This window comes from Pelophylax lessonae (assembly GCF_965119305.1).
Source record: "Pelophylax lessonae genome assembly, chromosome: 5".
NCBI lineage: Eukaryota > Metazoa > Chordata > Amphibia > Anura > Ranidae > Pelophylax > Pelophylax lessonae.
This window is the reverse complement of record NC_138772.1, coordinates 26,475,154-26,547,242: the sequence shown is the minus strand read 5'-3', so window position 1 is coordinate 26,547,242 and position 72,089 is coordinate 26,475,154.

Genomic DNA, 72,089 nt, shown 5'->3' with positions numbered 1-72,089 from the left:
GTAAAAAAAAAAAAAAAGAAGGGAGTACTAGAAGAGGAGGAGGGTCTAAGAATACCCTCAGCTAGTTGACCAAAAAAGCTCCTTCAGCTATTTTAAAGAAATATGTAATACCTAAAATCTAGAGCAAATACAAAATGTTTATACAGAGTCTTTTCCAATATCTCATTCTTAGTAAAATACAGCCATGTGAAAACATAAAAACACCCCATGGAAGTGGTTGACTTTTTAAATACAGTATCTCACAAAAGTGAGTACACCCCTTACATTTTTGTAAATATTTTATTCTATCTTTTCATGTGACAACACTGGAGAAATTACACTTTGCTACAATGTAGAGTAATGAGTGTACAGCTTGTATAACAGTGTAAATTTGCTGTCCCCTCAAAATAACTCAACACACAGCCAATTATGTCTAAACCCCCCAGAAACAAAAGTGATTACACCCCTAAGTAAAAATGTCCAAATTGGGCCCAAAGTGTCAATATTTTGTGTGGCCACCATTATTTTCCAGCACTTCATTAACCCTCTTGGGCATGGAATTCACCAGAGCTTCACAGGTTGCCACCGGACTCCTCTTCCACTCCTTCATGACGACATCACAAAGATGGTGGATTTTAGCGACCTTGCACTCCTCCACCTTGCGTTGAAGAAGGATGCCCGACAGATGCTCAATAGGGTTTAGGTCTGGAGACATGCTTGGCCAGTCCATCACCTTTACCCTCAGCTTCTTTAGCAAGGCAGTGGTCATCTTGGAGGTGTGTTTGGGGTCGTTATCATGTTGAAATACTGCCCTGTGGCTCAGTCTCCAAAGGGAGGGGATCATGCTCTGCTTCAGTATGTCACAGTACATGTTGGCATGGTTCCCTCAATGAACTGTAGCTCCCCAGTGCCGGCAGCACTCATCAGCCTCAGACCATGACACTCCCAACCCCATGCTTAACTGTAGGCAAGACACACTTCTTGTACTCCTCACCTGGTTGCTGCCACACATGCTTGACACCATCTGAAGCAAATACGTTTATCTTGGTCTCATCAGACCACAGGGCATGGTTCCAGTAATCCATGTCCTTAGTCTGATTGTCTTCAGCAAACTGTTTGCTGGCTTTTTTGTGCATCATCTTTAGAAGAGGCTTCCTTCTGGGACGACAGTCATGCAGACCAATTTAATGCAGTGTGCGGCGTATGGTCTGATCATTGACAGGCTAACCCCCCACCCCTTCAACCTCTGCAGCAATGCTGGCGGCACTCATATGTCTATTTCCCAAAGACAACCTCTGTATAGGACACTGAGCATGTGCACTCAACTTCTTTGGTCGACCATGGCGAAGCCTGTTCTGAGTAGAACCTGTCCTGTTAAACTGCTGTGTGGTCTTGGCCACCGTGCTGCAGCTCAGTTTCAGGATCTTGGCAATCTTCTTATAGCCTAGGCCACCTTTATGTAGAGCAACAATTCGTTTTTTCAGATCCTCAGAGAGTTCTTTGCCATGAGGTGCCGTGTTGAACTTCCAGTGACCAGTATGAGAGAGTGAGAGCGATAACACCAAATTTATCACACCTGCTCCCCATTCACACCTGAGACCTTGTATCAGTAACGAGTCACCTGACACTGGGGAGGGAAAATGGCTAATTGGGCCCAGTTTGGACATTTTCACTTAGGGGTGTACTCACTTTTATTGCCAGCGGTTTAAACATAAATGGCTGTGTGTTGAGTTATTTTGAGGGGACAGCAAATTGACTCTGTTATATAAGCTGTACACTCAGTACTTTACATTGTAGCAAAGTGTCATTTCTTCAGTGTTGTCAATGAAAATATATAATAAAATATTTACAAAAATGTGAGGGGTGTACTCACTTTTGTGAGATACTGTATATTTAAACAGGCAGTCATTGGATCTTGATTCAAATAGTGCCTAGAGATAAAGGTGATATACTGAAAAACTGCTGCATAAAATTGAAAGGCTGTATTCATTTTTTTAATCCATATTTTTCATCTGATAAAATAAGTACACCCCTACATTAACCCATGCCTCAAATCCATGAAATTAAACTTGGGTGATCCAGACTGGGTGCCAATGATAAGAAGTTTGCAGGTGGAACCCATCTAATTTTATTTCTCAGATATCTCGGGTCTGGTGTTCACTTTGCTTTTGACATGTGTGGTGTCATTATGCCAAGATTAATAGAGCTCACTAAGACCATCAGAAAGTTGTGGATACCTACGGGTCTGGCAAGGCTTTAAAAAGATCGCCAAATAATTTGAAATCAATCATTCCAAGGAAAAAATCTATAAGTTGTAACTGCTAATTTGTCCAGGACTGGCCAGTCCAGCAATTTCAGCACAAGAGCTCATGGTTTGATGCTAAAATTAGTCTCCAAGAACTCCAAAATTTCTTTGTGGGATGTTCAGCTAACTTTCCCAACAGTAGGATTCATAGTGCACACATCTATAATCAGAAATGATTGCATCAACTCAGCCAGCATGGGAGAGGTGTTAAAAAAAGACTTTGCTGGCCAAAAAGAACATCGGAGCAAGAATATAGTTTAGCATTGATACAGGCAAAGAGCAGGCCTTCTGGGTCAATGCGCGGATGACTGATGATCAGTCCTACATAGGGTTGTTTGGTCATAGTGTAGCACAGACCTGATACTGGTCCTGCTGTTTGATCCCAGGTTCCATTCCCTGATAGACACATAGCAGCCAAGCACACCCAGGGCCGGCGCCAGCAATAGGCAGGTTAGAATAAAAGTCCATAAATGGAGTCATACACAAAGCAATAGCAGCGCTGATATTAAGTATCAATCAAAGCATGCAAGGAATTGCTACAGTGCACTAGTCCTTTCTCATTAAATGTCCATCTTTATATCAGTCTTTTTCACCAATTTGGGGTCACCAGTGAGTTTTTATGGGGTCACCCGACATTCAATCCTCCACCGTTGTGATAAGGTACAAGATGGCAACTCACCAGACAAACAGGCCTTCCTATTCTCATAGAGAAGGCAAACAAGCATGAACTCTGTGGTCTTTACTCGATCGGCTGCAGCTGTTAGAAACACACCTCTCTCCACAGAAAACTGCGTTCCCTTTGCTCACGAGTCACTCACCAACCGGTTGAGGAAAACATAAAAGAAAGGACCGCACTAGTGTGATATTGTAAAACATCACTCCATAGTTTATTAACCAATCCCCCAATAAATGCACTCACAAACGCAATCAAATAGTAAGCCTTCTAATAAATCATATAGGGAAGTCACAGGGATGCATCGGTAGGCGGTGTTGGCCGGCTCACCCTCTCCACGCTGATGTTCCTAGCCTCCAGTGCCTCCGAATGTGTCACCCGAGAACTTCCGGTCGCCGCGAGGTTCACGCCCTGACGCGTTTCGTCATTTCCGACTTCTTCAAAGGCCCTTCGAAGAAGTCGGAAATGACGAAACGCGTCAGGGCGTGAACCTCGCGGCGACCGGAAGTTCTCGGGTGACACATTCGGAGGCACTGGAGGCTAGGAACATCAGCGTGGAGAGGGTGAGCCGGCCAACACCGCCTACCGATGCATCCCTGTGACTTCCCTATATGATTTATTAGAAGGCTTACTATTTGATTGCGTTTGTGAGTGCATTTATTGGGGGATTGGTTAATAAACTATGGAGTGATGTTTTACAATATCACACTAGTGCGGTCCTTTCTTTTATGTTTTCCTCAACCGGTTGGTGAGTGACTCGTGAGCAAAGGGAACGCAGTTTTCTGTGGAGAGAGGTGTGTTTCTAACAGCTGCAGCCGATCGAGTAAAGACCACAGAGTTCATGCTTGTTTGCCTTCTCTATGAGAATAGGAAGGCCTGTTTGTCTGGTGAGTTGCCATCTTGTACCTTATCACAACGGTGGAGGATTGAATGTCGGGTGACCCCATAAAAACTCACTGGTGACCCCAAATTGGTGAAAAAGACTGATATAAAGATGGACATTTAATGAGAAAGGACTAGTGCACTGTAGCAATTCCTTGCATGCTTTGATTGATACTTAATATCAGCGCTGCTATTGCTTTGTGTATGACTCCATTTATGGACTTTTATTCAGAGTGATTGTTTACAATTTTTATCTTTAAAGTAGCTGCGATATTTCTCTGAACGAGATATATTTATTTATTTATTTATTTGTGCGCAGAGGATATAGTATATTAGCACCGTCTGGTTTTATTTATATTATATATTGATTAATAGGCAGGTTAGGCAGCTGCCTAGAGTGCCAGGGTAGGGAGGGCGGCAAAATCATTTTTTTTTCCACCAGTGGCGTGGCGTGGCATGGTGTGGCAGTCTCCCGTGACTTGCGGGAGTCTCCCGCCTTTGGCCGGCGGCTCGCAGACACCCGCAAGTTGCGTGCAATCTCCCTGCTGCCAAGGGAGTCTTATGATATCTGCCGGAGGGGAGACTGAAGGCGATGGAGCTGAATGCTGTAGCCGGAGGATGACGTCACCGCTGTGAGCCGACTGACACTCCGATGCTATGGGACTGCTTGTCCAAGCACCACACAGTGCCTTCAGTAGCTGTGTGCGCCCCGTCCCACTGCCATACCAATACCATCGGAGTGTCAGTCGGCTCACAGCGATGACGTCATCCTCCGGCTGCAGCATTCGGCTGAACATCTTCAATCAGTCCCGAAGAGGCGCGCAGAAGCATATGTGGAGTCCCAAAGCCTGGACTCGGTCCCCTCCAACCTCCTCTCTGCTCCAGCATCAGCAGTAAGGCCCGGAAGGAGCAGCAGAGCACCTCCAATATCAATAAGGTATTGAGCATCATACACTGAAACAGACCTAACTGCAGATACAGACCCTATATGTCCCTGTACTCCAATGTCCCTATATGTCCCTGTACTCCAATGTCCCTATATGTCCCTGTACTCCAATGTCCTTATATGTGGATGAGGGGGCAGAGGAGGGACTGTGGTTAGGGACAGGGTTTGAGGTCTCTCTCATCTTCCCACCCTCTCTGTCACCCCCACAATCTTTGTCAGCCCCCCATCTCTGTCAACATCCTTTCTCTCTCTCTCTCAGCCCCTCTCTCTATCCACCACCCTCCATCTGAGCCCCCCAGTGTCTCTCTCAGCTGCCCTCTCTGTCATCCACCCTCTCTCTCAGTCCCACCCTCTGTCCACCACCCTCTCTCTAAGCCCCTCTGTCTCTCTCTCTCTAGGCCTCCCCCTCTGTCCACCACCCTCTCTCTAAGCCCCTCTGTCTCTCTCTCTCTCTCTCTCTGGGCCTCCCCCTCTGTCCACCACCCTCTCTCTAAGCCCCTCTGTCTCTCTCTAGGCCTCCCCCTCTGTCCACCACCCTCTCTCTAAGCCCCCTGTCTCTCTCTGTCAGCCCCCCTCTGTGTCCGCCACCCTCTCTCTGAGGCTCCTCTCTCTCAACCCCCCTTTCTGTTCGCCACCCTTTCTCTGAGCCCCCCCTGTATTTCTCTCAGCCCCCCTCTCTTTCTGCCACCCTCTCTCTGAGCCCCCCTGTGTCTCTCTCAGCTCCCCTCTCCATCCACCACCCTCTCTCTAAGCCCCCTCTCTCTCAACCCCCCTCTCTGTCTGCTACCCTCTCTCTGAGCCCCTCTGTGTCTCTCCCAGCCCCCCCCTCTCTGTCTGCCGCCCTCTCTCTGAGGCCCCCTGTGTCTAAGCCACCCTCTCCATTCGCCACCCTATCTCTGAGCCCCCTTCTCTCTCAGCCCCACCCTCTGTTCATCACCCTCCCTATGTGCCCCTCTTTCTCTCAGTCTCCCTCTCTCTCAGTTCCCACTGTCTCTCAGCCCCCAGTGTCTCTTAGCCCCCCTTCTTTCTCAGTCCCCCTTCTCTCTCAGTCCCCCTTCTCTCTCAGTCCCCCCTTTTCTCTCATGCCCTTTATTTAAACACAGCCCCCCTCTCTGTCAGTCACCCCTCTCTGTTAGCCACCCTTCTCTCTCAGCCACTCTCTCTCCAGTAGAGATGTAGTGCTCTTCAGTGTTTAGAGAGGTATCTAGAGGTGTAATCAGGGTAGGGGTATCTAGGGAGATGTAATCAGGGTGGGGTGGGGAATCTAGGAGTGTGATCAGAGTGGGGGGTATCTGGGGGTGTAACCAGGGTAGGGGTATCTGGGAAGGTGTGATCAAAGTGGGAGTATCTGGGGGGGGGGGGGGTGATCTGGGAGTTTGCTTATGGGGGGGAACCCAGCCATTGGAAGTTTAGTTGACCTCAGCTGCAGTGAGGGGAACTGAGGAATGCATAACCCCACCCCCTCATTACACATTGCAATTTTGTGGAAGTTCAGCACAGCTCCATTTTCAATGGTATGTGACCTTCTTCACATCGCGCCCCATCACATTACAGCGGCGATGTGAAGGAGATACCAGCTTGGTTTTAGACAGGGAGTAGCAAGAGGACGGTGTGGATGGGTTGGGGGTGTGGATGGGTTGGGGGGGTGGGGGCAAAATGAATCTTCGCCTATGTAGTCAAAAATCCTTGCAATGGCCCCGTCATACTATGCCTCCTTTTCTTCATGCCTTGTTTCCTTCTTATTATAAATATACTGATTTTCATATACATATACATGTGAAACTGGTCTACTGTTTTTCCGGGGAGGTGGGGGGGGGAAGGAGGTGGAGTCAGGGGCGGAGCCACAATGGGGCAGCAAAATGAGGCTTCGCCTAGGGTGTCAAAAATCCTTGCACCGGCCCTGAGCACACCCCATTTTCACAGTCACTCAATTCAAAGATCAGGCCCTGATTGTCTTTTTTTGTGGTTTAAGAACTGGGATAGGGTGAGGTTGAGCCTTGGGATACTCTAAAAACTTCTAACAAACAGCTAACAGAGGACACTAAATCTGTTCTGCTGAATGTGAAAGGCAACTAGAGTTCAAGCAGTAAGTCCTCAACTGAAGTATAATCCTAAGAGTCCTGCTATAAGTTCTCCTGAGGTAGTGCAAAAAAAGTCTCTAGAATTCACATGGCAGGTATTCACTATGTACTGAATACTGTGTTGCCACCTGTTGCATAAGTCAGTTTCTCTACTTGTTGCTTGTGCCCTGGATTCCTCAGATGAGCTTTTTGTGAGTTTCAGTGTTCCCCTAGCCCAAGCAGAAGCCAGGACCCCAAAAAGAAAGTCCTCTGTGTAAAAGGTAGCCTCCCAAGGATGCCACAGCCCTCAGCTGGGTATTACTCCCAAGAAGCAAGAGGTAGCTGTTCCAGGCCCCTGCCTATTTATACCTCTATCAGCCCCCTGCTGGTCACTCACTCCCCTGACCAGGGATTGGCTGCAGAGGCATGAATATGCAGGTCAGGGTCAAAGCTCTTCCACCCACTATATCTTAGAATTTAGTGAGATGCAGGGGAAAGCAGCTGTGCCCACGCCAGCTGAAACGTGAACAGACATTTGCAAGTGATCGCTTCTCTCCCTGATTACAGGGAGGCCAAAAATACATTTACCTGACACCTGTTGCCTGCTGAGGGGCACTACACACCTATTAGGTTTTTATTGCTGTCTGTATCCCTGTTACGGAGAGTCACCCTCTATATTTGTAATGTTCACAGGGCCGTCTTTAACGCAGGGCAAAAGGGGCACTTGCCCAGGGCCCAGTCATTGTTGGGGGGCCCCTTGAGCCTGCAAAAAGTTCGGCCACCTCTGGTGCTGGTCCCTAAATACAGAAGCGCTGCACCGGACCCTGGTGTCTCGCCACTGTGGGGGGGCCCGCTGACTTCTCTGGTTACTGTTACACTCCAGACGGAACAGAGACACTTGCTGCACAGCGCAGCGGACCGCCCACAGAGTCTCAGCCGGGTACGTGCAGCTGCAGGCTGATGAAGGGGCATTCTGTCTGAGAGCCGATCTGCTGACCAAGTACAGTGATGGGGGAGGAGCTGCAATTGTGATTGGCTGTGATGATGAATGAGGATGGATGTCACAGGAGACACGTGGAGCAGAGGGAGCCGAGAGAGAGAGACAACAATGCAGGGGGAAACGAGTGCACACTGACAGCAAGTAAGTGTCACTTAATCCCTCCCTAGCACTGACACTCCTCCCCCCCAGCCCTGACTCTCATCCCATCCATCACTAGCACTGACACTCCTTCCCCCCAGCCCTGACTCTCATCCTATCCATCCCTAGCACTGACACTCCTCCCCCCCAGCCCTGACTCTCATCCCATCCATCCCTAGCACTGACACTCCTCCCCCCCAGCCCTGACTCTCATCCCATCCATCCTTAGCACTGACACTCCTCCCCCCCAGCCCTGACTCTCATCCCATCCATCCCTAGCACTGACACTCCTCCCGCCCAGCCCTGACTCTCATCCCATCCATCCCTAGCACTGACACTCCTCCCCCCAGCCCTGACACTCATCCGATCCATCCCTAGCACTGACACTCCCCCCGCCCCCCAGCCCTGACACTCATCCCTGACACTCATCCGATCCATCCCTAGCACTGACACTCCTCCCTACCCCCACAGCCCTGACACTCATCCCATCCATCCCTAGCACTGACACCCCTCCCCAGCCCTGACACTCATCCCATCCATCCCTAGCACTGACACTCCTCCCTACCCCCCCCCCCAGCCCTGACACTCATCCCATCCATCCCTAGCACTGACACTACTCCCATCCATCCTCAGCCCTGACACTCCTCCCTTCCCCTCTCCCCAGCCCTGACACTCATCTCATCCATCCCCAGTACTGGCACTCCTCCCATCCACCCCAGCACTGACACTCATCATCCCCCCCCCCCCGTAGCACTGCCACTCATCATCCCCCCCCCTGTAGCAGTGCCACTCATAACACCCCCCCCAGCAGTGCCGCTCATCCCCCTTCCCCACCAGCACTGCCACAATTGCATGTTCCATGGTTCCCATACAGCCACCTGTACACCTGAATAGAAGGGGCAACATATGAAGGAACCAATCCCCTTCATTTTCCTCCTGCAGCCTTTCAGCTGCTGCAGGAGGAAAATAAAGGGGGTCTATTCCTCCATATGCCACCCCTCCTATCCACCACCTGCTGCCCCAAGCTCTTGTGGACTCCTTGGTCCCCCCATCCACCACAGTGCTGCCGGGTTTCCCCCTCCTACAAGCAGCTGTGGGGGAAGCTTTGTGGATGGAGAGCAGGAAAGGGGCAAGTGAATTTGTAATTTACCGGCCCCTCTCTTAATGAAGAGTCGGTGATTCATAGTGATCACTGACCAAGTTCATTTATATCTGAAGCATAGTAAACTGTGTTTACTATGCTACAATTTGTGAATAAACAGGAAGCCTCTGTACAGAGCTATTCCTGTCCATTCATTCTGTGTAGCTGAGGTTGCAGAGATGGAGATTGGTGGCTGTGTCCTTAAACTCCTTTCCCAGTTTTAATGATGAAACATGAGAGGTCTGTTTTGAACCCTGATATCTCACCCACAGTTCATATTCCCATCGCACACATTCTTGGAATGAGCTCTGAAGGTACTGGGTGCTGTAGCTACCGCCAGCTGGATACTGGAACCTGCACGATATGTAGCTATTCGCCAGCACACCAAGGATCATCAATTTTGTCCAAACGTTTTTTTATTCAAGAAAGATCACATCACAAAACTGTGTAGTGCGAAGTTTTTGAGCCACGCAGGACCCCTTCATCAGGCCTTTATTTGGACGAAATTGATGATCCTTGGTGTGCTGGTGAATATCTACATATGATATCTCACCCAAGCTCCACCAAGGGGCTCCAAAAAAAAAAATTGTGAAAAAATAAATAAACTGGTAAAAAAAATAAATAACTAAAATAAAAAAAAATTCTGACACCAGTGGCTGAACTACCAGGGTCCCAAAAGTTGCACTTGTGACCGGGCCCTAGTTACATCAGACAACATGCTGTGAGTAACATTTGGGACAGAGGAAAAGTCTGCACTGGAATTAAGAGGGGGGAGGAGCGGAGAGCCTTGTACTTGGGGGCAGTGGAGCTCTGTACTGGAACCAGGGGTGGAAAGAGATCTGTGCACTCTGCTCCCACCTCACCCCTGCACTCTGACTTACCTCGCCCCTGCACTCTGCACCTACCTCGTCCCTTCACTCTGTACCTACCTCCACTTTGCACCTACCTCACCCCTGCACTTTGCACCTACCTCGCCCCTGCACTTTGCACCTACCTCGCCCCTGCACTATGCACCTACCTCACCCCTGCACTCTGCGCCTACCTCCATTCTGCACCTACCTTACCCCTGAACTCTGTACCTACCTCACCCATGCACTTTAAACCTACCTCACCCCTGCACTCTGTACCTATCTCAACCCTGCACTCTGCACCTACCTCACCCCTTCACTCTGTACCTACCTCCACTCTGCACCTACCTCACCCCTGCACTCTGCACCTACCTCACCCCTTCACTCTGTACCTACCTCCACTCTGCACCTACCTCACCCCTGCACTCTGCACCTACCTCACCCCTGCACTCTGCAACTACCTCAATCCTGCACTATGCACCTACCTCCACTCTGCACCTACCTCACCCCTGCACTCTGCACCTACCTCCACTCTGCACCTACTTCACCCCTGCACTCTGGACCTTGCTCACCTCTGTGCTGTGCACATAGCGCATCCCTGCACTGTGCAAATTGCACACCCCTGCATTTAGCATACCTCTGCGATCTGCACACAGCACATCCCTGCATGTAGCACACCCCTGAACCCTGCACTCTGTACCTAGCACACCCCTGAACCCTGCACTCTGTACATATCACACCCCTCAATCCTGCACTCTTCATGTAGCGCACCCCTCAATCCTGCACTCTGCACATAGTGCATCCCTTAACTTTGCAATCTGCACGTAGCGCAAACCCCCAACCCTGCACTCTGTACATAGCACACCCCTGAACCCTGCATTCTGTACATAGTGCACCCTTCAACTCTGTATGTAGCACACCTTTCAACTATGCACTCTTTATGTAGTGCACCCCTCAACTCTGCACCCTGTACATAGTATACCTCTCAGTGCTAGTGCAGTTTGGCCACACAATTCGATGCAGAGGTTATGATGTGCAGTAACCTCCAGCAACCAATCAGTGAGCAATAATGATTTGCAGTAACCTCTAGAAACCAATTAGTGAGCAGTAATGATGGTCTGTAACCTCTTGAAACCAGTCAGTTAGTGGTAATGCTGTGCAATAACCTCTAGCAACTAATCAGTGAGTGGTAATGATGTGCTGTAACCTCTGGCAGCCAATCACAATCGCTGCCTAATCTTCTGCAGTAAAAACTCATTTTGAGTCTAGCAGGGGGCCCCAGGAAAAATTTTGCCCAGGGTCCCATCAATAATAAAGACGGCCCTGAATGTTCACCATTATTATTGAAAGCCAAGTTAAAAGAAAATCCCAAATTTTGGGTTGTCCCCAGGAAAGTAATAGAGGGAAAATCTGGGACACTTTTTCTGGTGACCTGGGGGGCCCAAAGGAACCCCCTAAATTACAGGGATTTCCTCACACTTCCTGTTTGACTATGAGACAGGAAGTGAAGGAAAATCTCCCCAATTGGACACAGATGGAAAAAAAAAAAATCTAACCGGGGGGGTTATAACCCTCCCTTTCTCTATGCAAAATAAAAAAAAGTTCTACTTTAATGAGTATTTCCCAAGTCATCTTCCAGGACAGCTTACATGAGAGAGAGGTTCCTCCCACAAGGAAACACATGGTCCACTTTTTCTTTAACACCTGCCCGGCCTATAGCACAATGGCACACATAACATTCAGCAGAACAAGCCACTCGTGCATGCCCCCTGGCCTACCTAAATACACTGACACTAACATTCGGACCGGCAAAATATAAAACCTTTTTTTTTCCAAAACACACTGACCCTAATACTGCCACATACACTGACCCTAACTGACACACTGACCCTAACTGACACTTAATGCCATTTACACTGACACTAACTAAGCACAGAAGGAGTTTTTGATTTTTTTTTTTTTTTTTACAACCACTTTAACCATTTCCCCCCCATGCTATAGCTGAAAGACAGCTACAGCACGGGCCTACTTTGCCAGGACGGCATCCATGGAACCAGCTGATCACAGATCGGGGTAAAGGGCCAATCACATTGTATCAAATGACAGCTGATCACGATGTTAAAACAAGTCAGTCATCCGCATTCCTTTCCTCACACTGACAGCATGAGGAGAGGAGAGGAGATAACCGAATTGTGTTAAAGGGACATCTACACTGATAATCAGGGCACTGATTAGGAGTGTCCTGATTATCAGTGCAATCCCTACAGTGCCCACCAGTGCTACCAATCAGTGACCACTAGTGCTGCCAATCAGTGCCCATTAGTGCCTCTTTACCAGAGTCACCTGACAGTGATGTCTATTAGTGCCCATCAGTGCCACCTATCAGTGCCCATCAGTGCCACCTATCAGTGCAGCCTATTAATGCCCATCAGTGCAGCCTCATCAGCGCACATAAGTGAAGGAGCAAAATTACCAGTTTGTAAAATTTTATAACAAACTATGAAAAACTTTTTATGTTATACTTACCTCTTCTGTGCAGTTGGTTTTGTACAGAGTAGCCTGGATCTTCCTCTTCTCGGGTACCTCTTTGGCTCTCCTGGCCCCTCCCTCCCTTTGAGTGCCCCCACAGCAAGCAGCTTGCTATGGGGGCACCCGAACCACATCACAGTTCCATGTATGCAATCAGACACGGAGCTGCGGTTCAGCCCCGCCCCCTCTCTCTATTCATTGGCTAACTGACTTTGATTGACAGCAGCGGGAGCCGATGATGCCACTGCTGTGTCTTAGCCAATCAGGAGGGGAGTCCAAGATGGCTGAGACAGTCGTGGACATTTTTGGATCAAGAGGGGCCTCAGGTAAGTCTGAGGGGGGCTGCTACACACAGAAGTTTTTTTTTTTATCTTAATGCATAGAATGCATTAACCACTTGCCGACCACCGCAAGTACATATACTGCGGCAGTCAGCCCCTCCTGGGCAAAGCGACGTACCGGTACGTCGCTCGCCCATGGGCCTCTAGGGGGCAAGCGTGCGTCGCCGGAGTCACGCTCCTGCCCCCGCTCATTCCCTGACATCCCCGCGCGTGTGAGCGGCAGCTCCGATGCCACTCGCGATCTCCGGCTGGAGAGAGAGAAAGGCAGACGGCTGATGTAAACAAAGCCGCCTGTCATTCTCCCTGGTGTAGCTGCAGAGATCATACGATCCTGCTATGTAGAATCGTATGTCTCTGTGGTTACATCACAAGCCATTCCCCCCACAGTTAGAATCACACCCCTAGGGACACACTTAACCCCTTGATCACCAATAAAGTTAACCCCTTCCCTGTCAGTGTCATTTTTACAGTAACGGTGCATATTTATAGCACTGATTACTGTAGTAATGTCACTGGTCCCCCTAAAAGTATCAAAAATGTCAGTCATGGGTCAGATCTGTCTGCTGCAATGTCGCAGTCCCGCAAAAAAAATCGCAGATCGCCTGCCATTACTAGTTTAAAAAAAACAATAAAAATGACATAAATCTTTCCCGTAGTTAGTAAACGCAATAACTTTTGCGCAAACCAATCAAAATACACGTATAGCAATTTTTTTTACCAAAAATATGTAGCTGAAAACAAATTGGCCTAAAATGTAAAAAAAATTTGATTTTTCCTTTTTTTTTTTTAGATAATTTCATATAAAAAATGTGAAAAATATTGTCATTTTTTCAAAATTGTCGCTCTTTTTTTGTTTATAGCGCAAAAAGTAAAAATCGCACAGGTGATCAAATACAACCAAAAGAAATCTCTGTTTGTGGGAAAAAAAAGGACGTCAAATTTCATTTGGGTACAGCTTTGCACAACTGGGCAATTGTGTGTTAAAGTCACGCAGTGCCGAATCGCAAAATAGGCCCTGGTCTTTGAGCAGCCAAATCCTCCGGGGCTTAAGTGGTTAAGATTAAAAAAAAAAACCTACTGACTTTACAACCCCTTTAAATACCCTCAATATAAAGTTCTATTTGTATGAAAAAATGTATAAAAATTTCATATGGGTACAGTCTTACATGATGGCGCAATTGTCATTTAACCACTTTACAACCGCCCGCTCTACGTCGGTCACGCGCAGGCAGCTAGGGGGCGAGCGGGCACCAGTGAAGCTGACGCGTATGTCAGGCGGCTCCAATTGTCACCTGACACTCTCGATCTCTCCCCGTTGACAGAGAAGCACGGTCGGCTGATGTAAACACAGCCGTCAGTCCTTCTCCCTGCAATGATCACAGAGACTATGTGATTCTGGTATATAGGATCGCATGTCTCTATGATCATTTCACAAGCCCAACTCCCCCACAGTTAGAATCACTCCCCTAGGCTTACATTTAACCCCTTGATCACAGACAGGGTTAACCCCTTCCCTGCCAGTGTCATTATTACAGTAACAGTGCATATTTTTAGCACTGATTACTGTAGTAATGTCACTGGTCCCCCCAAAAGTGTCAAAAATGTCAGTTAGGGGTCCGATCTGTCTGCCGCAATGTCGCAGTCCCGCAAAAAATCGCAGATCGCCGCCATTACTAGTAAAAAAAAAAACAACAAAAATGACATAAATCTTTCCCGTAGTTAGTAGACGCAATAACTTTTGCGCAAACCAATCAAAATGTGCTTATTGCAATTTATTTTTACCAAAAATATGTAGCAGAAAACAAATTGGCCCAAAATGTTAAAAAATTTTGATTTTTTAATTTTTTTTTGTGAGAATGTCATATAGCAGAATGTGAAAAATATATGTTTTTTTTTTCCAAAATTGTCGCTCTTTTTTTGTTTATAACGCAAAAAATAAAAATCGCAGAGATGATCAAATACCACCAAAAGAAAGCTCTATTTGTAGGAAAAAAGGATGTCAATTTCGTTTGGGTACAGCGTTGCAAGACTGCGCAATTGTCCAATAAAGTAATGCAGTGCCGAATCGCAAAATAGGGCCTGGTCATTAAGGGGGGAAATCCTCTGGTCTTAAAGTGGTTAAAGTGCAACAGCACTGAAAGCTGAAAATTGGCCTGGGCAGGAAGGGGGTAAAAGTGCCCGGTAGGCAAGTGGTTAAGGAATTAAAAATACAGCATTATGGCCATTAGATGGAACGTAGGAGTTTGAACATAGCAGGTAATTATATTATACAGAATACGGCAAGTTTTGTTGGAGCTGTGCAGATGTTTGTCACTTTCATACAACAAACTTTTCATTTATAGTATATTTAAATTTTTTTCTTATTAAACTTAATTAGATAAACTTACAAAACATTTCAGAAAAGCATATGTCATTTTTTTTAAACAGATTTGCAAAACATTGCCTTACAATACATTTTTTCCCCTTTCTATCTTCCCTCTCCCTCCCCCCCATCTCTCTTCCCTATTCATCCTTAGCCTACTCTATTGCCACCTCTGTTGTTACTTTTTTCACAGTATTTCAGTATTCATTTCTACATATTTGCTTAATTTTTTGAAATCTATCCATTTTTCCCATTTTTTTTTTATATTTATTGGGTTTTCCTCCTGGCTATTACTAATATATTCCATTTTAAAGACATATTTTATCCTATTACACCATTCTTTTAACCCCCGGGGGATCTACTTTGCGCCACTTCTTCGGTATTGTTCCCTTTGCTGCATTTAGCAGGGTTGGAACAAGAGTTGTTTTATATTGTTTTAGTGATATTGTCGTTTTATGAAATAGACAGACCCATGGATCATTTGGAATCATTGTTTTGGTAATTTTACCAATAATTTGTCATACCTTTGTCCAAAATTCTCTGATTTTAGGGCATTCCCACAATATGTGGTACATCGTTCCAATACCTCCACATTACCGCCAGTATTTGTCTGTTTTATCTAATTGATATTTGTCTGCTAATTCAGGTGTAATATACCATCTTTTTTTTTTATAAACATTTTTTATTGAAATTTGTCTCACATACAGTGATAAAAAATGAAACGGCAGATCACAAAAATGAACAGATCTATAACCAAACACAAGGAGTCTGTAAACCGTCGTTCTTAAGAGAAAGAGCATGTACAAACTTCAAAATTTTTACACAATGTTATCGGGGTACAAGGTATCGAAAAGCAGATCTCCAGAATACGGTTAGTAACGGGGAGGAGGGGAATGAGGGAGGGTAGTGGGGGGAGGGAGGGGCAGATGCTGAGATGTGAATACTAGCCATAAAGGAGACTCAGGTGTTGTCGAGTTGGGGTCAGGTGGTACCGTCATAAAATTGGGGGGAGGGGTTACCAGGGAAGATTCAACATGTAAAATACTTTAACCCCAAACTAAACTTCAACTAAAGCAGCTGGTGTGGGACCTCTCTGAGCCAAGAAAGTTGTTACAGGGTCAAAAGCGATCCGAGGGGGTCAGCCGGCAGAGCAGGGTGAGACGCCGCTAGTTGACTTGAGAGAGGGGGGGGCAAAGGCGGGGTCGAAAGGCAGCCATGTCCTGTGGAACAGTCTAGACCTAGGGTGAGGGCTGTGATATAGGTCCATCAGATCAAATTTCAGGAGAGTATTGAGTTCAGTACGGACTTCCGAGACCGAGGGGGGAGAAGTATCAGTCCAGTGTCGTAGGATGGCTCTCCTCGCTATCATAAGGCAGTTCAAAAGCCAAGGTTTGTGGAAGAGGAGGGATTTCTTATCGGCCAGCGGTAGAAGAGCATATACGCCATCCATGTAGCCGAAGAGCAGCGCGTAAACATCTTTAGGCAGGTGTAGGCCCAGTGTAACAGAAATTAATGTTAGAATCTTGTCCCAGAAGCGAGAGATATCCAGGCAAGACCAAAGTTTATGAAGTAGCGAAGGTAACTGAGCTCCGCAGAGGGTGCACATTTTGTGGGCCGGGTCGGCAGACCAACGAAGGCAAGGGAAGTAGGCTCCATGCATAATTTTGAATTGCTGCTCCCTCCAAAATTCGTTACGAACAAACAAACGTGTAGCATTGTAGCCTTTGAGGGCCAGATGTTGAGCTTGTGGGGAGTTTAGCACTGTATTCCAGTTTTTGGCAACTTGAAAGATATCCGTCCCATGCCATTCTTGACGAAGAGAAGTGTAGATATGAGAGATTCTGTGCCTGCCCTGTGAGACCCAGGAGTCAATCAAAGTATGCTGGAAGCGTGTAGACTTGTTGGAGCATATAGAATTAACAAAACAAATACATTGTTGTACATACAGGTGATGGGAGAGAGGGATACCATATTGGGCGTGGAGTACCTCTACGGACTTCGGGATACCCGAGATGGGGTCAAACAATTGTATAAACTTTATCAGACCTTTAGAGGCCCAGTATGAGAAGGGGTTGCGCTGCTGAGCCTGGGGGAACATAGGATGGTTGCAAATAGGTAGATAAGGGGACAGCCTTTGGGGGGCCCCCAATTTCTTACGGACTTCCCACCATGCCAGGACCGTATCCCTAACCAGAACATTCTGTCTCAGAGGCAGGGGGAGATCTCTGTGACCACAGTGCAGCAGCGCCACCAGGTCAAAAGGTTCAACCATACTGGATTCTAAATCTAAGTTGGTGTACCTGGAATCTCTAGTGATCCAGTCCATTGCACCCCGGAGTAGGCAAGACAAATTGTACAAACGTATATCAGGGAGTCCGACACCCCTGTCCTTAGTGGACAGGAACAATTTGGCTATAGCTATACGTGATCTACGACCTTTCCAAATGAACTTAGCAACGGCCTTATTTAGTCTGGATACATCAGAGTGTTTTAGAAGGAGGGGTATAGTTTGGAGGGGATACAGCAGTTTAGAGAAGCTCATCATTTTGAATAGATGACAACGACCTAGGAACGATATGGGGAGTTTCTGCCAGGAAAGGAGCTCAGCTATAATTTTATCAATAGTGGGGGAAAAATTTAGACGATAGAGGGATGACGGATGTTTACCTATATTAATTCCCAGATAGGTGATGTAAGAATTTATGACTTTTAGCGACGAACAGGAGGCCCAGGGAGGGTGGTGAAGGGAGTGGAGGGGGAGTACCTCGCTCTTACTGAAATTAATGCGCAGCCCTGAACATAGGCGAAAGCTGGCAAAAATGTTTTGGATCACCGGTAGATCCTGACTGGGGTTCGCAGTGAAGATCAGGACGTCGTCAGCGAAAAGCGCTGAGCGCAAGTCCCTATCGCCCACCGGAATGCCATGTAAAAGTGGATGATTGGTAATGAGTCTAGACAGAGGCTCTACTGCTATATTGAATAATAGTGGGGATAGTGGACAGCCCTGTCTCGTACCTTTGTGTAATCGAAATGAGCCCGAGGCATGACCTGCCACCAACACTTGAGCAGTCGGTTTGGAGTACATTGCCCCAATCAAGTGAGAAAATGGACCAGAGAACCCGAATTTAGCGAGGACCAAATCCAGCCAGCGGAAACTTACATTGTCAAATGCTTTTTCTGCGTCGAGTGTAATGATGGCAGAGTCCGAGGCTGGATTGGCCCCCGCATATTCCAAGGCTGCTACGACCTTTCTGATGTTGGAGGTGGCGGATCTACCTTGGATGAAGCCCGCCTGGGCGGGATGAATAAGTGAGGGGAGGGTAATGGCTAGACGATTTGCGACAATTTTGGAGAGAATTTTGGCATCAAGGTTGAGCAGTGAAATAGGGCGGTAGGATCCTGGATTGGTGGGATCCTTTCCTTTCTTATGAATAAGCTTTATGTGCGCTTTGAGCCCGGTGGGCAGATAGGGGCCACCAGAGTAGATGAGGTTGAAAAGATCCAAAAGGGTGGGGGCAATCGTATCTATGGCTAACTTGTAGAAATCGGAGGTGTACCCGTCTGGGCCGGGGGCTTTCCCAGGAGCCAAGGCTTTTACCGTAGTAACGATTTCTTCCAGCGTGATTGGTGCGTTAAGAAGGGACAGTTGGTCAAGAGATACCGTGGGGAGCGAGACGGATGCCAGCAAAGAGTTTGCCTCTGCCTCGTCTATGGGGTCAGGACCATACAGCGATTTATAGAAATGTTCAAAAACATCAGTGATGCCTTGAGGAGAGTCAACAGAGTTGCCCTGGGCGTCCGTCAGAGTCGTGATATGAGTCGGTGTAAAGGGAGGTTTGCATAGGGAAGCTAGGAGTTTACCAGGTTTGTTGCCGAATCTGTGAAATTGCCAATCTAGCCGTGACGCGTGGATGGTCTCCTGTGCCGCAGCCCATTTATCAAAGTCCAGCTTGGCATCGTGCCAGCGGCTCCTGTTCTCGGGAGTGTTGGAGAGGTTCAAAAGCCGCTGTGCCTCTCTGAGAGACTCGCTGGCTTCCGTATAGGCTTTAGTGATTTTTTTCTTGTGGGCTGAGGCATAGGAGATAATCCGTCCCCGTAATACCGCCTTGCCCGTTTCCCAAAGAAGTGTGGGAGAACAGTCAGGGGTCGAGTTATGCTGGAGAAATTCGGTCCATGTGTCCACTATGAGCTTACGTGCTCCTGGTTCTTTAGCGAGGTAGGAAGGAAATCTCCAGGACCCTTTAAGAGGAGAGGATAGGGAGAAAGAAAGTTCTATGGAAATAGGAGCGTGGTCCGAGACCGCGATGTCATGGATACCGGGGTGAGAAGTAAAGGGGAGAAGGTTGTCATTTGGGAAGATATAGTCAATTCTAGTCAGAGTGTCGTGGGGGTGGGAGAAGAAGGTAAATTCGCGGGCCGAGGGGTGAGCAAGTCGCCATGTGTCCGTGAGATGAAGCCCATCAGTGAAAGTCTGGAGTGGGGAGATGGTATTTGGAGGCAAGGACACAGAGCGAGCCCTGCACCCAGACCTATCCTCACTATCGACCATGAGAATGTTGAAATCCCCCGCTACTAGGAGGGGTAAGTGGACATAGGGGGCTAACCTGGCTGTGAGCATCTGGAAGAATGACTGCGTTGGGGAATTAGGGGCATAAACCGCCGCCAGAGCCCAGGTGCGGGCCTCCGTAGTTAATTGGACTATAAGAATGTGGCCTTTATCATCTGCATAAGATAAGGAAACCTCACACGGCAGAGACTTATCGATCAAGATAAGGACACCCGCCCTGCCTTGCACAGCTGGGGAGCCAAAAATTTGGCCCACCCACAGCTTACGCATGCGATGGAAGTCCTCCTCAGATAGATGCGTCTCCTGCAAAACAGCAACGTCTGCTTTCAGGCATCGAAGGTGTCTGAGGATCGCCATACGTTTATGAGGGGATCGTAGTCCCTTGACATTCCATGATAAAACTTTCATCTAATAGGGGGGTACCAATTCCGATGAATATGCAGTATTAACAACAGTGAGTGCGCACACCAGAAAGTAGTAATGCCCAAACAATCTTGCCTGAGTGAATATGGGGGCAGGGGTGTAAAGCATCTGCATGTGGAGAAAGGCCTCAGAAGGGAAGAGGGTGCCCAACAAGGGACTTGGGAAGAAAATAACCAGGAACGTACCAGGTGGGTAGGAGACTTCGCTTTTTTCCTCATGTGACCCAAAGTGCACGTCGGAATCAGCGTTACCGGGGATCAACGATGGGCGCCCAGCAGTTCACTGACGAGAACACCATTGTGTGACCGCCAGGACACACGGACCCGGGGGACCGGTGAAGGAGACGTTACGTGGATCACCGGAAAGGCTGGTTTCCTGTAATGAGGAGAAAAGGGAGGCCCCGGGGGAGCCACACGTCAAAATCAAACAGTAAATATAGAACTCAATGAAGAGTAATGAAAAAAAAAAAATCCAAACAAAAACAGAGGCGAGCAGGGCATCCCTACATAGAACCTAACGTAGGAGTCAGGCAGGAGCCTGATTGGTATGCAGCATCAGGTGTAGTAAAGAGCGCTCAGGGCAGGCATGGAATTATCAGGGAGCCGGAGCCACAGCAGCTTATAGAGTCAGTGTCGGCGAGATCTGCGGCTAGGGCCGGAAAGGCAAAGTTTCTTAGCCGGGTCCTTTCTGGGGCTGCGTTGGTCCCTTGGGTAGTCGGAGCGTGGTGTTTCAGAGTTTCCCGGGGTGTCCAGGTGAATGTGCATGTAATGCTGAAGATATTGAGCAGCCTCCTCCGGGTGGGTGAAGGATTTCTGCTCCCCAGAAGGGTCAGAGAAGCGTAATACAGCAGGGTATGCTAGTGTAAATTTGACAGCCTTTTGGAAAAGAGTCTGGCAAATAGGTTGAAAGGCTTTCCTCCGTTTAGATATCTCCTGCGAATAGTCCGCAAATAACAATAACTTGTGGCCGTCAATCGGTAAAGCTTTAGAATTTCTGAATGATTTCAATATGCTCACTCTGTCCATGTAGTTTAGATAGCGAACGATAACCGGTCGTGGGGAGCGACGTTCATTGGAAGGGGCTCCTAAACGGTGGGCGCGTTCAGCAATGCATTGTGCCGCGAGGCCCAGGGCAGAGGGGATCCTATGCACACAGATGTCATGTAGAGAGTCATTACTGAAGGATTCCGGCAAGCCAATTATTCTGAGATTGTTCCGTCTGGAACGATTTTCTAAATCATCCAATTTCTCCAGCATGTATCTTTGTGTCTGCCTGGCAGCTTGGTCATGGGAGAAGGAGGATTGGCTCCTTCCTAAGCTGATTGATGCCCTGGGCAATTGCCTTGTCCACAGCGTCTGTGATAGTTGGGGAGAGAAGCGCTGCTACCGCCTGGGCTAGCGAAGCTATGTGTGCCTCGGGAATGCCAGATGAAGGAGAGCTCAGAGGGGGAGGGGCGGGCGGCTGCGCCGCGTCCGCCATGTCTGCCTCGTATGAGGCCGGAGCTACGGGCTCTCCTGGGGCCATGCCGGATGGCGGCGGGGGGCCGTGGAGCAGGAATTTATCCATAGCTACCAGACTCTCGGCACAGGAGTGTCCCCAGCGGGCGGTCGGAAGGCTTGGATGTACTCAGGAAAGTCCTTATATGCCGGTGAGTACGGAGCCGCCGTTCCTAGCGTCCGCTCACATGAGGCGCCGGAACCGGAAGTGTAATATACCATCTTAACAAACATTTATAATTTAGTTCTATGGTTCCAACATCTATGGCTACACATCCAGCCGCCTTCAGTACTACATTTGATTCTTGTTTTGATAATTGTGTCCCAATTTCTTTTTCCCATTCTGCCATGAATGGTGGCAGACAGTGCCACTCCATCAACACCTTGTATACTTGAGATGTTCCATGTTTTAAAATTTATGTATAACATAGTTTTTCAATAGTATTTAATGTTTTCTCTGATCTAATCGGCTGTGGTAGTGAGTTCACAAAGTGGCTCAACTGGAGATATCTCCATTCATCCAATTTCATACCTTTATCATTAAACTTTAAATCTTGAAGTGTTTTAATACAACCCTTGTGAACTATATCTTTTAATTGAGTGTTTCCTATCCAGTTTCCATATTTTCTTTCATTCCCTGGTGGGAAATATTTTGTGCCCACAAGTGATATCATCGGGGAGTTATATTCCCATTTTAATTGTTTATTAACCGCATCCCATATTTTATATACCACCCTTGTCAATTCATGTACTCCGTGTGATTCCCTATATTTTGATGGGATCCATATTGTCTTATGTAGGTGTGTTATTTTGTGCGCATTCTATTTTAACCCATCTTTTCCTGTTATTTCCTTTGTCCATTCAGTCATTCATGTGATAATTACTGCCCTATAGTACCTCTCTATATCGGGTATCGCTAACCCTCCCTGTGTTTTACTTCTTGTGAGAATCGCATGTTGCACTCTGGTTTTTTTCCGTTGCCATATGTATTTTGTTATCATGGTTTTCATTACTCTGAAAAAGGCTGGGGGAATGTCCACTGGTAATAAGGAGAACTTATACAGGATCTTAGGTAGCAAAAACATCTTGACGACATTTATTCTCCCGATCCAGGAGATTTGATTGTTAGATCTCCTCCTTATGTCAGTTTTCATTTCATTTAATAGAGCTACAAAATTAGCTTGATAGAGTTTTTCCGTTTCTGCTGTTATATATATGCCTAGGTATTTTAATTTAGTTTTTGTCCAGGTGTATGGAAAATAAGATTTTAGGGCCTGTTCTTCTCCGATGTTTAAACTAATATTAAGGATTTCAGATTTTACTGGGTTTATTTTGAAGTTGGATAATTTTCCATATTCTTTTAATTCTTTTTGGATATTTGGAAGGGTAATCCTGGGGTTCATGATATAAAACAGTAAATCGTCTGCATATGCTGCAATTATGTGATCCTCATGTTCAACCTTCACTCCACTTATATCTCCATTTTGTCTTATCTTTGCCATTAATGGTTCTAAAGCTAAGATGAACAATAGGGGAGAAAGGGGGCACCCTTGTCTCGTCCCATTGCTCATCTTAAAGCTTTTTGACAATCCCCCGTTTATCTTGATCTTTGCTGTTGAGTTTTTGTATAGTAATTCTATCCACTGCCTCATCCTTAGTCCAATCCCTAAATTTTTTATTGTCTCCTTCATGAAGTCCCAGTCCACTCTGTCGAAGGCCTTTTCGGCATCTATCGACAATAGAAGAGAAGGGACATCATAATTGTAACGGGACAGGGCACCCCTGAGCGGGTACCTCCGTTGACAGATGCTCCTAGTGCTTCCTGAGGGCTCCAAGCACTCCACCAGACACCGTAAGCACTTCAGACTCCACGAACCGCCGCAGCTTGGTTAGGGTCTTGGCATTGCCTACCCACCCTGGACCTACGACAAGGCTCCAGATTCCTGTGGGTGAACCTCTCTTTCCCCAGAGAGTGCAGCACGAACAAGCTCTTACACAAGCTCTTACAAGAGCTCAGTGATTATCCAAGGGAGTATGGAGGACATAGCAATCCCTTGCAGCAGAATCCCCCAATAACAGACAGAACTCTAGATTGAGGTGAAGGAACTCTCATAGCCGATCAGTCTGTGAAAGTCTGGTTTGGGCAGGCCAGACTGGGCTTCTTGGGCACCCTGTGTCCCTAAGAGACACCGGGTGATTTAGACATAAGAGGAGCCTAGTAGGCTGAGAGAAGAACTTTCCAACCTCTCTAAGGTAGGCTGTGTTCCACAGGCCCTCCCAATGTCTGCACCCACCCAGTACCCCAAACAAATTGTCAGGAAAACAGCGTTACTCACCCAGCCAACCTCTGCCTCTCTCGCAGAACATACCCGCTGCTGGGGATAAGTGTGGACTGGCCCTTCTCCTGGGAGTCCTTTCAGCTGCTGGAGAGAAGACAGGGTGGTGGGGCTCACTTCGTCAGGCTGTTGGGGATCTGGGCCGACTGTCCAGCATCCCTGGGGTGTACAGATGAAGACTGTAGCTTTTGCAGGTGCTGGACAGAGGTTGGTAGCACTCTGCCCTGTTGCCAGCTCTTCTGCTGGGTTGGGGTTGGCGAATAGTACCCCCAGAACCTGGTTGGGGGTCTGCTGTAGAGAGGAGGGATCGCCTACCTCCTCCTGGTATTCCTGCGGGGCAGGTTGGGGATCTGGACCAGCTGTCCTGCATCCCTGTAGGTCTGGTGCAGAGACCGCGGTTCCATCTGTACCATTGGGGTCAGGGCTGTTGTCTCCCTGTGGTTGGGGAGAAGGATTAGTGGTCTCCTCTCCCTGGAAGGTACACTGCTGCTTGGAAGGAAGGACGACACCTTCGGCTCCCTGTAACTCCTGCTGTAGCTGGGGGATCTGGGCCGGCTGCCCAGCCTCCCTGTAGGGCTGGTAGAGAGACCTCGGTCCCATCTCCACCTGCCATCGGTAAGTCTTCCAAGTACCACCAGTCTGTACCGTCTCTCCAACTCAAGGGTTGTGGGTCTGGATCTGCCACCCAGGACTCCGGCTCTGCTTGCAGGGTAGATTGGGGTGGAATGGAGCAGAGCAGGCGTTGGTAGTCCTGCTCCAGTTCCCACTCCATTCTGACCAGATGAATCAAGTCTAACACCAGGTCATCGACTCTGGGGAGATCCAGTAGGGCTTCCCTGGTGTCCTGGATTTCCCAGCGCTGAAACTCTGCTGGACATCCAAAGTCCCTCTCTTCAAAGGTCTCCCACAGCAAGCCTGGCCCACTATAGTCCTCACCTTCCGGCATATTGTTGTCAGCCATCCAGTGGTCGTGCCGGGTGGCGTACCACTTTAGTGCCCGGTAAGCTTCATCCAGCCACAACTCCTTCCAAATCAGGTTCCACAGCTCCGTCACCCACTCATCCAGGGGTTGCTGTCCTAGGAAAGGTAACCCCAGGGCAACGTATAACTGGAACCGCTGTTCTTCACTGGGAAGGTTCTCTCTCCTCCTCCACTGCACATCCTCTACGGCCTCATACCACATTTCCTTTCGAGTGAAATCTCTCCAGTCCAGTATGGCTTCCTCTGATACAGGCCCATCCTGTTGCACCAAGTGTTGCTGCAACCTCCAGAGAAACTCCTCCTCATATGGGGACGCTGCACGGGTGTTATCTTGCTCCTTAACGTTACCGGTGTCTCCGAGCTGCTTCTCCTCACACTAGGACGCCATCCCACCGCTTGCCACCAATGTAACGGAACAGGGCACCCCTGAGCGGGTATGTTCTGCGAGAGAGGCAGAGGTTGGCTGGGTGAGTAACGCTGTTTTCCTGACAATTTGTTTGGGGTACTGGGTGGGTGCAGACATTGGGAGGGCCTGTGGAACACAGCCTACCTTAGAGAGGTTGGAAAGTTCTTCTCTCAGTCTACTAGGCTCCTCTTATGTCTAAATCACCCTGTGTCTCTTAGGGACACAGGGTGCCCAAGAAGCCCAGTCTGGCCTGCCCAGACCAGACTTTCACAGACTGATCGGCTATGAGAGTTCCTTCACCTCAATCTAGAGTTCTGTCTCTTATTGGGGGAATCTGCTGCAAGGGATTGCTATGTCCTCCATACTCCCTTGGATAATCACTGAGCTCTTGTAAGAGCGTGTGTAAGAGCTTGTTCGTGCTGCACTCTCTGGGGAAAGAGAGGTTCACCCACAGGAACCTGGAGCCTTGTCGTAGGTCCAGGGTGGGTAGGCAATGCCAAGACCCTAACCAAGCTGAGGCGGTTCGTGGAGTCTGAAGTGCTTACGGTGTATGGTGGAGTGCTTGGAGCCCTCGGGAAGCACTAGGAGCATCTGTCAACGGAGGTACCCGCTCAGGGGTGCCCTGTCCCGTTACAATAATTTTTAGTTTTTTTCTAGGAGTAACAGGGTTCTTACCACATTGTCCCTCCCTTCTCTACCTGGCACAAATCCTGTTTGGTCTGGGTGAATCCAGAGCTCCAGTAAACCTTAGTCTTGTTGCCAAGATTTTTGAGAATATTTTTGTATCCACGTTTTTTCTTTTTTTTTTTTTCAAAATAGTTTTTATTGAAGTTTTGTCAAACAAAAGAAAAGGAACAATGTAATGTGAACAATTCGCACATAAAATACAATTGAACAGTGACAGTGAATCATGTCAATACATCATTCATATACAAATATGCAAGTAGTGGCATAGAAACTCGTGTAGAAACAGTAACATCAACAGCATCAAAGTGAACCTGGCACAATGTGATTTGAATACCATGCTGACCAGGCTGCCCATTGGGAATCAAAACCAGTCATAGAGTCTTTAACCCGTAACGCCAACAGCCGTTCATATTGGTAATTAAGGTTGACTTGGGCTAAGACTTCTGTTTGGTTGGGTGCTAGGCTGCTCTTCCAATGTCTGGCTATTATGAGTTTTGCGGCTAGCAGGATATGCATCAGGATTGTGCAGTATTCCCTTGGATATTCATGGATTCCCAGGTGAAGTATGGCCAAAGCTGGTTCTGGGGGCCTGAGGATACCTGTGATATTGGACATGGTAGTAAAAATTTGCTTCCAGTAGCTAGAGATGCCTACACATGACCAAAATACGTGGAAGATATTGTCGGGTTGACCACATCCCCTCCAGCATAAGGGAGAGTACGATGTTATAAATTTTGACAGTATGACTGGGGTTCTGTACCAGCGTGCTACAATTTTTTGGGCAAGGTCCCAGTGGTTCATGCAGTGAGTTGCAGCAGACACCGCTTGGAAGGATTTGGACCATATCTGGGGTGAGAATTGAGCCTCAAGCTCTTTCTCCCATTTGAGCATAGGGGGGGTTTTGGTGAACAACATTTTACCACCCAGGGAGTTGTATAATAGGGAAAGACGTGCATAGGTGCATCTAATTTAACAACTGGCAGTGGAAATTTTTGGAGAAACCGCTGGATTTGTAGGTAGGAATATGACAGTGGCTTCGGCAACTGGTATTGAACAGAGAGTTCCGCCCACGTCTTAATAGTGCCTGACGAGAGTAACTCGTCCACCCATAGAATGCCAAGATCTCTCCATGAATTAGTCCTTAGGTAAGGAATTAACACTTCCAAGGTTTGGAGTGGGATACGAATAGGTTTTGATGTGGGTTTTGGACTGGTGGATACTAGCAATGTCCTCCAAGCCAGGATGGTGGCTTGTATCGTGGGGGGAAGTGATTGAATATTGAGTTGTCTCCACGAGTCCGCCAGAAGCAGAAGGTGTAGGGATGCAGACCGAGACAGGGAGGCCTCCAGCCCTACCCACACCGCCTCCAGGGAGTCTAGGAACCATTTTTTAGCCTGTGAGAGAAGTGAGGATACGTAATAGTCATCTATAACTGGCCAGCATACTCCTCCCGCTCTCTTGTGCTTCACTAGGTGGGATTGAGAACACCTTGGTCTCTTTTCCAGCCAGACATATTGTTTTAAAATGGATGTCAGTTCTTTAAAGTATTTATGGTGAATAGGTAGGGGAAGGGTTCTAAACAGATACAGTATCTTAGGTAGTTCTATCATCTTGAAAGATGCTATTCTTCCCAGCCAGGATTGTTCTATCTTCGCCATACGAGACAAATTTTGGCGGATTTTGACCACCAGGGGTTTAAAGTTTGTGTCTACAATCCTGGTAAGGTCCGCAACAATTTGGATCCCAAGGTAAGGGATAGGTTGATCTGCCCAGGCGTAGGGAAACTGCTGCTGTAAGTGTCGCTTAGTATGTGAGTTGATCCCAAGGTCAAGTATCAGGGATTTGTGGAAATTCCCTTTGTAATATGACAGGGAGCTGAAGCGGGTGAGGGTGTCATGGATATTGGGAAGGGAGATCAGAGGGTTATTTACTATTAAGATGACGTCATCAGCAAACAAATTTATGACATGTGGAATGCGGTTGATGGTTACTCCAGAGATGAGGGGGATCGCACGCATAAGTTAAAAATGACTGGGGACAGGGGGCAGCCCTGCCTCGTGCCATTCCTAATTGGGAACTCCTTGGAAGGGAAACCAGATGTGAAGACCCTCGCAGAGGGTTTAGAGTATAGGGCCAGGATTGCGGAAACTATAGGGCCGTGGAATCCAAATTTGTTTAAGGTGGCCGTCATGTAACCCCAATGGATTATATCAAACGCCTTTTCGGCGTCGATAGAGAGCAAAAGGGTCTGAGATTTGGAGAGTTGAACATGGTGAAGAATGTTTAGGAGGCGCCTGGTGGCGTCAGGGGCTTGTCCTCCCTTGGTGAACCCGGTTTGATCGAGTTTAATGAGGCTAGGGATTACTTCAAACAGTCGTTTAGCTAGGAACTTGGGGTAAATATTGATATCAGTATTGAGGAGGGATATAGGACGAAAATTAGGAGGGGAGTCAGGGGGTTTACCCGGCTTAGGAAGAGTGACAATATGGGCGGTGAGCATTTCCTGAGGGAATGTGCCTGTGTTGGCGACCGCCGTAAAGAGCGATTTCAAGTGGGGTACGATGGTTGGCAAGAAGGTTTTATAGTATTCGTTCGTCAACTCCTCCAGGCCAGGAGACTTGTCGGATGGGAGAGATCGAATAACGGATTGCATTTCGGTATCTGTAAATTCTTCATTGAGGAAGGCCAGTTGAGTTTCCGATAGGTGCGGTAATTTGAGGGAATGTAAGAATTCAGTGATTAACGGCTCTGAGGGTTGGGGAGTAGAAGGGTCATCTCTAAGATTGTATAAGGAACCATAGTATTGTCATGGTCTTACCTTCTTGCTGTTCTCCTTCGTTTGACATGTGCTGGCGGCCATCTTGGTTTCTGGGTTTCTTGTAGCCTCCCACTCTGCGGCTCCTCCTTCCCACTGGGAGGAGCTGGATGCCTAGCTCATATATATAGGAGGTCTGTGGCTTCAGTTCCTTGCTTGGTCCTCCTGTGTTCACATGCTTCTAAGACTGCTGCTGCTTCTGGTTCCTGATCCTGGCTTCGTCTGATTACCCTGCTGGTTCCTGATCCTGGCTTCGTCTGACTACCCTGCTGGTTCCTGATCCTGGCTTCGTCTGACTACCCTGCTGGTTCCTGATCCCGGCTTCGTCTGACTACCCTCCTGGCTCCTGACCTCTGGCTTCGCAAGACTCTGCTTCGGTTTTGCCATCCGTTTGGACTTTTGCTTTACAGCTTGATTTTCAATAAAGCCTTCTTATTTTCACTTATCTGTTGTTGTACGTCTGGTTCATGGTTCCGTGACATTAGGACCAAGCCATGAATTCTGACGGTACAGGGCCATCCTCGCTACCCAGGCTGGTTGCCAGACTTGATCAGCAGGATCACCTGTTGGGTCAGTTTGCCGTGGCGTTGCAAATCCTGCTTGAACGCACGGCTCATTTCGCTCCCGTTGCCGATGGGTCGGTTGTCGCTCCTGGGCCCGCTCCTACTGCCGCTCCGGTTGTTGCGCCAGAGTCTACCCCGACACCTGTTGTTGCGCCTGCGGTGTTTCGGGGTATGACCGGTTCTGCCCCCCTTCCACAGCGCTTTGGGGGAGAGCCAACTCAGTGCCGAGGTTTCCTCAACCAGGTGGGCATTTATTTCGAGTTGCTGCCACATGCCTTTCCTACTGAGAGATCAAAGGCGGGCTTCTTAATTTCGCTGCTCTCGGACAAGGCCTTGGCCTGGGCCAGCCCTTTATGGGAGAACAACAATCCGGTGGTTGCCGAGTTTTCCGGTTTTGTTGCTTCTCTTCGGAGGGTATTCGATGTGCCGGCTCGTGCTGCCTCTGCTGCGAAGCTCCTTATGTCCATCAGACAGGGTTCGCGATCCGTAGCTGAATACGCCATTGAGTTTCGTACCCTGGCAGCAGAGGTGGGCTGGAATAATGAGGCTCTGGTCGCTGCTTTCTCTCATGGTCTCTCGGATGCCTTGAAGGATGAGGTTGCAGCTAAGGACCTACCAGTGGAGCTCGAGTCTCTTATTTCTTTCCTGATTTTGATTGACACCAGACTCAGGGAGAGACCTTCCTTTAAGGAGAGTCTGCGGAGGCCTCCTAACAGATTGGCGCCTACCTTTGCTGTCCCACCCGTGCCTCCCTCTCCTCCCACGCCTCCTGGGGATGACTTGGCTGGGGATGAACCCATGCAGCTGGGCTTTGCTCGCCTGTCCGAGGGGGAGAGGGTACTCCGGAGACGCGAGGGCCGATGCATGTACTGTGGTCTCGGTGGGCATTTTCGGTTGGCATGTCCGAACCGTCCGGGAAACGCTCGCACCTGAGATCCTGTCGGGGGCAGATCTTGGGTGGAGTCTCCTCGTCCCCGGTTTCCCGTGTTGACAAACCACTGATCACTGTTGTCCTCTCCTGGGTCGGGGGCTCAGTGACGACCCAGGCGTTGGTGGACTCTGGTGCTGGTGGTTTGTTCATTGATAGTGTGTTCGCTGCCGCCAATTCCATTCCTCTGCAGGCCCGAGGTTCTCCACTGGCTCTTGAGGCGATAGACGGCAGACCCCTTCTGCCGCCACACGTGACTCATGAGACCCTTCCAGTGGGGATAGCCATTGGTGCCATTCACAGAGAGTCGGTCTGCTTCCAGGTTATTTCGTCTCCACACTACTCGGTGGTCTTGGGGTACCCCTGGCTCCAGAAGCATAATCCGACTTTCGATTGGAGATCGGCCGAGATCCTCTCGTGGTCACCACAGTGTGGGGCTAGTTGCATCCATGGGCCTGTCAAGTTGCTGTGTACTTCCTCGGACTCTCTGTTGCCTCCTGAATACGAGGAGTACCGGGATGTATTCGATAAGGTGCGCGCGGTTGCCCTACCTCCGCACCGCCCATACGATTGTGCCATCGAGTTACAACCTGGTGCCGTTCCTCCTCGTGGCAAGGTCTATCCACTGTCGGTAGCGGAGAATGAGGCCATGGAGGAGTACGTGAAGGAGGCGCTTTCACGCGGACACATTCGCAAATCCTCGTCCCCGGCAGGGGCTGGATTTTTCTTTGTGAAAAAGAAGGGCGGTGAGTTGAGGCCTTGCATCGATTACAGGGGTCTCAATCGCATCACGATCAAGAACGCTTACCCGATACCCTTGATTTCCGAGCTGTTCGATCGCCTTAAAGGGGCCACGGTCTTTACCAAACTCGACCTGAGGGCGGCATATAACCTCGTAAGGATCAAGGCGGGCGATGAGTGGAAGACCGCGTTTAACACCAGGACCGGTCATTATGAATCCTTGGTTATGCCCTTTGGGTTGTGCAATGCGCCCGCAGTCTTTCAGGAATTCATCAACGATGTTTTTCGTGACCTGTTGCAGCAGTGTGTGGTGGTCTATTTGGATGACATCTTGGTATATTCTGAATCCATAGAGACCCACATTCTGGATGTCAGACGAGTGTTGCAACGGTTACGAGAGAACAAGCTGTTCGGTAAGCTTGAGAAATGCGAATTTCACCGATCCCAGGTAACCTTCTTAGGTTACATCATTTCCGCTGAGGGGTTCTCCATGGATCCTGAGAAGGTTTCGGCTGTCTTACAGTGGCCCCAGCCCAGTGGTCTTCGCTCCCTGCAGCGCTTTTTGGGCTTCGCCAATTATTATCGGAAGTTCATCAGGGACTTTTCCATGCTAGCCAAGCCTCTCACGGATCTGACCAGGAAGGGCAGTAATTCCCAGGTCTGGCCGCTCGAGGCCATCCGAGCTTTTGAGGCTCTAAAGTCCGCCTTTGTGTCGGCTCCGATTCTGTCGCATCCCAACCCTGGGTTGCCCTTTGTCCTCGAGGTGGACGCGTCTGAGACGGGAGTAGGCGCCCTTCTGTCTCAGCGTAGAACACCAGAGGGTCCTCTGCTTCCTTGTGGGTTTTACTCCCGGAAACTGTCTTCCGCGGAGTGCAACTATCAGATTGGTGACAGGGAGTTATTGGCCATCGTGCAGGCCCTTAAAGAATGGAGGCACTTGCTCGAGGGTTCGGTGGTTCCGGTCCTCATCCTGACGGACCACAAGAATCTGACCTACCTTTCTGAGGCCAAGAGATTGACACCACGTCAGGCCAGATGGGCTCTGTTCTTGTCACGTTTTAATTACGTGGTCTCCTACCTACCCGGTTCCAAGAACATCAGGGCGGATGCCTTATCACGGCAGTACTCCGACCTGTCCAGGGAGGAGTCGATTCCGACTTCGGTCATACCTCCGAATCAGATCCTGGCCGCCATTCGCACCAGCCTGACCTCTCCCCTGGGTGAGCAGATTTTGGCGGCTCAATCTGGTGCTCCCTCTGGGAGACCCAACGGCAGATGTTTTGTGCCTGAGGAGTTGCGCACTCGGTTGTTGCGAACCTACCATAACTCCAAGACCGCGGGGCATCCTGGAAAGAATCGGCTGTCCTGGGCTGTTTCACGTCTGTTCTGGTGGCCTTCCCTATGTTCCGACATCGCCGCATATGTAGCGGCATGCTCCGTTTGTGCCCAGAGTAAGTCCCCTCGGCACCTTCCGTTGGGCCTTCTGCAACCCATAGCCACCGGGGAGCGTCCATGGTCACACCTGGGGATGGATTTCATTGGGGACCTCCCTGCATCCCGAGGCCATACGGTCATTCTCATGATTGTGGATCGGTTTTCCAAAATGTGCCACTGTGTTCCTCTCAACAAGTTACCCTCTGCACAGGAGTTGGCCACGATTTTTGCCAAGGAGGTTTTCCGGTTGCACGGTTTGCCCAAGGAGATTGTGTCGGATCGGGGGAGTCAGTTTGTGTCCAGGTTCTGGCGCGCCTTTTGCTCCCAGTTGGGGATTCATCTCTCCTTCTCCTCGGCCTACCACCCTCAGTCCAATGGGGCCGCAGAACGATCCAATCAGGCCTTGGAGCAATTCCTTCGTTGCTATGTCTCCGATCACCAAGACAATTGGGTTGACCTCCTGCCTTGGGCTGAGTTTGCCAGGAACACGGCGGTGAACTCTTCCTCTGGGACGTCGCCCTTCATGGCCAATTATGGGTTCCAACCTGCCGTGTTACCGGAGGTATTCTCTCCCCAGGATATTCCGGCTGTGGAGGATCACCTTTCCGTCCTACGTGCTTCTTGGGTACAGATCCAGAAGTCCCTTGAGGCCGCTGCACAGCGCCAGAAACTCCAGGCTGATCGCAGACGAGCGCCTGCTCCTTCCTACCAGGCCGGAGACCGTGTATGGTTGTCCACCCGCAACCTCAACCTTCAAGTGCCCACTCCCAAGCTGGCGCCTCGCTTTGTTGGTCCCTTCCGAGTGCTTCGCAGGGTAAACCCGGTAGCCTATGCCCTTGCGCTTCCTCCTGGCATGCGGATCTCCAACGTGTTTCATGTCTCCCTGTTGAAGCCACTGGTGTGTAATCGTTTCACTTCCTCGGTTCCTCGGCCTCGTCCGGTCCAAGTGGGCAATCGTGAGGAGTATGAGGTGAGCAATATCCTGGACTCACGCCTGGTCCGCGGTCGGGTGCAGTTTTTGGTTCATTGGCGTGGTTATGGTCCAGAGGAGCGTTCCTGGGTTCCCTCCGCAGATGTCCATGCTCCTGCCTTGCTCCGTGCCTTCCACGCACGCTTCCCTCAGAAACCGTTCTTTACTCCGTGGAGGAGGGGCCCTTGAGGGGGAGGTACTGTCATGGTCTTACCTTCTTGCTGTTCTCCTTCGTTTGACATGTGCTGGCGGCCATCTTGGTTTCTGGGTTTCTTGTAGCCTCCCACTCTGCGGCTCCTCCTTCCCACTGGGAGGAGCTGGATGCCTAGCTCATATATATAGGAGGTCTGTGGCTTCAGTTCCTTGCTTGGTCCTCCTGTGTTCACATGCTTCTAAGACTGCTGCTGCTTCTGGTTCCTGATCCTGGCTTCGTCTGATTACCCTGCTGGTTCCTGATCCTGGCTTCGTCTGACTACCCTGCTGGTTCCTGATCCTGGCTTCGTCTGACTACCCTGCTGGTTCCTGATCCCGGCTTCGTCTGACTACCCTCCTGGCTCCTGACCTCTGGCTTTGCAAGACTCTGCTTTGGTTTTGCCATCCGTTTGGACTTTTGCTTTACAGCTTGATTTTCAATAAAGCCTTCTTATTTTCACTTATCTGTTGTTGTACGTCTGGTTCATGGTTCCGTGACAAGTATTCCGCAAAGGTGTCTGCTATGACTTGGGGGTGTTCTATCTTAGTTTTGGACGTGTGGTGGAAGAGGTGGGGAATGGTAGACTTTGTCCTCCGGATTTTTAGCCGCCGTGCCAAGAACTTACCGGCTTTATTGTGGTTGGCATAATAGTTTAGACGCAGACAACGCATATAGGAGTCATGTTCCTGGCAAAAGAACTCCCGGAGCTGACGACGCAGCTCGGAAAGTTGAGACGCCAACAAGGAGGACGGACTAAATTGGTTGAGACCATCTTTATCTCTAATTTCAGCAAGGAGAGAGTCTAGTTTAGCTGAACGCGCTCTCCTTTTACAGGCCATAGCTTGCAGCAGCAGTCCCCTCATGAATGCCTTATGAGCATTCCAATTGACAAATGGGTTTGTGTCGTGCGGATGATTCCGTTCACAGTACCCCTGAAGTTCTTTTGGTAAAAGATCCCTACTGGCTACATATCGGAGGACAGAGCTGTCACATCTCCATAGGTGAGTTTGGCCCGCAATCGGGCCGATTGTCAAAGATAGAGTAACGGTTGCATGGTCCGACCATAAAATGTCATGAATATCAGTTTTCGTGACTTTCTGGAGAGACAGTCTGTCCACCAAGATATAGTCCAACCTAGAATAGGAGTTATGTCTGGCTGAGTAAAAGGTATAAGTACGCTCGTCAGCATGCTGGCATCTCCATGCGTCATACAACCCCTCAACTTGCAGAAGCCCACGAAGAGGGTTGGGGTCCCGCCTGCCAGGGGTCTATGAGTCTAACGTGGTGTCTAGAGTTGTATTTAGATCCCCACAAACAAGTACAGAACCCTGTCGCACCCTCGAGATCAGTTTGAATAAACGATGAAGAAATCTCGATTGGTGCGAGTTGGGAGCATATGCGTTAACCACAGTGAAAAGAACATTATTAAATTTGCAAACTAGCACAATATACCGACCGTTGGGATCCAGGATCGAGTCCACCAATTCAAAAGACAATTTACCGCTGAAAGCTAGGAGGACTACCCCCTTTTTCTCTGTCCTGGAGGCTAGAAAGATATGGGGAAAGTAACTGTGGGTACAAGGAGGAGTTTTGTCCCTGTGGAAATGCATCTCCTGTGCAGCCACAATGTCCACCGAGCGTTGCAGAGCCTCCTTCCAAAGTGAGCATCTCTTCGCTGGGTGGTTGAGACCCCGCACATTAAGCGACATCAATGAGATAGACATAGGCAATCAAACGAGCAAACGACTGTTAGCCGCAGGGAGCGGTGAACATGAGCAGAAGCAACTGAAAATCGAATAAGGGATAGAAACTGAATCTTCCGTCGGGAGGTAGCAGGCCCGGTCAGAGTGCATGCTCGTGTAGAATTTTTATAATATCCAATAAGCTGTGATGACTGTCTGTGGTAAAGGTGCGAAGATAATCCTGAGGACGTGCCATAAAAAGGGTGGCACACTGGAAACAAGAAAAACAAAATAAAAGGGAACAAAGGGCAAAGGGTAAAAAAGGTGGACCTATGAGAGTCCGTGCAGCGCATGCTGCCTATTCAAGCTGGGGGTAGGTACGGTGGTAGGTACCTGAAGGTAAGCCCAGGGAAAGGTGTCACGGAGTAGATGTAGGAGATACCCATTAGTAGCGGTTCTTCCTCCTGTTGTTGTTCCGTTTGGAACGAGCTACTTGCCAGTCGGGTGTAAGATGCCGGAGATCCGGTGCTTGAGCACGGTTGTCACGAAGAGGTGGATTAGGCGGGTCATGGGGGACAATACCCCATTCTTTCAGGAGCTTTAAGCCATGATCCAGGGTAGTAATTAGATGAGTGGAATCATTGTAAGTCACACTTAATTTTGCCGGATACTTCCACTTGTAGATCACGTTGTGGTTTCTAAGGGCCTTGGTAATGGTGGACATATCTCTCCTCTGCGGCAATGTGTGTTTCGAGTAGTCCGGTAGAAGCTGCAGATGCGTTCCTTAGCTTGGAAAAAATGCACTCTCAGGATAACGTCTCTTGGAACTTCCTGGGGCAGAAAAGATGGTTTAGGAACCCTGTGGACTCTGTCTACCATCAGATCAGCCGCAGTGAAGGAGGGAACCAGGTCTTTAAAAAGCGAATGAACATGAACATAATGGGGTAGTTGTTGCGGTGTGACAGTCTCAGGGATGCCTCTAATCTTTATGTTGTTACAGTGTGACCTGTCTTCCAGATCAGCCAATTTGTTCTTGATCATGAGGATGTCATCTTTGTGGGAGTTGTGTGAGTCCACAAGCACATTGTTTGACACAGCTACTTCTGACAGCTTAGATTCAGTGACATGCACCCGTTGACCCAAGTCTTGTATGTCAGCCTTGCATTGATGGACAGCAGTAAAGAGATCTGCGTGCAGTGAGGCTTTAAGAAACATCATAATTTCTTTCATTGTAATGTCTGAAATTAGCTGGCCTGTGGTTGGGAACTGTGCGATGGGGTCGTTTTGTGGGTTATAGGCAGGAAAAGGTACCTGAGACTGAGATCCAGCTGCCATCGCATCTCTGCGTATATTGGTCTCCTTGCGCGGCTTGGATTTCAGCGGGCTCCGTGTGGAGGGAGTGCTGGCCCCAGAGTCTATGCAGGTAGAAGGAGAGCTGTGAGCCTCGCTAGCAGAGGCATCCATGTTGTCCAAGACTGGCGGTTGCGGGCTGTTGGATAGCAGAGGAGCGGCGTGAGGTGGATAAGGCGGTCTCCCGCCGCCATTTTGGTGAAGACCAGTGTGGGGCATCGCCGGGATGTATTCCTGCAATTTCTTCACTTGGATCGTCGTTCGGCGGTTTCTGCGCATCGCGGAGGAGGCAGGTAAGCTTCAGATGCACGGGGATGGTCGTGATTGCCTCGTAGCTGCGGCGGGTCTCCGGCTAGGCGCTGTATTCCCTGGGCTCAGAGCGGAGCTCGCTCAGATCGCGGCCATCTTAGTGCGCCACGCCCCCCTTGTATCCACGTTTAATGAGGCAATTGGTCTGTAGCTAGAACAGAAGGTTAGATCTTTCCCCTCTTTTGGTATTATCGAGATGTGTGCCAATAGAGATTCCTCCCTTAAATCTTCTTTTCCGATTTTATTTAGATATGTATACATTTTTGGGACTAGAATTTCTCTAAATCTTTTATAGTACCTTACTGTATATCCATCCAGTCCTGGGCTTTTCCAATTCTGGGTAGTTTTTAATGCATCTCTTATTTCCTCTTGGGATATGGGGGCATCTAGAAGTTCTAATTTGTCCTTTGATAGCTTAGGTAAGTTTGCTTCCTTAATATATCTTTGTATGTTTTTTATTCTCTCTTGTTTTGTTTGTTGTGTTTCTTCCTGACATACATTATATAAAGCACTATAAAAGGTGTGAAAAGCACCAGCTATTTCTGCTGTCCAGTTGGTTTTTTCTCCTCTACTATTTTTCACTTTTTCTATATAATTTTTTGATTTTTTTTTTTTTTCATTAGTAGTCTTGCTAGAGATTTTTCTTGTTTATTGCCAAATTTATATCTATATCTTGCTAATTTATTGAAATGACGTCTAATATCTTTTAACTTATCTAATTTTAACACAAGGTCTTTTTCTATTTCTTTTGTTATATCTTTTTTATGCCATTGTTCAAATTCATATATTTCCATTGTTAATTTATTTATTAAACTGTTCCTTTCCTTCTTTTTTTTTTTTTTTGGGGCAATAGATATTAATATTCCTCTGATATATACTTTGTGTGCTTCCCGGATAGTCGCTACTGAGGTTTCGGGGGATTAATTTTCCTGAAAGTATAGTTCTAGTTTTTTTTCTATTCTACTTCCTATTTCCTCATCCTGGATTAAATCCTCATTCAATCTCCATGTCCTAATAGTATTTTGAGAGCCTGGCAATCTTATTGTTAAACCCGATGGTGCGTGGTCCGACAGGGTTATTGTTCCTCTCTCTGTGCCCACCACCGATTCCAACAGTCGATGGTCAACAAAAATGTAGTCCAGTCTTGAGTACATCGAGTGTACAGAAGAATAGTAGGAGTAATCTCTTTTTTTTGGATATTGAATCCTCCACGCATCCTGGTATATAGGATCGCATGTCTCTGTGATCATTTCACAAGCCCAACTCCCCCACAGTTAGAATCACTCCCCTAGGCTTAAATTTAACCCCTTGATCACCAACAGGGTTAACCCCTTCCCTGCCAGTGTCATTATTACAGTAACAGTGCATATTGTTAGCACTGATTACTGTAGTAATGTCACTGGTACCCCCAAAACTGTCAAAATGTCAGTTAGGGGTCTGATCTGTCCACCGCAATGTCGCAGTCCCTCAAAAAATTGCAGATCGCCGCCATTACTAGTAAAAAAAAAACCAAACAATAAAAATGACCTAAATCTTTCCCGTAGTTAGTAGATGCAATAACATTTGCGCAAACCAATCAAAATACGCTTATTGCAATTTTTTTTAACAAAAATATGTAGCAGAAAACAAATTGGCCCAAAATGTTAAAAAAATTAGATTTTTACTTTTTTTTTTTTTTTTGAGAATGTCATATAGCAGAATGTAAAAAATATTGATTTTTTTTTTTTTCAAAATTGTTGCCCTTTTTTTGTTTATAGCGCAAATAATAAAAATTGCAGAGGTGATCAAATACCACCAAAAGAAAGCTCTATTTGTGGGAAAAAAGGGCGTCAATTTTGTTTGGGTACAGCATTGCACGGCCGTGCAATTGTCCGTTAACGTAACGCTGTGCTGAATCGCAAAATGGGGCCTGGTTATTAAGGGGGAAAATCTTCTGGTCTTAAAGTGGTTAAAGTGCAACGGCACTGAAAGCTAAAATTGGCCTGGTCAGGAAGGGGGTAAAAGTGCTCGGTAGGCAAGTGGTTAAGAAATTAAAAATACAGCATTATGGCCATTAGATGGAATGTAGGAGTTTGAAAATAGCAGGTAATTATATTATACAGTATACAGCAAGTTTTGTTGGAGCTGTGCAGACGTTGATCACATTCATACAACAAACTTTTCATTCATAGACCCCGAAAATGTATAATTATTGAGTGTGTTCTGTTTTTCTTTCTTCAGCTACTAATATCGCCAGAACTGGCGAAGCCTCGCAGAGTTCTATTTCACTGCCCGATCAGGGCTATCCGTATAAGGCCATTGATGGTAATACCCATACAGACTGGAATTATGGCTCCTGCAGCCACACAAATAAAGAGTTGTTACCCTGGTGGCAGGTAGACCTGAAACAGAAATACAAAGTGAATACTGTTGTGGTCTATGGCCGCTCGGATGACGTTCCGGAACGGATACTGTGTGCTGAGGTCCGCATTGGAAATTCTCCAAGCAATAACAACATAATGTAAGTACTATAGGGCCAGGACAGTGTAAGGGTGCATCTTGATAGTCTTTGGGCTTATGTCAATGGCATCAGTGTGGGATGTTTCTAACTTTATTATAACTTTATTGATAGGTGCATTTGACCTGCAGTTGACCTTCTGCTGACCTGCTTTAACCACTTACCGCAAAGTGAGGTAGGGCTACGTCGGCTAACTTTGCGGTGTTATACCGGGGTGATGCCTCTAGCTAGAGGCATCACCCCAGTACCGTTGTTTAGAGTCGGCGGTCGGCTTTCCGGCGGTAATGACCGATGCGGCTCGGGAGCCGCTCGGTCGTTACCCCGGCGAGCGGGAGGGGACGTTCCCCCCCCTCCCGCCACCTTCCGCGGCTTTGCCCCGGTCTCCCGTCCCACCGGGAGACCCGAGTACCCAGCCGGCACATCCGCCGGCTGGATGGAGTCCCGATCAAAGCCGGAAGCAGCTTCGATCGGGTCTTTGATGACGTAACCCGGAGGCGGCGTCCATGACGTCACGTCCGGGTTACTCTGCTGCTAAAAGCGGCAAATTTAAAAAACGAATGTATTCAAAAATGCAGTTTTCGGCGTTTTGAATACATGGAAGTGTAGTGGTGGGGTTTGGGGTTTTAGACCCTCGATCCCTCCATAAAGAGTACCTGTCACTGCATATTGCTGTCACAAGGGATGTTTACAGTCCAAAATAGGCCTGGGGCTTAAGTGGTTAACTTATCTGATCCTCCCCTTCCCCATGCTCTGGTGGTGGACTGTCCCTCGGTATCTTCACATCCAATGCAGTACAGGACTATAAAATTCGCCATTGGTCTTAATGATGTAAGGGCCTTGGACTCCTGGAGCTTTGGTGAGAAGATGCTGCTGGGACCAGTCTAGCAGCATGAAGGAGTGGAGGATTGGGTAAGTGGATGCTCTTTTCTATGTCCCCTAAGTAAGGAATTGACTCTTTCAGTGCAATTGCAGCCCCGATGCAAAGGATCATTTTTAGGTTTCCTGGAGTTGGGCTTAATTTATAGTTTTAAACTGCGGTATTTGGGGCCCATCAAAGGAAGTGAGACTGGGGGCCCACCCTCAAGTAGCATGCCCTGTGGTAAACAGTCAGTTTGGCTTAATGTGAGGGACATCTTTAAATAGGTATAAAGTAACAAAAATACTAAGTCAGTTTTCCCTCCCTTAAGCCCCAATTCACATTGCCATGGCTTCAAATTCACGCAAATTCCACGCAACTTTGAAACCGAATGCCAACGCAACTTCGGCACAACTTGCATGCAACTTCTTTAACAGAAGTCAATGCAAGGTGTACAGAAGTTGGACCAAAAGTAGTGCAGGAACCTTTTTGTAAGTCAGAGTGACTCAAGTAGCACCAATCAGAACGGTTCTCCAAGGTCGGAACGATTGTCGCATCAGGGTGAACCAGGCCTTATTTCTACTATCTAGTTATTGTAGACGCTTGTACTTTGTTCAAGGGTAACTTCACTTTTGTGGAAAAAATTTAAAAACCAAAATTAATGGAGGATAAAGAGGCTGGCTCAATACAGTAATGGGCCATAAATGTATTAATTGAAGACCACGAAGCCGCCCTGCATATTACTTCTGGGGTGACGCCCAGGATGTAGACACTCCTCTAGTCGAATGAGCAGTCACTGCCTATGGAGATACCAAGCACTTTTCTTTATAGGCCCACTGAATGGCCTGATGATGCCTCGATAGACCTGGAAGAGGTACGCAGACCCTTGTTTTTCCCATGGAAGAGAACAAACAGATGATCCGTTTGATGAAAAGGAGCTGTGGCTTTCAGATACAACTTCAGAATTACTCCCACGTCCAGAGGACTTAAATGTTGGCAGAACGATCTCTTGATTTTCATGGAAAACCGAGGACACCTTGGGGTGCGAACCCAACATGGGAATTAGCACCACGCGGCCAGGAAAGAACGTTAGAAATGGCTCTTTGCAACCCAAGGCGCTAATTACGGAGACCCTTTTAGCCAAAGTGATGGCCATCAGGAAGGCAGTCAAGAGAGAAAGGTCTTTGGTGGAAAGCCGATCTGTGTGCTCCAGTCTAGTTTCCAAAAGAAAGTCCAGAACAAGCGGAAGGCCCCACTTAGTGAATCTTGGCTTTCTCTGCGGTCTAAGCCTGGAAGCCACTCTGAAGAACTGACGGATAAGAGGATGCTTAGCCCAGGATATCCCGGTGAAGGCTGAAATAGCTGAAACTTGAATCCAAAGGGAGCTGACTGACAATGATAAATCTAGGCCAGACTGTAGAAAACTCAGGATATGCTGTATTTTCGGATCACTACAAGAGCCCATCCCATTGGAAATATGTACCATAAGTTTGGACCAGATCACTTCATAAACTCTGTTAGTACCTGCTCTTCTAGCATTTAAAAGTGTGGAGATAGCTTTGCTTGGACACCCTAATGGTTCCAGCCTTCCCCTTTCAAAAACCAAGCCAACAGGTGCAGATGGGCCGGGCAAGGATGTAGCGTTGTTTCTTGAGACTGGAGATTTGGCCTGGGGGGCAAAGGAACTGGGTCCCGAAAGCTGAGTTGCATCAACAGGGGAAACCATGGCCTGTTTGGCCAATAAGGAACGACCGCTAGGATCTCCACCTCTTCCACCCTGAGCCTCAACAGGAACCGGAGGACGACAGGAAACGGGAGAAAGGCATATGCCCTGTGAAATCTCCACTGGTATGTCAAGGTATCCACCCCAAAGGCTTGGGGACAATGAAACCTTGCATAGTACATCTCCAGCTTGAAGTTGCATGGGAAAGTGAACAGGTCCACTTCCGGGAGGATCTCCAGAGAGATGAGCCATTTGAAAACCTTGTTGTGGAGACTCCACTCTTTGTTGTCCAGGTGAAGCCTTGAAAGGAAGTCCTCCTGAACATTCTGAAACCCTAGAAGATAAACCGCTGTGAGGTTGGACAAGTGCTTCCGAGCCCAGGTCATGATTGGCTCTACCTCCTTCAGCAAGGAGCGACTGCAAGTTCCTCCTTGCCGCTTTATGCATGAGACTGCTGTCATGTTGTCTAGTCTCAGAAGGACAGAGGCTCCCACTGTTAGGTGGTGGAATGCTTGAAGGACACAGAGTGCTGCTCGAAGTTATAAAACATTTGAGACTTCTCTGCGAGATGGGAAATTCCAACTGCCCTGGGCTATTTCCATTAGGCAATGAGTGCCCCAGCCCATATTGCTGGTGACTGTGGTGATCGTGACCCAGGAGACGGGAATGATGGAGTGGCAACTGAGGAGGTTCTTCCGCTGCAGCCACCAAGGAAGGCTCTCCTGCATTGACGACGTTATCCGTATAGGATGATCCTGGTCACCTGGGCTTCATTGCTGGAGAAAACCCATCTGGAAAGGCCGCATTTTCCACTACGCCCATTTCACCATGGGTGTCGTGGCCACCATGGTGCCAATTATCCTCAGACACTGAGAGGCCCGGAGATGAGTGGATGAAATGGCTATGCGTATCCTGTCCCTGATAACCAGGATCTTTTCCTGAGGCAAGGAGATGGTGCCCTTGCACATATTGAATTGCACCCCGAGGAATATCAGGGACTGTGTAGGCTCCAGATGACTCTTCTCCATGTTCAATAGCCAGCCGAACTTGAGAAGAGTAGAACTGACTTGGGCTCTGTGTACTGAGCTGCTACCGGTCTTGAGATAGTATTAGCAGATCGTTGAGATAGTGGTGAAAACAAATCCCTTTGGTCCTGATCAGGGACACAACAGCTAATAAGAGCTTTGAAAACACATGAGGCAATGTTGTGAGCCCGAACGGGAGACATGTAAACTGAAGGTGGATCTTGTCTGCCGCGAACCGAAGAAACTTCTGGAAGTCTGCTGCTATCAGGACATGGAAGTAAGCGTCCTTCAGATCTATAGTCACAAGCCAGTCGACTGGCTGAACTGCTTGATGGATTGTGAAAAATGTCTCCATCTTGAATTTTTCTTTTTTGATGAAGGAATTCAGGTGAGTAAGGTCTATGACCAGTCTCCAAGAACCGCTCTTCTTCAAAAACAAGAAGAGAGGGGAGTACAGGCCCTGGAATCTTTCGCTGGCCAGAACTGGCACAGCAGCCCCTTGGGCCACTAGTGAGTCCATGTCTGGGTGGGCTGCAGAATGTCCAGGTGTGACCTGAGGAAACTGTTTTGACGACCCAGTACTCTTTGATCGAGGCTGCTCAGACGTGCTGAAAACGCAGTAGACGAGCACCGACTTGCTCCGCCTGGGCAGGCCCAATATCAAAAAGATTTAGTGGTTTCCTGACCACCAGAAGACACTCCCTTGGACACCTTCTGGCCTGATGACTGGTTTGTCCTCCAAGTCTTTCTGAACTCACGGCCAGGCCTATAAAAGCGAGCATCCCTCGCCGATCAGAACCCTGCCTGGGCTGAGCCCTCTTTTGGCCTAGCAGACGACGATCCTGGAGCAGGAATCCCAACTTACCGCCCGTGGCACAAGAGATGGCACTCCCAGCTTGTTGCCAAAGAGAGAGGATCCCTCAAACAGAATCCGCCACCATGCTCGCTTCGAAGCAGGGTCGGCTAACCAGGGGCACAGCCACAAGGTGCATTTAGAAGTAACAGAAGAGAGCATGACCCGCGCCACCAAACGAATAATGTCAAGGGAAGCCTCCCCCAGAAAAGCAGCTGCCAGTCTCAGCTTGTGTATTGCAGAGTTCCTGGCCACCGCTTCAGTGTTTACTGAGTTACGTCCACATTATCTGTCCAGGCTTCCATTGCTTTGGATAGGGCCGCAAGGGCCAAGGCTGGTTTACAGGCCATACCTGCCGAAACATAAATCCGTTTGCGATCAGTATCGATTCACCTCTCAAGGCAATCTTTAAAAAAGATACTGTGTCTTCTAGTGGTAGAGTGACATGTCTCACCAACCTCATTAGGGCAGCGTCCATGAGAGGAGTTGACTCCAGATGTTTCACATCTTCGCTCTTGAACTAAAACATCTTCGCTACTTTAGATAGCAAGGAATTTTCCTCTCAGCGCAACCCCACTCCTCTGTAATAATCTCGCCGAGTTCACCCAAAAAGGGGAAATATGGGCGTTTCTTCTTGAGGTGTTTAAAATACCTCTTTTGTTTGGAAGGCGACTCCACTGGCTCCTACCACTTCAAGGCTTCCTTGACTGCTTCAACTAGTGTGGGAACCAGGGAAAAATCAAAACCCGCACCGGGGTCGTCAACTTCGGCCTCACTATCCGAGGTACCGATCAAAGAGTGGCTCTGCTGAGAAGGACCTGGAGCATAGAGATTACTGCGGGTATGGCCAGATTCCAAATCTTTTAGGGATTCCTGGACCACCCATCTAACCAGGGACTCCACCTGCTGGTTACTACCCTCTCTTTCACTCGTGGCTCGGGCCTAACAAGGCTCGCAAAGCGATTTGCCATCAGGGAACTGTGATCCACATCCCCAGCAGGATTTCCTGTCACAGCGGTGGTGTCCGGACGCAGTTCTGGAATCTTCTCTATGATGCCTAGAAGATGACCTATTGCGTCTAGAACCTGAAGACGAATGAGGATGTTGTGACCTGGGAGGGTCTTTATCTTCTCGTGTCGTGTGTTGCCTTTCAGACCTAGAAGGGTTTAAGAGAAAGGGAAGGGTTAACAGATAAATTACCCAAACCCAAACTATACAGGGAGAGGATAAACCAATCTTACCTGTAGTGTAAGGGTTGGCCACCGGGAGGGTGGCGACACATCCATGCCTCTGAAGGTGGACTATAAAGAAAATACCATAAGCATAAGGAAGGGAGAGAGAGGATACAGACCTCTCATTCCCTGAAGAAACAGTACTCACCCAGAGATGTAGACAGCTGGGCCTTGGGAAGCCGCCGCATAAGTTTGCAGAGCAACCCAGGGAACAGCTGTTCTGACAGCTATTTAAAATTGCCACCTATGATGACGTCACCGCCCCACGGTGCCTGCGCTTGGACCAGCGAAGCCCGATGGTGTGCATGCACGACTGCCGCCATTTTGCCCAAACTGCATAAGCGTGAACAAAGCCTCGATTTGGATCGAGGCTGGAAACTGTACAGGCAGGCAGCAGGACAAGCGATAAGTAGTGATGGACGAACAGCGGCCGGGGCGGTTTGCGAACGCCAGCCGCAAATTTTCTCAAAAGTCAGCGAACCGCGAGTTTGCGGCGGGTCCCATTGACTTTGATGCGAGGCGAACTTTAAAAACCTTTAGGTCATATTTGAAGCCAAAAAAGACGTACTAGCTGTGGACAAATAGTCCCAGCTCATGGACAATGTCATAACAGAAGTATTGCAATTGAAAAAGTTGCTCTTAATTTTTTTTTACAGCAAAAAATATATTTATTTTTTTTATAAATCAGCCAGAACTGACAGCAGCCGGTAAATACATTGTCTAATACATATAGGGTCCATTCACCCATCTGTAAAATGGGTCCACATCCATTCCACAATTTGGCGGAACCTTTACAGACCTTTTAATTTCCAGTCTGAAAAATTAGGCATTCACTGGATAAAGAAGTACAGTGCCTTGCGAAAGTATTCGGCCCCCTTGAACTTTTCGACCTTTTGCCACATTTCAGGCTTCAAACATAAAGATATAAAACTGTAATTTTTTGTGAAGAATCAACAACAAGTGGGACACAATCATGAAGTGGAACGAAATTTATTGGATATTTCAAACTTTTTTAACAAATAAAAAACTGAAAAATTGGGCGTGCAAAATTATTCAGACCCTTAAGTTAATACTTTGTAGCGCCACCTTTTGCTGCAATTACAGCTGTAAGTTGTTTGGGGTATGTCTCTATCAGTTTTGCACATCGAGAGACTGAAATTGTTGCCCATTCCTCCTTGCAAAACAGCTCAAGCTCAGTGAGGTTGGATGGAGAGCGTTTGAGAACAGCAGTTTTCAGTTCTTTCCACAGATTCTCGGTTGGATTCAGGTCTGGACTTTGATTTGGCCATTCTAACACATTGGATATGTTTATTTGTGAACCATTCCATTGTAAATTTTGCTTTATGTTTTGGATCATTGTCTTGTTGGAAGACAAATCTCCGTCCCAGTCTCAGGTCTTTTGCAGACTCCATCAGGTTTTCTTCCAGAATGGTCCTGTATTTGGCTCCATCCACCTTCCCATCAATTTTAACCATCTTCCCTGTCCCTGCTGAAGAAAAGCAGGCCCAAACCATGATGCTGCCACCACCATGTTTGACAGTGGGGATGGTGTGTTCAGGGTGATAAGCTGTGTTGCTTTTACGCCAAACATAACGTTTTGCATTGGTGCCAAAAAGTTTGATTTTGGTTTCATCTGACCAGAGCACCTTCTTCCACAAGTTTGGTGTGTCTCCCAGGTGGCTTGTGGCAAACTTTAAACAACACTTTTTATGGATATCTTTAAAAAATGGCTTTCTTCTTGCCTCACTTCCATAAAGGCCAGATTTGTGCAGTATACGACTGATTGTTGTCCTATGGACAGAGTCTCCCACCTCAGCTGTAGATCTCTGCAGTTCATCCAGAGTGATCATGGGCCTCATGGCTGCATCTCTGATCAGTCTTCTCCTTGTATGAGCTTAAAGTTTAGAGAGACGGCCAGGTCTTCGTAGATTTGCAGTGGTCTGATACTCCTTCCATTTCAATATTATGGCTTGCACAGTGCTCCTTGGGATGTTTAAAGCTTGGGAAATCTTTTTGTATCCAAATCCGGCTTTAAACTTCTCCACAACAGTATCTCGGACCTGCCTGGTGTGTTCTTTGTTCTTCATGATGCTATCTGTGTTTTAAACGGACCTCTAAAACTATCACAGTGCAGGTGCATTTATACGGAGACTTAATTACACACAGGTGGATTCTAATTATCATCATTTGTCATTTAGGTCAACATTGGATCATTCAGAGATCCTCACTGAACTTCTGGAGAGAGTTTGCTGCACTGAAAGTAAAGGGACTGAATAATTTTGCACGCCCAATTTTTCAGTTTTTTATTTGTTAACAAAGTTTGAAATATCCAATAAATTTCATTCCACTTGATGATTGTGTCCCACTTGTTGATTCTTCACAAAAAATTACAGTTTTATATCTTTATGTTTGAAGCCTGAAATGTGGCAAAAGGTCGCAAAGTTCAAGGGGCCGAATACTTTCGCAAGGCACTGTAAGTGTCGGCCATTCCAGGCCCCAAAAAGTAGCCCACATGCGTTTACCTGACATCTAAGAACGTAGTTTTCTGTGGCTGAAGGTACATTAGGCATTTACATGATACAGAAGTAGGTGTCGGCCATAAAAGGCCCCAAAAATGAGCCCACATGGGTTTAACTGACAGCAAAGAACTTCGTTTTTGATGGCTAGAGGTACGGTAGGCGTTCACAGTACACCGAACCATAAGTGTCGGCCTGTATAGGCTCCAAAAATTAGCTCACATGGTTTGAACTGACAGCAAAGAACTTCGTTTTTGATGGCTAGAGGTACGGTAGGCATTCACAGTACACAGAACCGTAAGTGTTGGCCTGTATAGGCTCCAAAAATTAGCTCACATGGTTTGAACTGACAGCAAAAAACTTACTTTTTTATTGCTAGAGGTACGGTAGGCGTTCACAGTACACAGAACCGTAAGTGTCGGCCTGTATAGGCTCCAAAAATTAGCTCACATGGTTTGAACTGACAGCCAAAAACGTAGTTTTTGATAGATAGAGGTAAGGTAGGCGTTCACAGTACACAGAACCGTAAGTGTCGGCCTGTATAGCCTCCAAAAGTTAGCTCACATGGTTTGAACTGACAGCAAAGAACTTAGTATTTGGTGGCTGGAGGTACATTAGGCATTCACAGAAAAAAGAATTGTCGGCCTTGAAAGGCCCCAAAATTTTGCCTTTCAATGGACATGAAATGCCTTTTATGCCGCTGTATGTAGCGAAGCCAAGGACCAGGAATTGTTGTGGGTGGAGGAATTTTGATGAAACCTGGTCTACTGGTCACATGTGTTGAATTCCTCAGAGATCCATGCCTCATTCCTTTTTATAAATGTGAGATAGTCTACACTTTCATGAGCTAGGCGAGTGCGCTTATCGGTCACGATCCCCCCTGCTGCGCTGAACGTCCTTTCGGACAGGACACTGGATGGGGGGCAAGCCAACATTTCCATTGCAAATTGTGCAAGCTCTGGCCAGAGGTCAAGCCTGCCCACCCAGTAGTCCAGGGGTTCATCACTCCTCAGCGCATCCACATCGGCCATTAACCCGATGTAGTCGGACACCTGTTGGTCTAGGCATTCCCTGATGCTGGATCCGGAGTACAGCTGTCGATGGTTCGGCTGAAAGAAGGATCTCATATCTGAAGTGACCAAGACATCTTCCAACCGCCCTCTTCTTGCAGGCGCTGTTGGATTGCTACGGGCATTTGTCTCTCTGTGACTGGAAATTTCTCCGCCAGCGCACGGAAAAGCAGAATGCAGCATTTCCCGCAGCAAGGCCTGGAAGTGCTGCATTCTGACCGCCCTCTGTGATTGTGGTAACATTTCTGCCATTTTGTGTTTGTATCGGGGGTCTAAGTACGTTGCCACCCAGTACTGGTCTTTGGCCTTTATGCGTTTTATACGGGGGTCCCCCTTAAAACACTGCAGCATGTAGGCCCCCATTCCCACTAAACTGAAAGCGGTATAGTGGCCTGCTTCCAGCTCATCATCCAGGATAATGTCGTCCTCGTTCTCCTCCCCCCATCCACGGATAACACCAGGGATCCCAGAAAGGTTTAAAGCATGCTCTTCTTGCTCCTCCTCATCCCCCCCAGCACCATCCTCCTCCTCTGACTCCTCTTCAGACTCCTGCTGTTGATTTGTCTCAGATGGAGTGGCACCCCCTGGGAATTCATCCAACATTGCGACTTCCTGATCTTCCTGATCTTCCTGCTCCTGCTCCTCGACGGCTTGATCAATGACACGACGCAATGCATGCTCCAGAAAGAAGGCGTAAGGTATGATGTCACTTATGGCGCCCTGGCCGTGACTGACCAGTTTTGTGATCTCATCGAATGGCCGCAGAAGTCTGCATGCATCCCGCATGAGCAGCCACTGGCGAGGTGAAAAAAACCCAAGCTCCCCAGAATCTGTCCTGCTGCCGAGTTTGAACAGGTAGTCAATAAATGCACGTTTCTGCTGGAGCAGCCTATCGAGCATATGCAACGTTGAGTTCCATTGCGTCGGGCAATCACAAATAAGATGCCTGAGGGGCAGGTTGTGTCACCGCTGAATCTCAGCAAGGCGAGCCATGGCTGTGTAAGATCTTCAGAAATGGCCCGAGATTTTCCTGGCCTGCCGCAAGACGTCCTGGACCCCAGGGTATTTGCCAACGAATCGCTGCACCACCAAGTTCAGGACATGTGCCATGCATGGCACGTATGTTATTTTGCCCTGTTTCAGCACACTCAGCAGATTGGCACCGTTGTCGCACACCACTTTACCAACTGACAAATTCAGCGGTGTCAGCCACTGATCTGCCTGTGAACGCAAAGCTGAAAGGAGTGAAGGACCAGTGTGGCTCTTGGCTTCCAGGCACAACAGACACAGCACAGCATGGCAACGTCTCACCTGGCATGTGGAATAGGTTCTGGGGATCTTGGGCGGTGCAGGAGAAGGGACGGTAGCAGCGGAAGAGCAGGAGTCAGTCGAGGAGGAGAGGGAGGATGGAGGAGGAGGAGAAGAAGAGGCAGGCCTGCTTGCAATCCGTGGCAGTACAACTAAATCTACATGGGTGCCACGGGTTACATGCTTAACGGCCGTCAGAAGGTTCAACCAGTGGGCAGTAAAAGTGATATACCTTCCCTGCCCGTGTTTGCTAGACCATGTGTCTGTGTAGATAACACCCCGCTTCAATCTGTGGTATTGGGGGGCCACAGGTTTATCACACCAGTTCTACAAATAATTGGCCAGTATCTGTTGTCAATGTGTATAGCACAGTTAACACAGCAAAAGAGGCCAAATTTTTGAAGGACTAAAATACAATCTTAGAAAAGTATACTGTTAAATAACACCCCGCTTCAATATGTGCTATTGGGGGGCCACTGGTCTATCACACCAGTTGTTTGGCCAGTGAGTTTGGCACTGTGTGTATCAGACTTTACTCAGCAAAAGAGGCAATATTGTTGCAGGACACAAATACACTTGTAAAAGTATACTCAGATAGGCTCCAAAAATTAGCTCACATGGTTTGAACTGACAGCAAAGAACGTAGTATATGATGGCTAGGGGTACAGTAGGCGTTCACAGTATACACAAGTTGGTGGCGGGCTGTATAGGCCACAAAAATGAGCTCACATGGGTTGAACCGACAGCAAAGAACGTAGTATATGATGGCTAGAGGTACAGTAGGCGTTCACAGTATACACAAGTTGGTGGCGGGCTGTATAGGCTGCAAAAATAAGCTCACATGGGTTGAATTGACAGCAAAGAACATAGTATATGATGGCTAGAGGTACAGTAGGCGTTCACAGTATACAAAAGTAGGTGGCGGCCTCTATAGGCCACAAAAATGAGCTCACATGGGTTGAACTGACAGCAAAGAACGTAGTTTATGATGGCTAGAGGTACAGTAGGCGTTCGCAGTATACACAAGTTGGTGGCGGGCTGTATAGGCCGCAAAAATAAGCTCACATGGGTTGAACAGACAGCAAAGAACGTAGTATATGATGGCTAGAGGTACAGTAGGCGTTCAGAGTATACAGAAGTAGGTGGCGGCCTCTATGGGCCGCAAAAATGAGCTCACATGGGTTGAACTGACAGCAAAGAACATAGTATATGATGGCTAGAGGTACAGTAGGCATTCACAGTATACAAAAGTAGGTGGCGGCCTCTATAGGCCACAAAAATGAGCTCACATGGGTTGAACTGACAGCAAAGAACGTAGTATATGATGGCTAGAGGTACAGTAGGCATTCACAGTATACACAAGTTGGTGGCAGGCTGTATAGGCCGCAAAAATGAGCTCACATGGGTTGAACTGACAGCAAAGAACGTAGTATATGATGGCTAGAGGTACAGTAGGCGTTCACAGTATACAGAAGTAGGTGGCAGCCTCTATAGGCCGCAAAAATGAGCTCACATGGGTTGAACTGACAGCAAAGAATGTAGTATATGATGGCTAGAGGTACAGTAGGCATTCACAGTATACAGAAGTAGGTGGCGGCCTCTATAGGCCGCAAAAATGAGCTCACATGGGTTGAACTGACAGCAAAGAACATAGTATATGATGGCTAGAGGTACAGTAGGCGTTCACAGTATACACAAGTTGGTGGCGGGATGTATAGGCCGCAAAAATAAGCTCACATGGGTTGAACAGACAGCAAAGAACGTAGTATATGATGGCTAGAGGTACAGTATGCATTCACAGTACACAGAACAGTAAGTGTCGGCCTGTATAGGCTGCAAAAATTAGCCATTCAATGGACATGAAATGCCTTTTATGCCGCTGTATTTAGTGAAGCCAAGGACCAGGAATTGTTGTGTGTGGATGGCGGTCTTTTGGTTATTTGTGGCCTGGCATGAAGGATTTCGATGAATCCTGGTCAGCTGGTCACATGTGTTGAATTCCTCAGAGATCCATACCTCATTCATTTTTATAAATGTGGGGTAGTCTACACTGTCATGAGCTAGGCAAGTGCGCTTATCGGTCACAATCCCCCCTGCTGTGCTGAAGGACACTGGACGGGGGGCAAGCCAACAGTTCCATTGCAAATTGTGCAAGCTCTGGCCAGAGGTCAAGCCTGCCCACCCAGTAGTCCAGGGGTTCATCACTCCTCAGAGCATCCACATCGGCCGTTAACCCGATGTAGTCGGACACCTGTTGGACACCTTTTTTTACACTCCAACATTTGAGCCACAGAAGCCTGCCTTTTTCCAGAACAACGTTACAACGGCTTCATGGAAGGTGGAGTGTTGGACAACTGTGAGGAGACAGGAGAAGCAGAAGGGGGAGGAGAAGGAGAAGAGGCTGGACGGTGAGAGCATGGAGTGTGGCTTTGTGGGTTCTGACAGTTTTGCTCCCACTGGGCTTGGTGATGGGATTTCAGGTGCCTTCTTAAGGCGGTTGTCCCTAGGTGAGTGTTGGGCTTACCGCGACTTATGCGTTGACTGCAAAGGCTGCAGATCAGCAACGGACACATTAAAAAAAGCACACCGCGGAGCCATATGCCGGCATCCTGGGAGCGCCAGATGTGACTGTACATGGTTGATGGCTCGCTCCTGATACATTTGCAGTCTGCTTTGTACCTCTTGTGCAATGCAAGTTCTGCCTGCCTCTCCTCCCTATCTGCCGGTCCGTCAGTCCGCCAGTTCTAAAAAAAATTGGCCAGTAACTGTTGTCACTGTGTATAGCACTGTTTACACAGCAAGAGGCCAAATTTTTGCAGGACTAAAATACACTCTTAGAAAATTATACTGTTAAATAACACCCCACTTCAATATGTGGCATTGTGGGGGGGGGCATTGGTGTAGCACACCAGTTCCAAAAATTGGCCAGTGAGTTTGGCGCTGTGTGTACCAGACTTCACTCAGCAAACTAGGCAATATTGTTGCATGACACAAATACACTTGAAAAAGTTTTCTCAGATAACACCCCACTTCAATATGTGGCATTGGGGGGGGAGCATTGGTGTAGCACACCAGTTCCAAAAATTGGCCAGTGAGTTTGGCGCTGTGTGTACCAGACTTCACTCAGCAAACTAGGCAATATTGTTGCATGACACAAATACACTTGAAAAAGTTTACTCAGATAACACCCCACTTCAATATGTGGTATTGGGGGGCCACAGGTTTATTACACCAGTTCCACAGATAATTGGCCAGTAACTGTTGTCACTGTGTGTAGCACTGTTTACACAGCAAGAGGCCACATTTTTGCAGGACTAAAATATACTCTTAGAAAATGATATTGTTAAATAACACCCCACTTCAATATGTGGCATTGGGGGGGGGGGGGGCACAGGTTTATTACACCAGTTCTTTTTTTTTTTTTCCAAAATATTACACCAGTTCTACAAATAATTGGCCAGTAACTGCTGTCACTGTGTGTATCACTGTTTACACAGTGAGAGGCCAATTTTTTGCAGGACTAAAATACACTCTTAGAAAACTATACTGTTAAATAACACCCCACTTCAATATGTGGCATTGTGGGGGGGGGGGCATTGGTGTAGCACACCAGTTCGAAAAAATTGGCCAGTGAGTTTGGCACTGTGTGTACCAGACTTCACTCAGCAAACTAGGCAATATTGTTGCATGACACAAATACACTTTAAAAAGTTTTCTCAGATAACACCCCACTTCAATATGTGGCATTGGGGCGGGCATTGGTGTAGCACACCAGTTCCAAAAATTGGCCAATAAGTTTGGCGCTGTGTGTACCAGACTTCACTCAGCAAACTAGGCAATATTGTTGCATGCCACGAATACACTTGAAAAAGTTTACTCAGAGAACACCCCACTTCAATATGTGGCATTGGGGGGGGGGGGGGGCAATTGGTCTATCACACCAGTTATATACATTATAAGTGCTTTTGTCACTGTGTGTAGTGTTGCTGCAGAAACGCTCAGTCTAACCACCACACCTGTCACAATGCTGCACAGTGCACAATAATAGTACTAATCCACTATAATATGCTTTCTACAAAGTGTATTATACTGTGGTTTACCCACCCCCCCCCCTTTTTTTAGTGCACTGCACATCAATACCAAAAAATTTGCAGCCCTTTACATGACTTTTGTGGACATTAACAGAGCAATTTGTGTGTGACCGCAGCCGATCTCTAACTGCCCCTAAAGCAACCACAGGATACCTCTCCCTATAGTAAAGAGACTGTAATAGACCGTAGAACGACATTGGAGCACTTTAAATGACTTTTTTGGACATTAACAGAGGGGATTTCTGTGTGACTGCAGCCGATCTCTAACTGCCCCTAAAGCAACCACAGGATACCTCTCCCTATAGTAAAGAGACTGTAATAGACCCTAGAACGACATTGGAGCATTTTAAATGACTTTTGTGGACATTGACAGAGCGATTTCTGTGTGACTGCAGCCAATCTCTAACTGCCGCTAAAGCAACCACAGGATACCTCTCCCTAAGCTCAAAAGATACTAGACCTATACTGAAATACCAGCCCTCAAAAGGACTTTTGTGGATCTTCACAGCGCTATATGTGTCTACCAAACTCTCCCTACACTGGCAGAAAGCAGAATGTGAAATGGCCGTCAGATTGGTCTATTTATAGGGTAGGGGGACTGTCCATGTGCTGGAATGTTTCAATTGGCTGTCCCGTTCCACCTGACGGCTGTGTCACGGGTCAAAGTTCTCCCCAATGTAAACAAATATGGCCGCCGTGAACGACGCCATGTGTCGGAAAACTTGTTGGGTAGCGAACAAGCAAAATGCGCCGCAAACCGGCCACCGCTCAAACCGCAAGGCCATCTCTAGCAATAAGTAGTGGTTTGGTTTGGAGTGCAGATGCATTCCAACCTCCATACCTGAGCTAGACCACCGGGAAAAAGGGATGACAGACTAAATTCAAGACATAAAAGACAAACTGCTGCCATAGAAAAAAAGAAAGATGTTGCCGCCAGCACACCACGATCAGACCTGGGGCCAGCGAACACCGCAGCTGCACATTCAGGGCGTATTAATGGGCCTCCCGCTAATAGCTAGGACGATTGACCCTACTGCCACTTGCCTGCCAATGGCCAGGCTTGTAAGCTCTTCTTGGCACTGTACTCCACGCCCATGTCCACCCCGCTAATAGCTAGGGCTTGTCAGACTCCAATGGTGACACAGCCTGGATCCATCGTTCAGACCGCCAGGCCTGAATCAGGATATCTTCACAAGGTAAGACGTGACAATAATCCATTAGGAGGAGGACAAAAAAGGAACACGGCCTCTGGCCCAGAGCAAAGATTTATGGGAGCAGGGTCCTATGAGGTAGGAGGAGGTAGGACTAACCCACATGTAGGCTGCCATGGAGTCTGTCAGGAAATATATATATATTGTGACAGGAAGTCATGAAAATCTGTGGATGTAGTCACAGACAGGAGATACATTCCCACCTGGTTTGGAAAGTTCACCAATTACTATAGGGTGTCGGCTGAAAAGGTAGCCAGCAGGAAGTTGAAAACCATTCAGCTGTTCAGAATGAGGAAATGAAGGCCTCTATAATTTGTCCAAAGGAAGTCTAAGGATTGCTGTCTCCTGTCGCTGTGTGAGCTGGGAAGAGGAGGACAGTCAGACGTGTGCCTCCCGACGCCGTGTGGGCATGGGAGAAGGACTGCTGCCTCCTGTCGCCGTGTGGGCTGGGAGAGGAGGACAGTCAGATGTGTGCCCCCTGAAAGCTGTGTGAGCATGGGGAAGACCTCCTGAAGCGATGTGAAGCTGAGGAGGGTAACAAGTGTGAAGACTACTCGAAGTGAGGTCTTGGATCGTTTCTAGGTGAAAAGAAACCAATGGACATTTCCTGTGTGAAGGGGAAATCAACAAGTGTGAAGACTACTCAAGGTGAGGTCTTGAACTATTTCTATGTGGAAGAAATAAATGAACTGTTTGTCATGTGAAGAGACAAGACAAGGGACAGGTTCAATGTGAAGAGGAAAAGGGACATGGTCAATAGACATTTTGTTGTGTGAAGAAAATAAATGTACTATTGAGTGTCTGCTGTGGGATCAGCAAAGTTTGCTGCAACAGTAGGTTGGAGACAGACTCTTAGGTAGGTTCCGGTGTGAGAAGGTAGCCGCCCACAGTGGCAAGGATTTTATTTTGTGTTTTATTTTATTTTGGATGTTTTGCTGCATGCAGTCTGGTGAAGAAAATTGCATTAATAAACCAAACTGTTGTTTGCAACTAATTCTCGGCTATCTTAATGTGTAAACGCACCCCCCAAAGGGCTCATCCACGCCTACCACCGAGCGAATCCCCACATATGGTGGAGGATGCGGGCAGAAGCAGAGATCCCTGCAAAGAAGTGCATATGTTCTATGAACTTTGTCTGGTGCATGAGATTGCACAATCTATGTGTACAGGAGAGAAGATCCTGAAAGAGAAAAAAACGTGTTTTAAAGAGACAGGGGTCTCAAAATTTTTGATGAACTTTGTTGTGTCTGGTGCATGAGACTGCACAAACTGTGTGCGCAGGAGAAGAGATCTTGCAAGAGAGAGAAAAACTACATGTGTTAAAGAGACAGTGGTCTCAAAATTTATTGTGGAGTAATTGAAGATGGGGCGATCAAAGTGCCTGAAAGATGCAAAGCTAGCTGAAATGAGAGACCGGATTCTATGGATGGAGTGGATGCTACCGCCTGAACGAGCCCCATCCATGCCTGAACAGAATCTGCTAAAGAGGAAGGTTGTTGTCCCTAGCAACCCTGGTGCAAATGAAACTGCTATGGAGATGCAGTGTTTTGAGATGAAAAGTAAACCCAAAATGGGGGAGATGCTGAAACAGCGGAGCTTTGCAGCTCAACAAAAGGCTCACCAAGAGAGCATGGCAGACTGGAAACAGAGACGCCAGCAGCCAATGGAGGAAATCGGTTTGGAGGAAACCGAGTATGTGTGCAGGGCTGAGTTGGATGCCTTGCAACGGAAAATGGAAGAAAAGGAACAAGCCTTGGAATTGCTTAGGATGGAGCATAGAAACGTGCAGGCTCAGGTGTTCCAGTGGGAAGAATCCACTGCTCTTCTTTTTTCCGAGTTGCACAAATGTAGAGAGACTATAATGGAGAAAGATACCATCCTTAGGGAGAAGGAAATTGAAGTTAAGACTTTGCAGGAGCAAAGTATGTGTGATATGTTGGAGTTGCGTAATCAGCTGACAAAAAGTCTTCAGTCTTTGGAAGCTACCAAAATAGACCTACAGGGGGTGCAGGAACAGAATGTCGCTCTGAAAATGACATTGTCTCTCAGCGACAAGGAGAAAAGTGAGAGAGAGGCTAAATTACTGAGTACTGTGTATGAGCTCACCACTTTGAGCAATGTGGTAAATGAATTGCGTACGGACCGTGAAAGTTGGAAAGATGAAGTCCAACGTGTCCAGCAGCAGTTAAAGGAGAAAGAAGCCTGTGAGGCAGAATTACAGTCTCATTCCCAGAAACTAGCCAATGAGGTGAAGGCTCTTATGCAGGGAAAAGGAGATTCTGAACACAAGAGAAAAAAAGTAGAGGCACAGCTTCTGGAATCGCAAGTCAAGGTGTCAGAAGGTGACCGATTGTGTGCTAAGCTGTCAGAGAAGGCAAACCGATTGCAGGTTGAGTTGGACAGTGTCACAAATCAGCTTTCTCAAGCAGACAGAAAATCTAGAGAAATTTCCAAAGATTTCTATATCGTGGAATCGCAGCTGCAAGACACGCAGGAACTCTTACAGGAAGAGAGGTGTCAAAGGCTGAGTTTGAGCACAAAACTCAAACAAATGGAAGATGAGAAAAATGGCTTCCTGGAACAATTAAAAGAGGAGGAGGAAGCAAAGAAAAACCTATCAGAGCAAGTCGCAACATTGCAGGCTCAGATAGCGGATATGAAAAAACGCATGGAAGAGAGCGTTTGTTCATTAGCGAATGTTGAAGATGTGAAAAAGAGGTTTGATCAGATGCTTGGTGAAGAGAAGACTGTGTCTGCAAAATATGCAGAAGAACGCGACCGTGTAGAAGCGGAGGCGCGTGATAAAGAGAGCAAAGCCCTGTTCTTGGCTCGCTCTTTGGAGGAAGCTCTAGAGCGTAAGGCTGAACTAGAAAGAGTTAATAAACAGCTGTGTACAGAAATGGAAGGTTTGATCAGCTCCAAGGATGACGTTGAGAAAAGCGTTCAGGAGCTAGAAAAGTCTAAGCGAGCCTTAGCACAGCAAGTAGAAGAGGTGAAGATTCCGTTGAACTTGAAGAGGAATTACAGGCGACAGAGGATCTGTCCCAAAGAGGGGATAGTGTGCCTGATGCAGTTTTTAAAAGGGTCAGTGTTTTGGGGTCTGTCCTGAGTGAGCCTCAGAAATGTGATGACATGTGGCTTGAATCACCCCTTTGGAATAAACCGTTCCTTCAAAAACTTCAAGCATTGGAAAATGTATCATTAGAGCTTCAGCAAACAAAGGAGCTGTGTAAGAAATGTGATGATTTCTCAGTTCAGGCTGAAAACCTAGTGGAGAAAACTAAAGCGGAGAAAACTAAAGCAAGTGATATAAAGCTGGGAGAAAAAAGCAAACACCACCTAGTGGAGAAAACTAAGGCTGTTGATGAAAACGTGAAGCAAATGAATTTCAAGTGCCTTTCAGGGATTATTTCCAAAATGGAACTGGTGAAAGACAGGTGGCAGAAGTTTGAGCATGATCTTGAGATACATCCCATGTGGAGTTCAGATAAAGAAAAGGAGCTACAATGGAAAAGTAATGCAATGGCAGAGGGTGCAGTGAAGAAACCTGTAATAGACTGTGTTGTTGCCTTTGACCCATATGATGGTGGAAGGAAAGTTGATAAAGTACAGACATTTCTTGGAACAAAGCCAAGGGAAGCAGAGTTTCTCAAAGTGTTGTGGAAATCATTTGTTGATTGCAGAGAGAGGCGTCTTAAGAATGTTGAAGACTTTAAGACTAGCAAAATTGAGTTACCTATGGATCACGGACCTCCATGGCGGATAGGAGAGACGGTCATGCAGGACAAACTTGAGAAAGAGCAAAATGATGCCAAAAATGCAGTTGAAGAATGTGTATATGAGATGAAGGACAAGTTGTCTGACATTTATGAGAAATCTGTCAATGAAGATGACAGAAACAGTTTCATCCTGAAGCTTGAAGATACTAGGAGGCTTATCAGTGAGAGTCAAGAGAAGTGCCTGACACATGTGTGTCTGGAAATCTGTGTCCCAACCCTAGGGTTGAAACAAGAGGGGGGGTATGTGACAGGAAGTCAGGTAAATCTGTGGATGTAGTCACAAACAGGAGATACATTCCCACCTGGTTTGGAAAGTTCACCAATTACTATAGGGTGTCGGCTGAAAAGGTAGCCAGCAGGAAGTTGAAAACCATTCAGCTGTTCGGAATGAGGAAATGAAGGCCTCTATAATTTGTCCAAAGGAAGTCTAAGGATTGCTGTCTCCTGTCGCTGTGTGAGCTGGGAAGAGGAGGACAGTCAGACGTGTGCCTCCCGATGCCGTGTGGGCATGGGAGAAGGACTGCTCCTGCTTGGATCATTTCTAGGTGAAAAGAAACCAATGGACATTTCCTGTGTGAAGGGGAAATCAACAAGTGTGAAGACTACTCAAGGTGAGGTCTTGAACTATTTCTATGTGGAAGAAATAAATGAACTGTTTGTCATGTGAAGAGACAAGACAAGGGACAGGTTCAATGTGAAGAGGAAAAGGGACATGGTCAATGGACATTTTGTTGTGTGAAGAAAATAAATGGACTATTGATTGTCTGCTGTGGGATCAGCAAAGTTTGCTCCAACAGTAGGTTGGAGACAGACTCTTAGGTAGGTTCCGGTGTGAGAAGGTACCCGCCCACAGTGGCAAGGATTTTATTTTGTGTTTTATTTTATTTTGGATGTTTTGCTGCATGCAGTCTGGTGAAGAAAATTGCATGAATAAACCAAACTGTTGTTTGCAACCACTTCTCGGCTATCTTAATGTGTAAACGCACCCCCCAAAGGGGTCATCCACGCCTACCACCGAGCGAATCCCCACAATATATATAATGTTTGGGGGTTCTAAGTAATTTTGTTTTATTTCTTTTAAGGGTAGATATGAGATCTGAGATCTTTTTGACTCCAGATGTCACATTAAAGAGGACCTGTCCTGCTTATTTCTATTACAAGGGATGTTTACATTCCTTGTAATAGGAATGAAAGTGATCATAAAATTTTTGTTTAAATAGACAATGTGTAAAAATAAAAAGTAAATTAAACTAGAAAACTTACAATTTCTGGGGAAATTGTGTGAAGTGTTCTTGCCGTGTGTGTGTGTGTGGGGGGGGGGGTGTATGTGGTGTGTGTGGTGCGTGTGTGGTGTGTGTGGTGCGTGTGTGGTGTGTGTGTGGTGTGTGTGTGTGGCGCTTGTGTGGGGTGTGTGTGTGGGTGTTTGTGTGTAGCGTGTGGGAGTGGCAGCAGTTAAGAAATTGTGAACACTATCAGGACTATGGCTTAGCCGTGGACATTTTTAGTGGCTCCAGGGATAGCTGAACGTTTTGATATTAGATTTGTGTAGGTGAAAATTAGGGAGTGATGGCAGTTTAGAAATCATGTCCTGATTTTTTAGCTCCCACTCTAGTTTTGAACATTCCGCTATTCATTCCTATGGGACAAATTTCACCACAAAAATGACTATATTTTGTGAACCATTTGGCGAAACGTTCCACAAAGTAATAGCACACCAATCGGGAACAATTTGCACGTTTCGGTATATTACTGTCTATGTAGTGTAAAAACTGTGGGAGGAGTTAGGGTGGTAAATTTGGCTATAATAATAAGAATATATATGTGAGATAAGAGTAAGTGGTCTTGCCATGCAAGAACACTTAATAAGAAAAAAAAATTTAAAGCGCCCCGTCCCTCCGAACTCACATGTAGAAGTGAACGCATATGCAAGTCGCACCCACATATGTAAACGGTGTTCAAACCACGCATGTGAGGTATCACCACGAGTAGAGTAGAGTGAGAGCAATAATTCTAGCACTAGACCTCCTCTGTAACTCTAAACTGGTAACCTGTAGAAATTTTTAAAGCGTCGCCTATGGAGATTTCTAAGTACCAAAGTTTGTCGCCATTCCATGATTGTGCGCAATTTTGAAGCATGACATGTTGGGTATCAATTTACTCGGCGTAACATTATCTTTCACACTGTAGAAAAAAATGGGCTAACTTGACTGTTCAAAAATGAAGTGTGACGATTGGTGTTGGCGCTACCTTAAAATAAAATCATATATAGTGCCCCAAATGGCGTGAATGGAGGTGTAAGGTTCAGTGACCCACAAATTATAAATGTTAACAGATGTTGTGAGTGAAAATTCTTAAAATAAAAATATGAAAACAAGGTGTTTATTCACATATATCCAAATACAAATTAACAAACCATATAGTGATATGTGTAAACAAAAAGTATAAAATATGCCGTGAGAATATTAACCCACAACCACAAGTGTGTAAACAGGTTACGAATACCTGATATATGTGCCACACAAATTGTGATTAAATGGTGGAATAGGTGCTAATAGGTAAAGTCCACGAGTGGCCACTGGGTGGCGTTTGTGATAATACAACCTGTATGATGGTATGTAGGGGGGTTCTTCTCCGTTACAAGGGAGCAGTCATGAGCCGGTGGCGGATGCCCTAGATGCTCACATAGAAAGAAGGATGCCCCATAATGAATAGACAATCCATACAGTAGTAGGTAAAGGTGTAGTAGACTCACTCGTTCAGATGATCAGGATCAGAAAACAACAGTGCGCGCCGGGATGCTTCCGCGTTCCACGGCCGACAACCGGAAGTGACGTTCGACGTACAAGACTCCGCCCTACGCGTTTCGTCAGAGGGACGTCAACTGGAGCTGCGTCAACTAAGCGTACTCCCGGACTTCATGCAAGAACACTTAATAAGAAAAAAAATTTAAAGCGCCCTGTCCCTCCGAACTCACATGTAGAAGTGAACGCATATGCAAGTCGCACCCACATATGTAAACGATGTTCAAACCACGCATGTGAGGTATCACCACGAGTAGAGTAGAGTGAGAGCAATAATTCTAGCACTAGACCTCCTCTGTAACTCTAAACTGGTAACCTGTAGAAATTTTTAAAGCGTCGCCTATGGAGATTTCTAAGTACCAAAGTTTGTCGCCATTCCATGATTGTGCGCAAATTTGAAGCATGACATGTTGGGTATCAATTTACTCGGCGTAACATTATATTTCACACTGTAGAAAAAAATGGGCTAACTTGACTGTTGTCTTATTTTATTTATTAAAAAATGTATTCTTTCAAAAAAAATTGCATTTGTAAGACCGCTGCGCAAACATGGTCTGACATAAAGTATTGCAACAATCTGCATTTTATTCTCTAGGGTCTCTGCTAAAAAAAAAAAAAAAAAAAAATATATATATATATATATATATATATAAAATGTTTGGGGGTTCTAAGTAATTTTCTAGCAAACAATACTGATTTTAACTTGTAAACAACAAGCGTCAGAAATAGGCCTGGTCCTTAAGTAGTTAACCAATTAAAGGATAAGTCCACCCTAACACTAAAATCTCTGCATCCATAGACCTCCAGAATCTAACACTAACCTATCCTGTAAAGAAGAAATCAGTATTCGTACTTTTTTGGAAGCCGATCCGACCCAAACTCAAGCAGCGGAAGCTATGCAGAGGACACGGCCAACAATGGCTGAGAAATGAATGGGAAGTGACGTCATGCATAGACTTACTATTGGGATTCTGTTGTCGGCTGTGTCCTCTGCACCCCCCTCCACAGCAAAGCCGCCACTGACAGCTCAGAGTGGGATCCGGTCGGATTGGCTTCAAGAAAGGTAAGTATACTGATTTCTTCTTTATAGGGCTAGATAGGTTATTGTTAGATCATGAAGATCTTAAGATGCACAGATTTTAGTTTTAGGTTGGACTTATCCTTTAAGGACCAAGCCCATTTCTGACACTTGTTGCTTACAAGGTAAAATCAGTATTTTTTGCTGGAAAATTACTTAGAACCCCCAAACATTATATATATATATATATATATATATACAGTATATATTAGGGATCGACTGATTATCGGCAACACCGATATATCGGGGGGCCGATATGCACTTTCCCCGATATATCAGAATCAGCCCCTGAGGTTACCCATATTGCCGATATTTAGGGAAAGTGCAAGTACTAGGGTGATGCCTGCAGCTAGAGGCATCACCCCGGTACCGGCGTCCATAGCCGACGGTCAGCTGACTTGTAATGACAACCGATGCGGCTAAAAAGCCGCTCGGCTGTCATTACAAGGAGCGGGAGGGGACGTCCCCCCCTCCCACTGCCTTCCACGGCTCGGCTGGGTCTCCCATCCCACTGGGAGACCCGGCCATCCTACCTCCGCCGCTGCCTCCGCCGAAGAGAAGACCCAGGTTTCCATGTAAAAAAACCCGGACGTGGTGTCATGGCACCAAATTAAAAAAATTCACAGCATTCAAAACAGCCAAACTTGGCATTTCAGTGCCGAGGAGGGGTTTGGGGTCTTTTAGACCCCCAGATCCCTCCACAAGGAGTACCTTTGGAAAAAAAAAAATACATGTCCGAAAATATCAGCCAATACCGATGACCAAAATATCGGCATCGGTATCGGCATTAAAAAAATTATATCGGTCGATCACTAATATTTATATATTTTAGCAAAGACTCTGGAGAAATATTTTATTTTTGGAAAAAGTACATTTCACTGAATTAAAAAAAACGAAACAGTTAAGTTAGCCCAATTTTTTTGTATAATGTGAAAGATGATGTCACTCCAAGTAAATAAATACCTAACATGTTAAGGTTTGAAATTGCGCACCCCCCCCCCCCCCCGTGGAAATGCAACAAACTACGGTACCTAAAAATCTTCATAGGCGACAATTCAAAAATGTTTAACTATTACCAGCTAAGAGTTATAGAGGAGATATTTTTCTATAATTATTGCTCTTGCTCTGGCGATCGCAGCGATACCTTACATGTGTGATTTGAACACCAATTACATTTGCGGGCATGACCTACATATGTGTTTTCTTTGGTGTGCAAGCTCACGGGGACAGGATGGGGGGTGGGGTTAAAAAATTTTTTTTCTATTTATTTTTTTTATTTTATAATTTTAAAAACTGTTTAAAAAAAACTATATGGTCACTTTTTTTGCTGTCACAAGGAATGTAAACATCCTTTGTGACTGTAGTAGGCAGTGACAGGTACACCCGTACACCCCCCCCCCCCCCACACACACACACACACACTGCACTTCAAAGTATTCAAAACGCTGAAACCGGCAATTTTGTATACTGACATTTTTTTTTAAATCTACGCCATTGGCCGCCGAGTAAACCAGAAGTAATGTCGTGATGCCGCTTCCGGGTTACATGATCGGAGACCTGATCGGAGCCAAATCCAGCTTCGATCGGGACTCTAACCAGTCGGCGGATGTGCCAGCTGGTTGATTGGGTCTCCCGGTGGGACCGGAGACCCAGGCTCTAAAAAACGATACCGGGTTGATGCCTCTAGCTGCAGGCATCAACCCGGTACAACCACTTCTTCAAGCTGGTGTACAGGTACATTGGTTTGTGGGAAGTGGTTAAATTAACAGGGAATTCTTCTCACTTGCTGATTGGCTCTGGGACAGGAAGTGAATGGAAATCTCTACAATGGGACACCAATGGCGAAATCTGATATTCGTATAACCCTCCTTTGCTCTATCCAAAATTAAAAAAAAGTTTTGCCTATAGTTCTACTTTAAGGTTAGACTGAATAGTTTTTTTCCTCCACTGGGATCACCATTGAGGTATTTATATATTGCAAATATGGACAAATATGAGCAAATGAAGAAAGAGCACAAGGGAAAGGACAGTCATTGTAATCATGATCCAGCAGATAGGCCAGCTCAGCAGGCCCCCTGAAAAACTCGGTATGTAAAATCTAAAGAGTAAAGAGTAGAATGTGCAAGAGCAACAAGAAAAGCAAGAGAAATAAAAAAACTGAGACCAAAGAAAAGAAGGGGGTTGGGGTAAAAAAAGGGGGGGAACCGCTAGGAAGCTATTCCCCACTAAGGTTCTGTGGAACTCTAAGGTTCCTCCAGAGGTTGCTAAGGGTTTCTGGAGCTGTGGTTGAATGGCCTCTCATTTGATGGTGCCTGCATAATTCTGGAGCCAACACTACATGGCAGAGTCAGTGACATGACACCAATGATCTTTTTTTTTTTTTTTTTTTTCCAAACGTTTTATTGAATAATAAAATACAATACAGCAAAAATGACAACCATATGCAAGTAAATATACATATACAGTATATATCAAAACAATTGAGTTTCCCACCCACAGTTGCAGACATAAAAAGGCCAAAAAGACCCAGGACCAACGTAAGGCGTCGCAAGCTCAAAGCTATGCGCAACGGTCCAGGAGCATCTGTCAAATCTGGCATAGAATGTGTAACCTGTAATGATATACCAAACCCCGAGAGGGGAAGGTTCAGATCCAGAATCCCCATATCTAACAATGTGAGGGGGTACAGAAAACCAGTAACAAACCCGTACAGCTTAGGAACACAAAAGAAAAGGAGAACCACTGTGAGGCACTCCAAGCCAAAAGGGTCATGACCTTGCACATGAGCGCGCTCCGGGCCCAACCGGCCCAGGCACAGCAACGGTAGGGAGGGGGGAATCAAAAAGAGGGAGAAAATAAAAGAAAGAACAAAAAATGGTCATCAGGAAGGGCTGAGGAAAGGTGCGAGCCGCGTGGACCAGCCAGACAGGTCAGAGCACCTAAAGGAGGTTGGGGGCAGGGAGGAAGAAGGAGGGAGGCAGGGCAGGGAGGGGGAAGGGGAAGGCGGGGAAAGGAAGGGGGAGACAGGAGAAAGAGAGAGAAAAGAGAAAGAAAAAAAAAAAAAAAAAAAAAAAAAAAAAAAAAAGGGGGGGGGGGGGAGCTAATGCCAATTCGTATGTAATGATAGCCAACAATAATAGAAACATTGGGAAAGAGGGTGTCGATTCGGAAAACCAATGTACCATCTAAGTAGCCCCAAAAATATGATACCAAACCAAGGTGTATCACCAAAGAAAAAATCAAAGAAATAAGCGTAGCTTAAGCGTTAAGTGTAGCAAATTCCGGTGTGGTTGTGAAGTGAGCCCAGCATGCCCATTTCTTGTGATGTTTAGTGGGGGTGTCATTGGCAACATGGATGAGCTCCTCCATCTCCGCGATAACAGCAATTCTGCGCAGCCACTGTTTAATCGTAGGTGCCTGCATTGAATTCCACAGAACAGGAACGCATTGGCGCGCCGCGTTGATCATCTGGACAGTAAGCGATTTTGTGTAGGAAGCATGTGAGGAGGGGGAGTGGTGCAGTAGGAATTGAGCCGGCGAGAAGTCCAGATCATCCGTAGTCACCCGTTTGATGATTCGGTGGACCTCCGCCCAAAAGGCCGTCAATCGAGGGCAAGACCATAGAATATGGAGGAGAGAGCCAGTGTCCGCCAGACACCTCCAGCAAGTGGAGGGTATGGAAGGTGTAATCTTGTGAAGGAGCGTCGGGGTGCGGTACCACCGGGAAACAATTTTATAACCGTTTTCTTGGGTCGTAACGTTCCGCGAACATTTATGGTTTTTCAAGAAGATCTGCTCCCATTCGTCTTCAGAAAACGAACAGGCCAGTTCCCTCTCCCAGGCAGCACAGCGGGTCCGAACAAGCTGACCCGTGTCCTCGAACAGGAGAGAGTGCGTGACAGAGATAAGCCTACGGAGGGGGCCTTCCTGCTGACAGAGCCCGTCAAACGTGGTCGGGGAATCCCGACAGGGGAACTTTCTAATGAATGTTCGCACATAGTGGGCCAGCAAAAGATAGGACCAAGGTGGAACAAGGGGTTTCTTTGCTTTCTGAGCAATAGAAGAGGCCGAAAAGACCTCCTCTCCGTCGCTGACATGGTGAATGCGCAGTCGTGCCTGCGGCCAGTGGTCAAGTAAGTAATGTTGGTGCATGCCGGGGGGAAAGTCAGGATTGAGTTTGAGCGGGGTCATCGGACCCTGAGCCCTCGAAACACCATGCGTTTTGCATGTTGTGCGGAAAGATAGGAGAGTAGGGCCGATCAAAGGGTGAAGCCGAAGAGAGGGTGGCAAGTGAGTGGGACTCAACCACGGGGACGTAGCCAAATCAAGTGTAGTGAAGCCACCTTCCAGGGACACCCAGTCCTTATACGGCTCATGAACGTTCCAATCAATGATTCTAGATAAGTGACACGCCATGTGATAATTCCGAGCGTCAGGAAGACCAATACCTCCCTTGTGTTTGGGCAAGCAGAGGAGGTTGTAATGTATACGGGGATGTTTATTATTCCATAAGAACGCGGACACAAGACGTTTATAGTCCCCAAAGAAGGACCGCGGAATTGCCACGGGAACTGTTTGGAGAACATATAGCAGCCTGGGTAGAGCATTCATTTTTAAGACCGCAGCTCGCCCAAACCAAGATAGAGGCAAACGAGTCCAAGCAAAGAGATCCTGTTTAATTCTGGAGAGAATCGGGGGAAAGTTCCGAAGGAACAAATTACGCAGATCAGCCGGAATCTGTATGCCCAGATATGTCAAGGAGTCTTGCTTCCAAACAAAGCGGAAGTTGGTCTTGCACATTTGCACCTCTTGGGGGGATAAGGAGACATTCAGTGCAAAAGATTTGGCAAAATTGATTTTCATGTTGGACAAAGAGGAAAATTGACGAAACTCCCGCATGACCGAAGGCAGAGTAGTAACAGGTTCAGTCAAAAACAGCAAGAGATCGTCTGCGTAAGCAGCCACCTTGTATTCCTTGGAAGCAGACTTGACCCCGCGAATAGATGGATTACTTCTAATACTGTTCAAGAAAGGTTCCAAAGTCATAACGAAAAGTAGGGGGGACAAAGGGCACCCCTGTCTAGTTCCATTGCGGACAGGGAAGGCGTTTGACAGGGTGTCGTTTACCCGGACCCGGGCACTCGGATTAGCATAGAGAGACATAAGGAAGCACAACATGCGCGGGCCCAACCCCCAAGCGCGAAGGGCAGCCTCCATATAGTCCCATGACACCCTGTCAAACGCCTTCTCGGCATCCAGGGAAAGGAGGAACCCCCTCTGCCGAGACATTGAAAGGACGTGGTGAAGGTTAATAGCTTTAATGGTGTTATCCCTGGCCTCCCGGCCAGGGATAAAGCCAACTTGATCAAGATGTATCCCTTTAGAGAGGAGAGGAAGCAACCTGTTAGCCATGATGCGAGCAAAGATTTTTATATCCACGTTCAACAACGAAATCGGTCTATAATTGGACGGAGCGGTCGAGTCCTTCCCCTCCTTCGGGATAACAACTATGTGCGCTTCAAGCATACATGGGGACAGGGGCTGATCAGCCGAAAGAGAATTAAACGCCGACAGAAATGGGGTGGATAGAACATCGGCAAAAGATTTATAGTAAGCCGCAGACAGGCCATCCGGGCCCGGACTCCTGTTTGGCTTAAGCTGCTTGAGTGCCGACGTCCATTCGAGAAGGGTGATGGGGTGTCAAGAGAAGCCCTGGAATCCGACGAAATCCCCTGAGTCAGATTCCTGGAGAGGAAGTCGTCGAGAGCACGCACTCTCGATTCAGGGGTAGAGGAGGGAGATTTCTCACGTGGTAAGTTATATAGCTGACAATAGAACCTCTCAAATGCGCCAGCTATATCCCTATTGTTAGAGATACGTGAGCCAGAATCCGAGCGAAGGTGGTGGACGACCGTTTTGGCTTTCCGGGCATGCAAGGCTCTCGCAAGGAGGCGGCCACTCTTATTGCCATGCTCATAAAAAAGCTTCTGGGAAAGCAAAAAGCTCCTGCGTGTCCTCCTGTCTAACTCCAACTGAAGCTTTTCTCTAGTGTCCATGAGAGTGTCATGCGTGGCCTGAGCCAGCGTCTTCTTGTGAGCCCTCTCCAGGGCAGAGATTTGAGACAAGTACTCAGAGATGGTCGCCTCCCTCTGCTTCCGCAGCGCAGAGGCTAGCGCCAAGAGTTTACCTCGGACCACACACTTGTGTGCAGCCCACTGAGTGACCAGAGACGTATCGGAAGTCGAATTACAGCGAAAGTAATCCACTAGGCAGGAGCGGATTTCGGACAGTCGGGTAGGGTCCGTCAGCAGGGAGGCATCCAGCCTCCAGATTCTGTCCCGTGGGACAGAGATAGGCAGAGACAGTGTCATCGTAATCGGGTTATGATCGGAGATAATAGAGGGTTCAATTGTAGCATCCACAAGATAAATCAAATCCTTTTGGGAGAGAAAGATATAATCTATCCTGGAATACTTCCGGTGCAGCGGGGAGAAAAAAGTAAAATCTTTATCACGTGCATGCATAGTGCGCCAAGAATCGTGCAGGGACAATTCCTGAAGGCCCAGTTTAATTTGTTTCAGAGCCTTGTAGGGAAGGCAAGAGGAACCCGTGGAAGTGTCCAACAGAGGGTCCAAAGGGACATTGAAATCACCCCCAAAAATGAGAGTGCCCTTCTGGAAGGGAATCAGTTCAGCAACCACAGCACGGCAAAAAGAAACTTGGGAGCAATTCGGACTATAAACATTCACCAGAGTGAGAGGCTGGTCACGAATAGATCCAGTCAGAAAGAGGTAGCGACCCAAGGGGTCCGCTAAAGAGGCCGAGATGGTGAAAGGGACAGACTTGGCAATCAGAATCGAAACCCCCTTAGTCTTAGAGTCAGCCGACGTAGCATGAAAAACGGTAGGATAATACTTGTTGTGGCAGCGGGGAATAGCATCAGAGCGAAAGTGCGTCTCCTGAAGAAAGACCACGTCCGCTCTGAGTCTGCGCATGTGCGTCAGAACCGTTGACCGCTTCTGTGGGGTGTTAAGACCCTTAGCGTTAAAGGAAACTATTTTCAATGTTTGGGCGTCAGGGCCCAACGAAGGGGCACGTGGCATGTTAGCAACTGGCAGGAGCCAAAACCCTAGGGAAGAAAAAAAAAAAAAAAAAAAAAAAAAAAAAAAAAAAAAAGAGGGGGGGGGGGGGGGAGAAGAGAGCGGAAAGAGAAAGGGCTAAGAGGTAAGGGAGGGGAACAAGCAGGGAGGGGGGGGAGCAGATAGGGGACAAAAACCGAGGGTGTAAGTAGACCTGCTACCTTACCCAACTAGGGAAGGGAGGGGAGAAAAAATATCGGATCAAGATCGGGAGAGGTAAATCACCTCAGCCGTTGGCGAGTGTGGAAGGTAGAGTATCCAAAAATGGGAGTCAGCACCAGGCACCTGGAAGGCCCTGAAAGCTGAAAAAAGAGCCCTATAAATGCAGGGAAACCAGGGGAGCAGTTCTGGCATACAAACCCAGATACAGGGGCATACAGCCCAGTCCCATAAGGAAAGGGCAAGGGGGCAGCCCGAAATATAGGAGTACAGAGGTAGAGAACGGAGGAGGGGGTAGAACACAGCGAAATATGCAACAGTCTGGACAAATTTGGCCAAAACAAAAAAACAACATAACCCAACCCAAAGTAACCGTGAGCCGTGTATCAGTGTCTAGACAAAAGGGGACGGGGGAAGGGAAGGAGAAACCCATGGAGTACCTAATGTCACCCTAAAACAAGGGAGAGAGAAGCCTGTGCCCCTACCTTAAAGCATAACACCTGTAGAGAAAGGACCATTAGTGTGCATGAAAATCACAACATCACAAAATTGTTTCCCACCAAGGAGCCAGTAAGGCACTTCCACAGAGCTAGTCTGCACTCAGGCAATTCCCAGGCGGTGGAAACATCAACACCGCCAAGGGAACGGCAGGAGGACAGAGGGATAAGAGACATAGTGGAACATGAAAAGATAACAACAGAATAGGCCCAGTTCGAGACCCCCAGACTCCCCCCTCCCCACCAACATCCCCCACCCCACCCCCCCAACCCCACCAGAAGATCTCGATCACCACAGAACAGTGCCACCCAAAAGACTGTCAAATAGGGGTCATACACCGAGGGAGCCAGCCGGCATGGCAATGCAAGACACAGCCCGCAGCCCTCAGTGCACGACACCGCAATGACAGTGAAAAAACAAATCCTTCCGGAGCAAACATGACCAGCATCACACCCAGGGAAAGTCAGCGATATCAGCAGCCAGTATCATCCGAGAGGGCTGCCGTGTGAGCAGAGGCATGCTGAAAGATGTGGTGCTAGTGGCCCAGGGCGAAACTCCAAGTCCAAAAAAGCAAGAGGCTGCGGGGCAAGCAAAGTCAGAAGGCAAGTACCAATCCCAGGAGGTGACTGCATAGGGTATCGTGCAAAACAGTACATACTTAATCCCTCTAAGCACAGCACAGGGAACGGTGACAGAGTCTGGCAGAGGAGGGGGGGGGGGGGAGGGCCATCGCCACAGTACCGACATGTAACGTCTGTCGAAAATAAAGCAGGGCAGGAGGGGGAGGACGAACGCCCCAGGGAGCAGTGAGTCCATGGAAGAGACCAACAGGGGTACAACTCAGCATAGCGTTCAGGAGGGGGGGGGATTAAGTGGACGGGGGGCCCCGCCGATCAAAGCGGCTTCTCAGTGTCCAGGCTATGGAAAGGGCAGTCACAGTGCGTAGGTGTTAGAAACATACAGTAGGCAGCCAGGCTACGGCCGGAGAAACGTAGGAGAATCCAGGGCAACGGACACAGGGGACATCAGGTACTCACACCAAGACGCCGCACAGATCACGGCGTGTATCGTGCTCGGCGGTGATCAGGGGAAGCCATCGGACTGCCATTGCGGGGTGGGCCAGCTCCCTCAGCCGGAGGAGAGGAAGGCGGGTGAGCTCTGCGTCTGC